We start from the raw sequence: 60,000 nt of genomic DNA, 5'->3' as shown, positions 1-60,000 counted from the left end.
GAGGAGGTGGTTTGTGCAAGAAACATTCATGATTTTAAGGCAAAGTTGGATAATAGAGGATATGGATACGGGACAGCGCGAGCGTAGCTCTTTCCCGTATGTCACAACTAGGTAAATACAACTAGGTAAATACACACGGAGGGGGAGGTGGGAGGGCAGGAGGGGTGGGTTTGGTGGCGGAAAATGAGAGGCGTACCCTGGGCTGGGCCGCAGCGCAGTGGTGGGATTCAAATTTTTTAAGAACAGGTTCTCTCTATGAGGGGTTTACCAAAATAAGTTTTAAGTAAAATGTGTTCATGGAGGAAAAATTGAGAACCCCTGATTTAAGCTAACAGAAACAACCGGTTCTCGGGATTAAAGCAATTCCAAGAACAGGTTCTTGCGAACCAGTGCGAACCGGCTGAATCCCATCACTGGCTGGGCGCATTGTATTTCTTTTTTGAGCATGCACGGCATAAGTTTGTAATGTGTCTTTTTTATTGCGCGTGTGTGTTTTGGTACTCTACCTTAGGCTTAGTATGTATTTAGCCTGGATTAAGAAAAAAAAGCACATAAAAAGCTCAGCATGTATTTGGGCTGGATTAAGGCAAAAACAATCAGTTAAGGATGAATTAAGACAAGAGCAAATAAAATAGACTAGATTAAGATAATGATATAACTTGCCATGCCAGTGTTTTCCACTATATTTCAATAAAATGTATAAAATCTCACTTATTTTTTACTTTGAATTATGCCTTATATATATATATATATATATATATATATATATATATATATATATATATATATATATATATATATATATATATATATATATATATATATATATATATATATATATATATATATATATATATATATATATATATATATATATATATATATATATATATATATATATATATATATATATATATACACACACACACACACACACACGCTCACACGCACACACACGGAGGGGGAGGTGGAAAGGCAGGAGAGGTGGTTGGTTAGGCGGGAAAATGCGTGGTGTACCCTGCTGGGCTAGGCGTCGCTTGCGAGGGGTAAAGAGAGGAAAAGGGGTAAGAGGCAGATGACCACATCCGGCGATTAATACGCCGTCAACCTAGGCCCCGCGCCCCTACGACACACGTCCATGCCCGCCCGCGGCGTCAATGGCCGCAGTAGGGACGCGTCCCTGGGAGGAGGGACGCGCCCCAGCATGGCGCGAAGGGCGGCGGCTGCGCCCCTAACCGACCCCACTACCCCGGCAGGAGGATGATGCCCCCCTAGTAGTCGACCCTGGCGCCCGTCTCCTGCGGCGCCCCTGGGAGGAGGGTAGCGCCCCGGCACGGCGCGAAGGGCGGCGAAAGCGCCCCTAACCGACCCCACTACCCCGGCAGGAGGGTGACGCCCCCCTAGTAGTCGTCCCTGGCGCCCGTTTCCTGCAGCGCCCCTGGCAGGAGGGACGCGCCCCGGCACGATGCGAAGGGGCGGCGGTCCCCGTGGGACGCAACGCGCTCGGATTTAGGATGGGGGCGGGGTGGGGTTGGGGCTGGGGTGGGGGGTCGGAGGGTGAAGGGTTGGTGTGTGTGGCGTGGGGGGGCAGGTTGGTTGGCTGCCTGGCCGGCTGGCCAGCTGGAAGCTGGCCGGTCCGTAGATTTTTTTACTGCGCTGAGTGTCATCAAATTTTACTACGCTAAGTGTCATCATTGATCACTAATATATATATATATATATATATATATATATATATATATATATATATATATATATATATATATATATATATATATATATATATATATATATATATATATGGTCATTAACAAGCAGTGCATCCAAGAAGATTTACGCGTCTCCATTTTTTTTTTTTTTTACGTCGTGGCCTATTGCGCCGGTAGGCTTCTTCTCGGTGGATCCTGATGGACGGCCCAAGGTTTCTTCCCGGTGGGGCCTGATGGTCGGCCCAGCCCGTTCTGGCGCAGGCGAGTGTTTATAGTGGCGCCATCTTGAAGTGGCTCATGCTACCTTCCCGGAGCTCATCTTTAATCTTAGAATCTAGAGTCTAGGTTGATAGGTGATCTTCTGGACAGAATGTGGGTAGTTTATAAGCCACCCGGTGGCGGCTGAAAAATCCCAGCTTGGTGTCACCGGGCAGGGATTGAACTCGCGTCGTCCTGAAAGCGGCGCCGTCACGCTATCCATTCAGCCACCGCCTCGCCTTGCTTCGAAACTCTGAAATTTTGTAACCATATGGCTAGATGATGCATTTCTTTGCGTTTTATTAAATAAATTATGGTTTCATTGGATTCCTCGCACCTGAAAACATACAAAAAGACGGTTCATTCATGTTTCTATCTTGTCTAGTTACAAAGATATGACAAAAAACATAATTTGTATTATTCGTCGGCGGCCATCTTGGATTTGGCTTCCTAACTCAAACCCGCAGATTGTCATTATAGATGTACTAAACATCAATAATCAACAATAAAAATGCTTTATACTTCAAAGCCAGGTTTCACCATACTTCTGCTGGATTATTAGGGTCTCTTAGCAAAGCAATTAGAGAAGGTGAGTATATTGTGTGCCTCCATCCCAAAGACAATGAATGACCTCCACATTGCGCTGGGGACACACCGGAAGCTCCGTGATCTAGTATTTCTGAAAAGTACAACCTCAGGTCATCCCACAGAACAGAGACCTAATGCCAAAGTACCAATTCCTCGGATAGTGCAGATGTCGCACAGGAACGATGAGACAGAATACAGAAATAAGGTTATGATTGGAGGAGGCACATGGCGAGCATAGTTAACTGAATAAGATGTGTAACTAGAGGTTATGAATAAGTCTAGAGTTTCATATACCATTACTTTCAAATTATAAGTCATCAGAAAATTCTATACTTACCTTTGCAAGAATTTTATCCATGATGTTGTTGATCCTGTAAGCTGGGGGTAATCGAACTCTGTGCCAGGCCGCAACTTTAGTCAGCACCCGGAAAGCTGCTCCCCTGCGTCCGTGCACGATTAGCCACCGAGGGGATTCGTCCATTAACCTATACCCCGGGGAAATCAGCTAAATAAGCAATCAATAGTGGCATCCAACAGGTGGTGTGGGGGTGGGGGGTCGTGTCGTCTCACTTACAAAACGACGCCAACCCCGGGTGTCCTTTTGAGCAAGTCTTCATAAGTCCCCCTTCCCATTCTAAGTACTAATTTCTAACTAAAGGGGAGGATACACTCGGGGGTGCATCGCTTCACTCACCCGACGCCTCCACTCCTGACGGACCCCCCGTCAAGTTCCATACAGCTGCCCTATCCATCCCAAGAGCATCCTGGCAAGATCGATCGACATGCCGCACCCATGAGTTACGTAGGCGTCCTTTGGTCTCCTCAACTCAAGTTTGCCTTGTAAAGAATCAGCCTTATGAGTAGGATCGACGTCAGGGAGGCGTGCCACGTGCCCATGTAGCCGGGATTGGCGTTCACGGACTAAGTTGGTAACAGGCCTCGATTCAGCTTCATCGCGATACCTCATGATCCTGCGAAAGCACTTGGTAAAAAAGGCATCGAAAGCCTCTCCAAGGCACTATTCAATGTCCATGGCTCAGTCATACAGTAAGACAGGGGCCATAAGCGACATGAAGTTTAGAATCTTTATTTGCTTATCTGGCCTCAACTCTGAGAAGGCTTATGTACCTGATGGAGTGCCTCCTATTGTCCTAAAAAACTGTGCTTTCGTGCTGACACCCTGCCTGGTCAAACTCTTTCGTCTCGGCCTATCAACATCTACCTTTCCTTCCTGCTGGAAGTACGCCTTCGTACAGCCTATGCCTAAGAAGGGTGACCGTTCCAATCCCTCAAACTACCGCCCTATAGCTTTACTTTCCTGTCTATTTAAATCTTTTGAATCAATCCTTAACCGGAAGATTCAAAAGCACCTTTCCACTTCTGACCTTCTATCTGATCGCCAGTATGGGTTCCGCAAGGGGCGTTCTACTGGTGATCTTCTTGCTCTCTTAGCTGACTCTTGGTCATCCTTTCTTTGCCGTTTCGGTGAAACTTTCTCAGTTGCGCTGGACATATCGAAATCCCTCTCACTGTTCTTTTATCTCCAGTTTCCTTTCCGGCCGTTCTATCTCTGCGGTGGTAGATAGTCACTGCTCTTCCCCTAAACTTATCAACAGTGGTGTTCTATAGGGCTCTGTCCTATCACCCACTCTCTTCCTGTTATTCATCAATGACCTTCTTTCCATAACAAACAGTCCTGTCCACTCATACGCCGACGACTCCACTCTGCATTATTCAACTTCTCTCAATAGAAGACCATCACAACAGGTAGTACGTGACTGCAGAACTGCTGCAGAGGCTGCAGAACGCTCAGCCTCAGACCTTGCTATCATTTCCAATTATGGTAGAAGGAACCTTGTGTCATTCAATGCCTCAAAAACTCAATTTCTCCACCTATCAACTCGACACAATCTTCCAAACACCTATCCCCTATTCTTCGACAACGCTCAGCTTCGACACAAATATCCTCGGTCTATCCTTAACTCAAAATCTTAACTGGAATTTAACATCTCCTCTCTCACTAAATCAGCTTCCTCGAGGTTGGGCGTTCTGTATTGTTTCGTCAGTTTTTCTCCCCCTCACAGTTGCTATCCATATACAGGGGCCTTGTCCGCCCTCGTATGGAGTATGCATCTCACGTGTGGGGGGGCTCCACTCACACAGCTCTTCTGGACAGAGTGGAGTCTAAGGCTCTTCGTCTCATCAGCTCTCCTCCTCTTACTGATAGTCTTCTACCTCATAAATTCCGTCGCGATGTTGTCTCTCTATCTTCTATCGATATTTTCAAGCTGACTGCTCTTCTGAACTTCTTAACTGCATGCCTCCCCCCCTCCTGTGGCCTCGCCTCACACGACTTTCTGATCAAGCTCATCCCTATACTGTCCAAACCCCTTATGCAAGAGTTAACCAGCATCTTCACTCTTTCATCCCTCACGCTGGTAAACTCTGGAACGATCTTCCTTCATCTGTATTTCCTCCTGCCTACGACTTGAACTCTTTCAAGAGGAGGGTATCAGGACACCTCTCCTCCCGAAACTGATTTCTCTTTTAGGCCACTCTACTCTATTTAGGAGTAGTAAGTAGCGGGCTTATATATATATATATATATATATATATATATATATATATATATATATATATATATATATATATATATATATATATATATATATATATATATATATATATATATATATATATATATATATATATATATATATATATATATATATATATATATATATATATATATATATATATATATATATATATATATATATATATATATATATATATATATATATATATATATATATATATATATATATATATATATATATATATATATATATATATATATATATATATATATATATATATATATATATATATATATATATATATATATATATATATATATATATATATATATATATATATATATATATATATATATATATATATATATATATATATATATATATATATATATATATATATATATATATATATATATATATATATATATATATATATATATATATATATATATATATATATATATATATATATATATATATATATATATTGGAGTAGGTAGGAAGACACTGAACGGGCGTGAGCTACTCCTGGTGAGGATATATGGGAAGGAGGAGGTGCTGAAGCCCTTCAAAGACCCTTCCCAGGTCCTCAGTAACCGTGTCTTTTGTCTCATCAACACCAGAGAGCAGTTCAGCATGCTCTAAAGACAGTTCCTCTCTCTTTCTACACCACACTACATTCACAAAACACACACACCTTTTCCCAAAATTCAAAATTCAACATGGCGAAAATAATAACTGCCTCGGAGTCCCCGCCTGGGGGGGGGACCATAAATTCCCCCAGGGAGGACTCCCCTTCTGGCTGCCGATTTGAGAGGTGTCCTGATAACTCCTCGAACCTCCTCCTTATCAATTTCTGCAACATTCGCGGTCTCCGTTCTAATTTTCATTCTGTGGAACACCATCTCTCCTCCTCTAAACTTCACCTTCTCTTCCTCACTGAAACACAGGTTTCTGAGGCTACTGACAGCAATCTCTACTCTGTTCCCTCCTACTATCTCTATCCTAAATTTCAATCCAAAGCTGGATGTTGCGCCTACGTGCGCAACGACATCACTTGCTCTCGTGCCCACGACCTTGACTCTTCTGAATTTTCCACCATCTGGCTAAGACTTCATTGTCATTCTATTACTAAATACACCTGTGCTGTTTATCTCTCACCTAACTCTACTAACTATGTAAAACTCTTTGACTATTTGAAATCTAAAGTGGAGCGCATCTTGACCCACTCTCCCTTCGCTGAAATCTCCATCTTGGGAGATTTCAATGTTCACCACCAGCTTTGGCTTCATCCTCTTTCACTGACCAGCCTGGTGAACAAGCCTACAACTTTGCTCTCCTCAACGACCTAGAGCAGTTGGTTCAGCACCCTACTCGTATTCCCGACCGTCTTGGAGACAGGCCCAACATTCTAGACCTCTTCCTTACCTCTAATCCTTCTGCTTACTCTGTCAAACTGTTCTCTCCGTTGGGCTCCTCCGATCATAACCTTATTTCTGTATCCTGTCCTATCGCTCCTGTACATCCTCTGGACCCACCGAGGAGGCGATGCTTCTGGCATTTTGCTTCAGCTCGGTGGGACGACCTGAGGATGTACTTTTCCGATTTCCCGTGGAATGATTACTGCTTCCAGGAGAGAGACCCCTCTGTGTGTGCTCTGGTAGACTACGTCCAGCGATTTGGTTACGTCATAAACTGAGAAGAGGTCGTTATAAAAGGTCAATAGGTTTGATAGGCAGGATCTTTTGTTATGGAAGGCATATTGTGAATCCCCAATTAATGAGTGGCTTTCAAGGTAACTCACAATTTTGTCTCTAATTATGCTCTCGAGTAGCTTACCTACAACTGAAGTTAGACTAATGGGCCTGTAATTACCTGGTATTTGTTTGTCTCCTTTCTTAAAAATCGGTGTCACGTTAGCCTTTTTCCAATCCGAAGGGACGATGCCTTGTCGCAAGGACATATTGAACACGGTTGTGAGGGAGGAGAGTATTTCGCTCTTTGTTTTTTTAAGCAGTATAGGATATACTTTGTCAGGTCCGGGACATTTATTTGTTTTAAGGGATTGGAAAGCTTTTAGGACTGCATCGGTAGTTATTACAAAGTTAGGCAATATATGTTAGTACAACCGTTGTCGTCGCTGGTGTTGGTGGTAGTGGTGGAAAGACTGCTAGTATTAAATTGTAGACAATAAATCCGAAGTACCAACTCTTCCCACTCGCTAGCTTGAAATTTTGTGGGCCAACTTTTTTAGCCGAGTATATGTTTCGAAGTGGAATTTAGTGAGGATTCTTATGGTATCTTCAAATTTCTCATACGCCTATTAGTTCCCGAGTTACACCGAGAAAACTGTATTTTTTCCTCTCCCGTCAGAGTGGGCTAACAAATAAAAATTCGCTCAAAGCTCCTCATCTACGCTCCTTAGAGAGGTTGCCATATGTTACCAATAAGAAACTGACGCACTTTCACCGAAAACTTAATTTTTAATCATTTTATTTTTAACTTTTATGACGTGTTTCGCGTCATCGTGCGCCAGGACCTTTTACCCTTTGATTGGTTAAACACCGAGGAAAAGTAAATATTTAATAAGTTCGCAATGTGTCAGTTGTCAGTCCGTCCAATTCCACTTCTGATCGCCTTCCTATTGTTTACATAATTGAAGATGGATTTCGGATTATTTTTACAGTTGGTTGTAATGTTTTCTTCATATACGCTTCTTACTCGCCGCCTGGTTTCATGATAAAGTCTAATGTTTTCGGGCGTGCTTTGGTCTTTCTTTAGCCTGTAAGACAATTTTCTCTCCTTAACCAATATTAAATTTCGCTAATAAACCAAGGAGGGCTTTTATTAGTGTTACTTCGCTTCTCGCACAATGGGACAAATGTGTTCTGCTGAGTGAGTAAATGAGTTTTAAAGTTTAGCCAGGCTACCTCTAGCTGTATTTCTGTTAGTTTTAGTCGGATTTCTACGAAATTAGGTCTTTTGAAATAGTGCACCTTTACTTTATTTTTAGTCACTGTTGTCTGAGCTCTAATGTTGACGCGCACTAATTTATGATCGCAGGAACCGAGGTGTTCTCCTTCCGTAACATTACTGACTAGGTTATCTTGGGTCGCTATGACAAGGTCTAGTATGTTATTTTGTCGAGTTGGTTCAGTAACCATTTGGCTAAGGTAATTTTCTTCCAAAAATTCGATCGTTCTATGTGACTCGCCTTCGGTACCTAACAGTGTCGCCCAGTCAATATGGGGGAGATTAAAGTCTCCTAATATCATTGAATCGCTGTTATTAAGTGACTGCCTTAAAACGCTGTACATTTCAACATCATTTTCGAGTGATTGCCCCGGAGAGAGAGAGAGAGAGAGAGAGAGAGAGAGAGAGAGAGAGAGAGAGAGAGAGAGAGAGAGAGAGAGAGAGAGAGAGAGAGAGAGAGAGAGAGAGAGAGAGAGAGAGAGAGAGAGAGAGAGAGAGAGAGAGAGAGAGAGAGAGAGAGAGAGAGAGAGAGAGAGAGAGAGAGAGAGAGAGAGAGAGAGAGAGAGAGAGAGAGAGAGAGAGAGAGAGAGAGAGAGAGAGAGAGAGAGAGAGAGAGAGAGAGAGAGAGAGACAGACAGACAGACAGACAGACAGACAGACAGACAGACAGACAGACGGACAGACTGATTGACTGACTGACTGACTGAGAGACAGACTGACAGACAGAGATAAAGAGAGAAAGAGAGAGACAGCGAAAGAGGAAGAGAAAGAAAACAGAAAGAGAAGGAGAAAGAGAGAGAAAGAAAGATAAACATATACATATATTTACATAGAAAATCAGGCCACACAGACCCCATGGTTCAGACTAGGTGATCTGTCCTGAAACCTAAGTGATTCTACATTAATCAGATAGCTCCAAAATTTTGCATTTCTACTCTAGGTAACATTAAGTTGAAGGAAGTGTCGGTCGAGCTTGTTTTTAAAGGAGTCAATCGTGTTACACTGGACCACTGAAGGAGGGAGCTTATTCCATTCTCACACTACAACGTTGGTGAAGAAATATTTGGTGCAGTTTAAATTTACTTGTCTACATGTAAGTTTTGTGCCATTTTTCCTCGTTCGCTGTGTCATCGATCATAAACAATTTTGATTTGTCCACATTCGTAAGGCTATTAAGTATTTTAAAACATTCGATCAGTTTTCCTCGATGGCGACGTTTCTCAAGAGAGAACATGTTTAGGGTTGAGAGCCTCTCGTCGTAGGGTTTGTTACGCAAAGAAGGGATCATTTTTGTTGACCGACATTGAACACCTAATTTAGCAATGTCCTTTGCATGGTGGGGAGACCAAAACTCTACCGCATATTCCAATTGGGGTGTGACTAAACTATTGTAGAGCGGAAGTATTACTTCTTTATTTACTTTTGAATAAAAAGTATATTTTAATGAAGCCCAGCATTGTTCGCTTTATTTGCTGCATCGATGCATTGCTGTGAGAATTTGAGGTTTAAGGCAATTTTAACACCCAGGTCCTCGACCCATTAAACGCTTCTGTGTTTGACGTCGCGCATTTCGTAATCGAACTTCTTGTTTCTTGTTCCAACTTGAAGGACCTGGCACTTATGTACATTAAAGGGCATCTCCCATCTATCAGACCAAGTTGAAATTTTATGCAAATCCTCTTGGAGACTTAGTCTATTTTCGTCAATGAGAACCGAGTTACCCATCTTTGTGTCGTCTGCAAATTTTCTAATGCGATTATTGATTCCAACATCCATATCGTTGATGTAAATAATGAAGAGCACTGGGCCAAGAACCGAGCCCTGAGGGACGCCACTAGTGACCGGAGCCCACTCTGAGTTAATCCGTCGACCACCACTCTTTGGTGTCTGTTGCTCAACCAATTTGCGATCCATTGGTGTACTTGACCGTCAATACCTAGTTGCTTTAATTTATAAAGTAATTTATGATGTGGAACTTTATCAAACGCTTTCTGGAAATCAAGATAGACTACGTCCAGTGATTTGGTTACGTCATAAACTGAGAAGAGGTAGTTATAAAAGGTCAATAGGTTTGATAAGCAGGATCTTTTGTTACGGAAGCCGTGTTGTGAATCTTTAATCAATGAGTGGCTTTCAAGGTAAGTCACAATTTTGTCTCTAATTATGCTCTCGAGTAGCTTACCTACAACTGAAGTTAGACTAATGGGCCTTTAATTACCTGGTATTTTTTTGTCTTCTTTCCTAAAAATCGGTGTTACGTTAGCCTTTTCCCAATCCGAAGGGACGATGCCTTGTCGCAGGGACATATTGAACACGGTTGTGAGAGAGAGAGAGAGAGAGAGAGAGAGAGAGAGAGAGAGAGAGAGAGAGAGAGAGAGAGAGAGAGAGAGAGAGAGAGAGAGAGAGAGAGAGAGAGAGAGAGAGAGAGAGAGAGAGAGAGAGAGAGAGAGAAAACATGCAAGATTTTGAATATACTATATATGTGGGGATCTTGAAGGGAACCTTGGAAACTCTAATTTCGTGGCAAACCATTTGTTGAAACTTCCAAAAATGGACAGATTACTGGAGATATAGATGGATAGAGAGACAGTTAGACTGACACCAAATGAACTCACAAAACAGCTGGAAAGAGAAGGATGAACGGGAGAGACATCAGCAGCTGGAGGCGGCGCCATTCTCTGATGTAGTAACCCAGCCCGCCAAGCACTGCAACAGTTAATCCCCAGCCGACGCCTGTGGCCATCCCCACTATGGCCCGCATTCGAGGGGGAACGGTTTCCATCACTGTACGGGAGTAGTAATATTTACTGTAACTCTAACTGGAAAATCTTGATTACAGACAAATGAATGTTCATACAAATAAATATGTTTAAAAAAATATACAAGCAGACAAATTTCTAGCACAATATCGCCAATAGTGTTTACGATTATATTAAAAGTTTAATATTTTTTTTACACGGTAAGGAAAAGTTGGGAGCATACGCTATAACTGCGCGTGGCGGCGATGCTCACATCCGTCCCGCTGACACTTTGAGCCTGTGGTGGGAGAGAATCCTTTAACCCGACTCAGGGCCAGTGTAACATCCGGGTTACTACAGTTTACTTTCTCGAGGTTTTCCTAAGTACCCATTTATCGACCCTCCCAGAAGGAAGGATGAACAGTTGGGTGGGCTGCGCATAGGCTGCCCTGGCGGGAATTCGAGCCCAGGCTTGCAGATCGTAGTTAGGGACACTAACCACGGAGGCAGTCCTATATAATAGTAGGGGGGGGGGGGTCAATATAATAATAAAGGCAGGCCTATCTGGATGAGCAACGCAGCGCACTGAACCACCCCGAGCTGTATCCTTCTTTCTTCCTTCCTTAATAATCCTTCATTCAACTGGACGTTCCAAGTCCTGAGAACTGGTTACTATGCCCTTAACTTTAGTCCTCCTCCAACATGTTAGCCGTTTGAGGCGTCCTTGCAAGGCTGGGGGACATGAATTTTGGGGGTTGAGCTATGGGGTAGTTGTGTCGTGTGCTGCGGCTAGCAACACACCTCTTGAAAACTTTATTCCTGCCAAGACGGGCAACCTCTCCTGGCCCAGAGAGGTCAATCGGCTAGTCTGCGCTTCCATGATCATGAGCCAAGCGGCCACCACAATGTCAGATTGTGCTTGTTTATTCTCTCCTGCTACTCCTGGGACCCTACGGTCAGCCTCCCTTTGCAGTGCCTCGTGGCGGATGGGGGTGTAGGAGAGGGAATTATCGATGACTTGTTTATCGAGTGTTTTGACAAGTCTGAAGGCTGGGGCTAGGACACCACCAACCACACCAACGACACCCACCTCCTTTTCTTGGGGACCGCCAAGATGGTGCAGACGAGACACAAACTCGTCGAGCCAGTCCCGGGGTTAACCTCCGGCAGGCTCTCCGTGTGAGAGCCTGGAACATCCTGAGCCTCTCGGAGGATCAGCACTTGCCCCATCTGTTAGCTGAACTCAGGAAGCTGAGAGTGAGCTGAGTGGAGTGGGGCTCTCGGAATGAAGGAGACCTGGTAATGGAGAAAATAATAGGGGGGTTATACCAACTACTGGTCAAGCCAGAGCGATGGCGCAAGACTCAAAGGAGTATGGTAGCAGTCGTATGGTGTTGGGTTACTCCGGCTGATGAGCAAATGATACTGGTGAGATTGAAGCATATCTTAGGGTTCTTATCTCTTACTGCAGTGTACGGACCTACTAATACTGTATGTGTGAACTTGAGGAGATAGAGATGTTTTATGGCAAGCTCGACTTTATAATCGACCAGTGCCCCGCGCGTAACACGCTTATAGTCTTTGGCGATTTCAATACATCTACAGTCACAAAGTGAGCTGGCTGCAAGTTATGTGTTTGTCCCCATGGCTCTGGGGCCAGAAGCGTAAACAGTTCTTTCCTTCTGAACTTTGCAAAATCCAGAAGCTGAAGGTTGCTACTTCCTAGTTCCAGAGATGCGAACCTCGCCGATTGACTTGCTATAACAATGCTGGCAGTGTGGTACCGATTACATCCTTGTTAATACTCGTTGGAGGATCTTCTAGAACGGTAGGGTTTCCCGGAGTGCTGAGTTCTTTTCAACCGACCACATACTTGTTGCAAAATTGAAGATTCGCATCAGATCCAATGACGCAACCCTCGTGGGTTCCATCTTCAGAATCCGAGGGACTGGGAGTGTGGTCAGGAGTATGGAGTGGCAGTCTCAAATCGGTTTGAAGTGTTTGGTACTCTTGAGAACCCTAGAGAGTTGTGGGATGACTTCAACGGGAAACTGGCAAACGTGCCGAGGGGGGCAGTGAAGAGCGCCCTCTGTCTAGAAGTGGAGCTGTCTTGAGGAAGACACTAGAGCATGTGTTCTTAAATTAGTACCTCAATAACCCCAGGGAGTATCGAAACCGGTTCTTAGGGGTATCCAAAAAGGCATCCTGGAAAATATAAAAAATAAAAAGAGTCCATAGAATTCAGCTGTTTGTTCATAGCCGTCCTGTTTTCTCTTTTCAACAGGAAATTAAAAGTTAAAAGTTGGGGGTATCAGGTTGACTTGGAGTTGAACTTTGGGGTATCGGGGCTGAAAAACTTTAAGAACCACTGCACTAGAGAATATAGAGGAGAGCCGTGCTGGCAGGGCGGCTTGGAATTCGGAGCGCTCTCTCACAACCGACGAATACCCTTGTGAGGAGGGATGAGGAATGAGTCTGGTGTCTCCCTGAAGATGTGAAAGGGTTGTCAAAATGCAAACCCCCTTAAACCTTCCGAGCTATGAAAAAGCTCCATCCAAATCCACATCGCACACAAATACTATCCGAATGGCTGATGGTTAGATCAAATCAAATGCGGTTGGGTAACGGGCTTGTTGGGCCGATTACTGTGGGCAGTTGTACATGGCAGAGCTCCCAAGCGGACAGCTCCCTCTGTCTGTGTCGCAGATGGTTGCTGCTGATCTACTAATAGACGAAAGTCCACCTTTTCTTGCGGAAGTGAGAGAGGCTTTGAGGAATTTGACGGGTGGAGAAGCAGCTGGGGTCTGTAATAATAATGTGAAGATGCTGAAACCCGAAGGTGAAGCCATTTCTCTTGTCATTTATTTTGACTTGAAAATGGGACTGGCTGTCCCAGTCTGGAAAGGGAAATATGACCGACAGTACTGTAAGTATTACCGTGGTATTACACTGCTTAGTGTGCCGGACAAAGTGCTTCAACATCCTGAGCCTCTCGGAGGATCAGCACTTGCCCCATCTGTTAGCTAAACAGATCTCTTATATCTATGTTTCAAATGCGAATTCACCTCATCTGCTAATGTTTCAGACGCCTGAGCAATCCGAGTTTAAACCCGGCAACGATTGGCCGGATCCTAGGACTTCAAGTCCTTGAAGAACGCCGACGTGAGTTTCGACAAGGGCTATTCGCAGCCCATGTTGATCTCAAGAAGGCTTTCGATTCATTATATCGTGTGGCACTGTGGGACATTCTGCGGATCCTTTTCTCTGGGACTGTGAGGTATGTGAAGTGAGACGGAAGGGTTTCCGGCTTCTTTTCTTTTAATTCAGGAGTGAGGCAGGTTTGAGTCTTTACTCCATCACTTTTCAACATTTGCATGGACTGGGTATTAGGCAAAGTTGTTGATCAAAGTCATTATGGGGCATTTTGGTGACATCAAGCCAACTTGTTTTTGGTGATGCTGTTCTCGCGGAATCGTTCTGGTCTGGTATTGGATTTCGAAGTGCTGCATGAGGAAGCGAAGCCTCTAGGACTGAAGGTCTCCTGGGTCAAAGCCAAGGTCCAGTCATTTGGAGGTTTGCTGGATGACACAGTTGTCGGTTCATGCATGTGGTGGGGATGTCGAGGTCACTAGAAGTTTCACATACCTTAGTAAGGTAGTGTATAACAATGGTGAGTCTTACCAGGAAGTCACTCCATGGATTGGCCTGGTCCACGGTGTTATGGACTCGCTCAACAAGAAAATATGGCAATGTTGATACCTATGCAGGCGGGTAAAGATTCGAGTCTTTAATTTAGCTGCTTGTGCTCCCAGTCTTACTGTATGACTGTGTCACCGAATAGTGAGTGACATGGAGGGGCGTGTCGATGCCTTTGGTACCAAGAGCCTTCGCAGGATATCGTATCACAGGGTATCGTTGGAATGCCTTTGTGTCAAACCAGCGACTCGGTGATGAAGCTGAATCGTGGCATATTACTGACTTAGTCCATGTACGCAAACTCCCGCACGTCGATCCTGCTTACTGTTTTGTTTTTGTACAAAACAACCCTGAGTGGAGGACACCAAGCAGATGCTTTCGTAATTCACCAATGGGACAAGTCAGTCGATCCTGCCAAGAGAGACTTGTGATGGATAAGGCAGCTTCGCAGGAACATGCTCGGAACGGACCGTCGGGAGAGGCGGCGGTGAGAGAGTGAAGCGACGCGCTCCCGGGCGTATGGTCCCCGTTAGTTAGCATATAATGGTACCTGCACAGTACATTAAACGCCACTCGTAATGCACTGTGTTTAGTTTTTGTCAAACAGTGATTCCATAATAAAATTCAAGAGAAACTATGAATACAAGTGTAGCGTGAACTTTCTAGATAAAATTCCGTTAGTGGGGCAAAACATGCTTACGTATCCCCACGAGTTATACTCATGCATAATTTTTGTGCATAAAAATGGGTCACGGTATTTAAGCCCATTTAAAGATACTTGACATGGGTCACCAGGGAAGCTTGAGACAGGAATTCGTGATATAATTAAAATTCGTTTTGTGGAAATCTTTTTTGAAGTATACCTATACTTAAACCATAAAGGAACATATCTAAAAGTGTGCGGGGGGGGGGAAGGCATCGCCTCACCAAACAATGAATGCCAAATCTGAGAGTGAAACTGATTAATCATAACTCATGGCATAATCCATCGACTTGCTCGAGATACAAACTCTGCAAGCATATAAATGAGTGCATGTATGTGTCTATGGATGCTTATGTATGGTATAGGGGGTGGGGGGGGGGGGCAAACAATTTTCCAGATTTTTCAGAATTTTTTTGGATTTAAGAGGCAGAGAACATGCATGGAATATAGTTTTTTGTGTCCTCATTATGTAACATAGACAAAACATGCCTTTTCTTTGTATGTAAAACATGTAATTGTCTCTCAATTGAATGAGCAGATGACATTATGTCAGCCTTCAACTTTTCAACTTTTTTTTTCTTCAATCACGGTATTAATCAAAAATACACTTTGAACAAATAAAGGAAATCAGTACATACCTAAACCATAAACAGCTCCTTTACCCGACATGTGGCAAAATCCTAACAAGAATCGAGCAATGATGATCAAGTTAACATTCGGCAGCCAGCTCGTACATATCCCCGTTGAGACTAGCACCAAAGTACTCGCCACCGCCATGGGCCGCCGTCCAAACCTGGCGCAGAGATATGAACAATATATTCAAATGATATTTATATCTATCTATCTATCTATATATCTATATCTATCTATCTATCTATCTATCTATCTATCTATCTATATCTATATATCTATATCTATATCTATATCTATATCTATATCTATCTATCTATCTATCTATCTATCTATCTATATATCTATCTATATATATATATATATATATATATATATATATATATATATATATATATATATATATATATATATCTATATCTATCTCTATCTCTCTATCTCTATCTCTCTCTCTCTCTCTCTCTCTCTCTCTCTCTCTCTCTCTCTCTCTCTCTCTCTCTCTCTCTCTCTCTCTCTCTCTCTCTCTCTCTCTCTCTCTATCTCTCTCTCTCTCTCTCTCTCTATATATATATATATATATATATATATATATATATATATATATATATATATATATATATATATATATATATATATATATATATATATATATATATATATATATATATATATATATATATATATATATATATATATATATATATATATGTCAATGGGGGCCAGTGTTTCTGGGCATGGTAAATATAGTTTACAATATTGTTCTTCAATGTCACTGCTATTGGGAAGTTGAAGCCAGAAAGTGAATAGCTATCCTTCCCTTTTTTTGAGAACAGAATGCAGTAAACTACAAAAAATGCCCTGCAATTCTGAGACAGAGAGACAAGATGCATTAAAGTGGGGAGGAAGTTTACTATAAAGAGCATGATCAGATAATACTATTTACTTTATAAAGAACAGCTACGGCCCCAACTTTGCAATAGTGAGCATGATTAACACAAATATTAGGCAGCAAAAAAATGATTTGTTTCAAGACACGATCAAGAAGCTCAAGATGGGAATCGGCTGTTTACATAATAACTGGGACACAATACTTGAAAAATGGAAGTTTAAAATTTAAAATAACTGAATAATTAGCATAAACTTTCTTGCAATTATATTTTCCAGTAATCCATCATATGTTGATCTTTCATTACAGTGTAAGATAGTGTTTGATCCTAGGCTGCCCACTGAGTGTGGTTGGGGTTTGGTTTATGCTGCTGTCTTGTTTGACTTTTAATAAGGTGTGAGTTGTTTGGAAACAGGCGGTGGTCTACATAGCGATACATACTGCAAGCAGCTCCTCACACAACATCTTCTTTCCAAAACAAACTGTCCAATCCATTCTTACGCCGATGCCTCAACTCTGCATTATTCAACTTTTTTTTAATAGAAGACCCACCCAACAGGAACTAAATGATTCCAGGCGGCAGAACGCTCAGGCTCAGACCTTACTATTATTTCCGATTGGGGCAAGAACTTGGTGTCCTTCAATGCCTCAAACACACAGTTTCTCCATCTATCCACTCGACACAATCTTCCAAATAACTATCCCCTATTCCTTGACAATACTCAGCTATCACCTTCTTCAACACTAAACATCCTCGGTCTATCCTTAACTCAAAATCTCAACTGAACTCATATCTTTCTTTCACTAAATCAAGATTCGAGGCTGGGCGTTCTGTCTCCGCCAGTTCTTCTCCCCGCACAGTTGTTAGCCATTTACAGGGACTTGTCCACCCTCGTATGGAATATGCATCTCACGTGTGGGGCTCCCTCACAGGCTTTCTTGGACAGAGTCTCGTCTCATCAGCCTCCTCCTCTTACTAATAGTTTTCTACCTCTTAAATTTCCCCTCTTTCTATCTTCATCGATATTTTCATGCTGACTGCTCTTCCGAACTTGATAACTGCATGCCTCCTCCTCGCACACGACTTTCTACTCATGCACATCCCTTTACTGTCCAAATCTCAGTAACCAGCATCTTCACTCTTTCATCCCTCACGCTGGTAAACTCTGGAACAATCTTCCTTCAGCTGTATTTCCTCCTGCCTACGTCTTGAACTCTTTCAAGAGGAGGGTATCAGGACACCTCTCCTCACGAAACTGACCTATCTTTCGGCCACTCCTCTAGCTCTTTTTAGGAGCAGTGATTATCAGGCTTTTTTTTTTTTAACATTTGTTACCTTTTTTTATGCCCTTCAACTGACTCCTCTGCTGTAAAAAAAAAAAAATGTGTCGTAGGCAGCGTTTTTTTTTTTTTTTTACAACAAAGGAGGCAGCTCAAGGGCACAAAAAAATAAAAAAATAATAAAAAAAGCCCGCTACTCGCTGCTCCCAAAAAAGAATCAAAAGAGGTGGCCGAAAGAAAGGTCAATTTCGGGAGGAGAGGTGTCCAGATACCCTCCTTTTGAAAGAGTTCAAGTCGTAGGCAGGAGGAAATACAAATGAAGGAAGATTGTTCCAGAGTTTACCAGCGTGAGGGATGAAAGAGTGCTGGTTAACTCTTGCATAAGGGGTTTGGACAGTATAGGGATGAGCATGAGTAGAAAGTCGTGTGCAGCGGGGCCAGGGGAGGGGGGGAGGCATGCAGTTAGCAAGTTCAGAAGAGCAGTCAGCGTGGAAATATCGATAGAAGATAGAAAGAGAGGCAGCATCGCGGCGGAATTTAAGAGGTAGAAGACTATCAGTAGGAGGAGGAGAGCTGATGAGACGAAGAGCCTTAGACTCCACTCTGTCCAGAAGAGCTGTGTGAGTGGAGCCTCCCCACACGTGAGATACATACTCCATACGAGGGCGGACAAAGCCCCTGTATATGGATAGCAACTGCGCGGGGGAGAAGAACTGGCGGAGACGATACAGAACGCCCAACCTCGAGGAAGCTGATTTAGCGAGAGAGGAGATATGAAGTTTCCAGTTGAGATTTTGAGTTTAGGATAGACCGAGGATGTTTAGTGTTGAAGACGGTGACAGCTGAGTGTTGTCGAAGAATAGGGGATAGGTGTTTGGAAGATTGTGTCGAGTTGATAGGTGGAAAAATTGAGTGTTTGAGGCATTGAAGGACACAAGGCTCCTTCTGCCCCAATCGGAAATGATAGCAAGGTCTGAGGTTAAGCGTTCTGCAGCCTCCAGTCTGGAGTCGTGTACTTCCTGTTGAGAGGGTCTTCTATTGAAAGAAGTTGAATAATGCAGAGTAGAGTCGTCGGCGCATGATTGGACTGGACAGTTTGTTATGGAAAAAAGATCATTGATAAATAACAGGAAGAGAGTGGGTGATAGGACAGAGCCCTGTGGAATGCCACTGTTGATAGGTTTAGGGGAAGAGCAGTGACCGTCTAGAACGGCCGGAAAGGAAACTGGACATAAAGGAACAGAGAGAGGGATAGAAACCGAAAGAGGGCAGTTTAGGAAACAAAGACTGGTGCCAGACTCTATCGAAGGCATTCGATATGTCTAGCGCAACAGAGAAAGTTTCACCAAAACGGCTAAGAGAGGATGACCAAGAGTCAGTTAAGAGAGCAAGAAGATCGCCAGTAGAACGCCCCTTGCGGAATCCATACTGGCGATCAGATAGAAGGTTAGAAGTGGAAAAGTGCTTTTGAATCTTCCGGTAAAGGATTGATTCAAAAGCTTTAGATAGACAGGAAAGTAAAGCTATAGGGCGGTAGTTTGAGGGATTGGAACGGTCACCCTTCTTTGGCACAGGCTGTACAAAGGCGTACTGCCAGCAGGAAGGAAAGATAGATGTTGATAGGCAGAGACGAAAGAGTTTGACCAGGCACAGTTTTTAAGGACAATAGGAGGCACTCCATCAGGTCCATAAGCCTTCTGAGAGTTGAGGCCAGAGAGGGCATAGAAAACATCATTTGGAAGAATCTTAATAACAGGCATAAAGGAGTCAGAGGGGGGATGAGTAGGAGGAATATACCCAGAATCGTCCAGGGTGGAGTTCTTACATAAAGTTTGAGCGAAGAGTTCAGCTTTAGACAGATGAGACGGCAGTGCTGCCGTCAGGGTTAAGGAGAGGAGGGAAAGAGGAAGAAGTGAAATTGGAGGAGATATTTTTGGCTAGATGCCAGAAGTCACGGGAAGAATTAGAAGAAGCAAGGTGTTGACATTTTTTATTAATGAAAGAAGTTTTGGTAAATCGGAGAATAGATTTGGCACGATTCCGGGCTGAAATGTAAAGATCAAAGTTAGCGGGAGTTCGAAGGCTCTGGAACCTTTTGTGAGCTGCCTCTCTATCTTTAATAGCACGAGAACATGCATGATTAAACCAAGGCTTTTTAGGATGAGGAGTAGCGAAAATACGTAGAATGTATGCCTCCATTCCAGAGACAATCACCTCTGTGATGCGCTGACCACACACAGAGGGGTCTCTATCCTGGAAGCAGTAATCATTCCACGGGAAATCGGAAAAGTACATCCTCAGGTGGTCCCACCGAGCTGAAGCAAAAGGCCAGAAGCATCGCCTCTATGGTGGGTCCAGAGGATGTACAGGAGCGATAGGACAGGATACAGAAATAAGGTTATGATCGGAGGAGCCCAACGGAGAGAACAGTTTGACAGAGTAAGCAGAAGGATTAGTGGTAAGGAAGAGGTCTAGAATGTTGGGCCTGTCTCCAAGACGATCAGGAATACGAGTAGGGTGCTGAACCAACTGCTCTAGGTCGTTGAGGAGAGCAAAGTTGTAGGCTTGTTCACCAGGCTGGTCAGTGAAAGAGGATGAAAGCCAAAGCTGGTGGTGAACATTGAAATCTCCCAAGATGGAGATTTCAGCAAAGGGAGAGTGAGTCAAGATGTGCTCCACTTTAGAGTTCAAATAGTCAAAGAATTTTACATAGTTAGTAGAGTTTGGCGAGAGATAAACAGCACATATGTATTTAGTAATAGAATGACAATGAAGTCTTAGCCAGATGGTGGAAAATTCAGAAGAGTCAAGGCTCTGGGCACGAGAGCAAGTGATGTCGTTGCACACGTAGGCGCAACATCCAGCTTTAGATTGAAATTTAGGATAGAGATAGTAGTAGGGAACAGAGTAGAGGTTGTTGTCAGTAGCCTCAGAAACCTGTGTTTCGGTGAGGAAGAGAAGGTGAGGTTTAGAGGAGGAGAGATGGTGTTTCACAGAATGAAAATTAGAACGAAGACCGCGAATGTTGCAGAAATTGATAAAGAGGAGGTTTGAGGAGTTATCAGGACACCTCTCAAGTCGGCAGCCAGAAGGGAAGTCCTCCCTGGGGGAATTTGTGGTCCACCCCCAGGCGGGGACTCCGAGGCGGTGTTTTCGTTAGCCATTTTGAATTTTGAATTTTGGGAAAAGATGTGTGTGTTGTGTGAATGTAGTGTGGTGTAGAAAGAGAGAGGAACTGTCTTTTGAGAGCATGCTGAACTGCTCTCTGGTGTTGATGAGACAAAAGGGAAACGGTTAGTGAGGACATGGGAAGGGTCTTTGAAGGGCTTCAGCACCCTCCTCGCTACCCATATATCCTCACCGGGAGTAGCTCACGCCCGTTCGGTAGGTGTCTTCCTACCTTCTCCTGCATTAGACCACTGAAGGTGGGAGTTTATTCCATTCTCGCGCTACAATGTTGGTAAAGAGAAATTTGGGGCAGTCTGAATTTATTTGTTTACACTTAAGTTTTGTGTCATTATTTCTCGTTCGGAACGTGCACATGTCTTCGAGGAGAAAATTTGGATTTATCTACATTCATAAAACCATTAAGCATTTTGAAACTTTCTATCACTTTTCCTCGGAAGCGACGTTTCTCAAGAGAGAACAGCTTAAACGATGAGTGCTTTCCTGCGTAAGGTTTGTTTCGCAAGGAAGAGTTCATATTAGTTCCCCTACGTTGCACAGCTTCTAATTTTGCAATGTCCTTTGCGTGGTGGGGCATAAATCTTTGCTTTCCAAACTACCCTCCTACGGATTCTATTCCTCTTCCTGTACTTTTATCTCCATTTTCCTTTCCCGCCGTTCTGTCTCAGCTGTGGCCGACGGTCACTGTTTTTCCCCTAAACCTATCACCAGTGGTGCCCCGCAGGGCTCTGCCCTATCTCCCATTCTCTTTCTTTTTTTTTTCTTTTTTTTTTTTTTTTTTTTTTTTTTTTTACAGCAAAGGAGACAGCTCAAGGGCACAAAAAAGTAAACATTAATAAAAAAAAAAAGCCCGCTACTCGCTGCTCCTAAAAAGAATCCAAAGAGGTGGCCGAAAGATAAGTCAGTTTCGGGAGGAGAGGTGTCCTGATAATTGATGATCTTTCTAAAACAAACTGTCCTATCCACTCGTATGCCGATGACTCTACTCTGCATTACTCAACATCTTTTGAGAGAAAACCCTCCCAACTGGAACTACGTGATTCCAGGCTGGAGGCCGCAGAACAATTAACCTCAGACCTTACTATCATTTCTAATTGGGGCAGGAGGAATTCCGCCAGTTCTTCTCCCCCACACAGATGCTTTCCATATACAAGAGCAGTGTCCGCCCTCGTATGGAGTATACATCTCATGTGTGGGGGGGTTCCACACACATAGCTCTCTTAGAGCTCTTCGTCTCATCAGTTCCCCTTCTCCTACTGACAGTCTTCTACCCCATAAATTCCGCCGCCATATTGCTTTTCTTTCTTCTATAGATATTTTCATGCTGACTGCTCTTCTGAACCTGCTAACTGCATGCCTCCGTCCCTCCCGCGGCCCTGCTGCACTCGACTTTCTACTCTAGCTCATCCCAATACTGTCCAAACCCCTTATGCAAGAGTTAACCATCATCATCATTCTTTCATCCCTTACACTGGTAAACTCTGGAACAGCCTTCCTTTGTCTGTATTCTTTCCTGCCTATAACTTGACCTCTCTCAAGAGGAAAGTATCAAGACACCTCTCCACCCGAAATTGACTTCTCTTTTGGCCACTCTTTACTTTTCTCTTTTATAGGAGCTGCGATTAGCGGGCTTTTTTCTGCACTTTCTTTTTGTTGACCTTAAGTTGCTTCCTTTACTGTAAAAAAAAATGTACTGCGTATTCTAAATCGTGTCTGACTAAACTATTGTACAGTGGGAGTATTACATCTTTATTCTTGAATGAGAAGTTTCTCTTAATGAAGAGCAGCATACTGTTCGCTTTGTTTGCTGCGTTAATGCATTGCTGTGAGAATTTGAAGTTTGACGCGATTATGACATCCAGGTCCTTTCACACTGAACGCTTTTGAGTTTCATACCACGCATTTCGTCATCGAACCTCTTATTATTTGAGCCATTTGAAGAACCTGGGACCTATCTATATTAAAGAGCATCTCTTTTATATTGGACTAAGCCGAAATTTTATGCAAATCTTCTTTGAGGCTTTGTCTGTCTTCGTCAGGGAGGACCGAATTCCAATCTTTGTGTCGTTGGCAAATTTGCTAATGAAATTATTGAGTCCAACGTTAATGATATTGATTTATATTATAAACAGCACTGGGCCAAGAACCGAGCCCTGAGGGACACCACTAGTGACAGGCGCCCACTCTGAGTTAAATTCATCGATCACCACTCTTTGTTGTCTGTTGCTGAACTGATTTGTCATCCGTTGGTGTATTTTTCAGTCAATACCTAGTCGCTTTGTTATAAAGAAAATTATGGTGTGGAACTTTATCAAACGCTTTCTGGAAATCGAGATATGCGTTCAGAGATTTGTTTACGTCATACTGTGAAGAGGTCGTTATAAAGGGTCAATAAGTTCGACAAGCAAGATTTCATATTCTGAAGCCATGTTGAGAATCCCTTGTTTATGAGTCACTTTCAAGGTAATTGGCAATTTTGTCTCTATTTAGGCTCTCGAGTAGCTTACCTACTACTGAAGTGAGAGTAATGGTCCTATAATTGCCCGGTACTTTTTTGTCTGTCTTAAAAATCGGTGTTATGTTAGCCATTTTACAATCCGAAAAGCCTTGTCGCAAGAACATATTGAATTCAGTTGTGAGAGATGAGAGTATTTCGATTTTTGTTTCTTTAAGTAGAATTGTATTATACATTGTCTGGTCCTGGACTTCTATTTGTTTTAAGAAATTGGAGAACATTTAAGACTTCATTGAAAGTTAATACATAGTCGGGCAAGTCTTACGTAAAATTATCGATAATACTATTGTTATCTCTGGTGTTGGTGGGAGTGGTGAGTGGCAGTATTGAATACCGAGGAAAGATTATCACTGGGTTACGAAAAAAAAAATTGTCAGTTGTCTAAGTTTTTTCAACTGATTTAGGACAAATTTGCACCGCTGAATCCAAAAATGACACCCGTTTCTCTCGATCAGTTCAGATTTTTGTGCTAAGTCGATTTTTAAAAAAAATCCGATCTTATAACTAGTTCGAGTACATTTTTGTGACATTTTCGGTTGATTATTGTTAATATTTCTCATCAGAAATAGATTTTTAAGATAAAAAAAATCGTTTTCTAACACAATTCATTAATTAAATGTTACAAAAATTGATAAGTGTTCATTGATTAGTAGACATTGATAAAGATAAGTACATGTAAATTTGATATTAGGTCATCATTGTTCAAAATTCAGGGCATGAACTTCCGTTTCTTCGAACTCCTAAAATGCTCAGCGGTAGGAATGTCTCTCTTCAGAGTCCAACAGTAATCAGCCATCATGACTGCGTCCCAGCGTCCCTGATACCTGGTCTCCATCTCTTTCATGTCCTGATGGAATCTCTCCCCCTGCTCGTTGCTCATTGATCCCAGATTCTCAGGAAACCGATCTATATGTGAGAATAAGTAATGCATTTTGATGCTCATATTGCATCCGAGGTTTCTGAAAGCAGTCAGCATATTGGTGACAAGTTCTGCGTAGTTCCTGACCTTCTTGTTGCCAATAAAGTTCTTCACGACAAGAACAAAAGCCTTCCACGCTTCCAGTTCCACTTCGTTCATTGAGTTTTCTAACTCTGGATCTCTGATGAGCTGACGGAGTTGAGGACCGTCAAAGATGCCAGCTTTCAACTTCTCCATGGCCAATCCTGGAAAAGCGTGGCACAAGTAAGTGAAGCAGCCACCTTCCTTGTCAAGACCTTTGGTGAACTGTTTTATCAAGCCGAGCTTGATGTGCAGCGGTGGGAAGAGTATCCTGTTTCTGTCCACCAGAGGGTTGTTTATGACGTTCCTTGCTGTGCAAGGCACCAATTCCTCCCGTACAGGCCAGTCCTTCTTCGTGTAATTATGCTGAGCTTTGTCCCTGCTATCCCACATGCACAGAGAGCACGGGTAATTGGTGAACCCGGACTGTTGTCCCAACAGAATACAAAAAATACCAGTTAGTAAAAAATTGGCGCATGTAAACTCTTCAGAATTCGTTTATTTAAAGAAATAAGAAAGAATTTTGCCTCATATAAATAGAAAATACCCGTAAGTGTAAAGAAAACGTAAAAAACATCATGTGGCGATAGATAAAAAAAAAAAAAGTTGACCTGATTGAGCAAAATCAATGTGATTTTTGGATTCAGCACATCAAAATTGTCCTAAATCAGCTAAAAAAAAATTAGACGATAAATTTGTTGTTGAACTAAAATTAATGTTCAATAAGTTCGCAACGTTACTTATTTACCATCGCTGTCGGTTATGGGTCCAATCCCGCTTCTAATCGCCTTTTTGTTGTTTATGTAATTGAAGAAAGACCGGATTAGTTTAACAGTTAGTGGCAATGTTTTCTTCGTACCTACTCTTTGCCTGTATTACTAGTCTTCTCACTAGTCGCCTGGCTTTGTGATAAAGTTTAACATTTTCAGGTGTGTTTTGCACCTTCTTTAGCCTTTAGAACAAATTTCTCTCATAATTGAATGTTTGAGTGTATTGTTAAATCACATATGACCTTTAAATATATATATATATATATATATATATATATATATATATATATATATATATATATATATATATATATATATATATATATATATATATATATATATATATATTAGTGTTACATCGCTTCGCTAAACGGGACAAATGTATTTTTCTTTTTCTTTTTTTTCTTTTTCTTTTTTACGTCGTGGCCTATTGCGCCGGTAGGCTTCTTCCCGGTGGATCCTGATGGTCGGCCCAAGGCTTCTTCCCGGCGGGGCCTGATGGTCGGCCCAGCCCGTTCTGGCGCAGGCGAGTGTTTATAGTGGCGCCATCTTGCATTGGCTCATGCTGCCCTCCCGGAGCTCATCTTTAATCCTAGAAACTAGAGTCCGGGTTGATAGGTGGTTTTCTGGACAGCATGTGGGTAGTTTTAAGCCACTCGGTGGCGGCTGAAAAATCCCAGCTTGGTGGCACCGGGTGGGGATTGAACTCGCGTCGTCCTGAACGCGGCGCCGTCACTCTATCCATTCAGCCACTCAGCCTCCCCGCTGAGTAATTGATTTTTTTTTAAATTTAGCCACACATCCTCTACGTTGGAATCATTGGGTAGTTGCATTTCTGTCAATTTACGTCAGATTTCTGCGATATTTGGCCTTTTAAAGTTAAGCACCACCTATGTCGCATGGCAATATTAATGCGCTTGTTTCTTAAACCCGACAGTATACAAGTGTGAAAGAGTGTGAGAAATGTAATGGAACAGCGCGACACGAGAGAGCAAGCAAGCGAGAGAGCGAGCGAGCCAGCTAGCGAGCAAGAGAGAGAGAGAGAGAGAGAGAGAGAGAGAGAGAGAGAGAGAGAGAGAAATGTAATGGAACCGCGCGCGCGCGAGAGAGAGAGAGAGAGAGAGAGAGAGAGAGAGAGAGAGAGAGAGAGAGAGAGAGAGAGAGAGAGAGAGAGAGAGAGAGAGAGAGAGAGATTTTTTTGCACAGCGCGAGAGAGAGAGAGAGAGAGAGAGAGAGAGAGAGAGAGAGAGAGAGAGAGAGAGAGAGGCGATAAAGAAGGGGGGGGTCGGAGGGTAGAGCAATTCCTTCGCGATAATGGCAAGGACGTGGGGCTGACGGGAGTAAAATTGGCCGGAGCAGCAGTGTTATTTAGAGCTGCCTCAGTCCCCCTCCAAATAACTGGTGAGTATCCGTTCTCTATAAATCAATATGCTTCGAGCTTCCGAGGCATGTGCATTTTACCCTCGTTTTGTGTTCGTTTATTTTATTTTATTTCTCTCTCGCTCTCTCTCTCTCTCTCTCTCTCTCTCTGTAAGTAATCGCACTAGACAGCGGGTTCAAATTGTGTTCACTGAGCATTAACTAAAGCAAATTAGACTACCGAGCTGGGCAGAACGAGCCCAGAATGTAGTTTATACCCACTGTTTAAGCTTTTAACACCACCTATGTCGCATGGCAATATTAATGCGTTTGTTACTTAAACCCGACATTACAAGTGTGAAAACTGTAATCTGCAAGTCATATATACATCTCCGAAATAGAGTTACATGTATTATATGAAATAATATACTTGTCCGTGTATATTTATAAAATCTCCACCATGCATTTTTTCTACCTAGGTATTAGTATATTCACCACCATGCATTTTTTTCTACCTCATATTAGTAATATGTTATATTTTTTTTGTTCTTATATATTTTTTTCTTCTGTAGGATAAAGGAACACATAAAACTCCCTTATACTGTTTACTTTTAAGATGTTCATGAGGAATGCTTCAGTGTCCTTTCTTCTTTCAGCTTGAAAAGAAAATCATTGGGTGTAGTTCCGTGACAAAATGGTAATTAATATTACTTCATTACCTTTCTCGCCATAGGCTACAGCCTAGTCCAAATACATATACATTGTTATGCCTATATTTTATTTTTTTATAATCCTATATTTCCTTCGATATTCTTATTCATTTTATATACCTTTAAAGATTATCACTTATAGGGGAGGCGATGGCTGAGTGGGCCTTAGAGAAATAATACATTGTTGCCAGAGTCCTCGAGGGGGAGCTAAAGATGCTTCACTGCTTCACTGTGAGGTGAAGCATGGGGCTAGGGGTGGGCGGAGCTTAGTCGGTGGCCTTGCGCCAGCAAATCCACTCAAAACATTGAATTTCTCGCTCCCAGATCGTCGGCTTAAATGAGCTTGTCTGCCTTATTTCTTCCACATATCATATGTTTTTAGTTATTGAACTGTTGCAGTATATGCACTAAGGATGTATGTACAGGTTTTCATAGAAAAAAACACCGGCATTTCCTTGTCTTTATTCCGTAGAAGCTGAGAAGAAATGTTCAACACCCGCCTTGATCCCTCACACTTCCTCTGTATAATATTCATTATATATTGATCATGGCCCTACTTTTAATGTAGAAGGATGTACAGCCTTTTATGTAGAGCGTCTCAGATGTGATCAAAACTCACTACGAGAAAACAGAAGGAAGTATTGGGGCAGGAAGGAGAAAAACTTAGATACGCAAATAATAGTCTATATTTGACTCAACGTCAACCAACTGTGTTCCACAATCATGCATGTCGTTTTTAGAGGTATATTAACCAGTAAATAGAGAAAATGCAACATACAGGTCAGGCACCAATTACTGAGAGGGGTTGGTTACATGTTTTTAGGGAGAGAAATGGTTGTGGAGTGGTGGAGATGGCTTGATCACCAGAGATGAAAAAAGAGACTTACAAAAGTGGAATAAATAATAGAAGATAACTCCTGTAACAGAGAGAGAGAGAGAGAGAGAGAGAGAGAGAGAGAGAGAGAGAGAGAGAGAGAGAGAGAGAGAGAGAGAGAGAGAGAGAGAGAGAGAGAGAGAGAGAGAGAGAGAGATTTACATAGAAAACCAGACCACACAGACCCCATGGTCCAGACTTGGTGGTCTGTCCTTAAACCTAAGTGATTTTACATTAATCAGAAGACTCCAAAACGTTGCATTTCTACTCTAGTTGATATTAAGTTGAAGGAAGTGACGGTCGAGCTTATTTTTGAAGGAGTCAATCGTGTTACACTGGACCACTGACGGTGGAAGCTTATTCCATTCTCGCACTACAACGTTGGTGAAGAAAAATTTGGTGCAGTCTGAATTTACTTGTCTACATCTGAGTTTTACGCCATTGTTCCTCGTGCGCAAAGTGTCATCGATCATAAACAATGTTGATCTGTCTACATTCGTGAAACCATTAAGTATTTTAAAACATTCGATCAGTTTTCCTCGGAGGCGACGTTTCTCAAGAGAGAACATGTTAAGGGTAGAAAGCCTTTCTTCGTAGGATTTGTTGCGCAAGGAAGGGATCATTTTCGTTGCCCGACGCTGAACACCTTCTAATTTAGCAATATCCTTTGCATGGTGGGGAGACCAAACTGTACCGCATATTCCAAGTGGGGTCTGACTAAACTGTTGTAGAGCAGAGTACTACATCTTTATTCTTGAATACAAAGTTTCTTTTAATGAAGCCCAACATTCTGTTCGCTTTATTTGCTGCATCGATGCATTGCTGTGAGAATTTGAGGTTTGACGCGATTTTGACCCCCAAGTCTTTGACGCATTGAACGCTTTTGAGTTTAACGCCGCGCATTTCGTATTCGAACTTCTTATTCCTAGTTCCAACTTGAAGGACCTGACACTTGTCTACGTTAAAGGGCATCTCCCATCTATCCGACCAAGCTGAAATTTTGTGCAAATCCTCTTGGAGGCCTTGCCTGTCTTCGTCAGTGAGAACCGAGTTGCCAATCTTTGTGTCGTCTGCAAATTTACTAATGCGGTTATTGAGTCCAACATCCACGTCGTTGATGTAAATAATGAAGAGCACTGGGCCAAGGACCGAGCCCTGAGGGACGCCACTAGTGACAGGCGCCCACTCTGAGTTAAATCCGTCAATCACTACTCTTTGTTGTCTGTTGCTCAACCAATTCGCGATCCATTGGTTTACTTGACCGTCAATACCTATTTGCTTTAATTTGTAAAGTAATTTATGATGCGGGACTTTATCAAACGCTTTCTGGAAATCAAGATAGACTACGTCCAGTGATTTGGTTACGTCATAAACAGTGAAGAGGTCGTTATAAAAGGTTAATAGGTTTGATAGGCAGGATCTTTTGTTTCGGAAGCCATGTTGTGAGTCCCCAATCAATGAGTGGCTTTCAAGGTAATTCACAATTTTGTCTCTAATTATGCCCTCAAGTAGCTTACCTACAACCGAAGTTAGACTAATGGGCCTGTAATTACCTGGTACTTTTTTTGTCTCCTTTCTTGAAAATCGGTGTCACGTTAGCCTTTTTCCAATCTGAAGGGACGATGCCTTGTCGCAAGGACATATTGAATACGGTTGTGAGGGAGGGAGTATTTCGCTCTTTGTTTCTTTCAGCAGAGTTGGATATACTTTGTCAGGTCCAGGACTTTTATTTGTTTTAAGTGAATGGAGAGCTTTAAGGACTTCATCGGTTGTTATTTCAAAATTAGGCAATGCATGCTCGAGATTTACAATAGTACTGGTGTTGGTGGTAGCGAGAGGAAGACTGTTAGTATTAAACACCGAGGAAAAGTAATTATTTAAGAGGTTTGCAATGTGTTGGCTGTCAGTCACTAGTGCACCGTCGCTGTTTGTTAAAGGTCCAATACCACTTTTGATCGCCTTTCTGTTGTTTATGTAACTGAAGAAAGATTTCGGATTATTTTTACAGTTGGCTGCAATATTTTCTTCGTATCTACGCTTTGCCTGACCTACTAGTCTTTTTACTCGTCGCCTGGCATCATTATAAAGTCTAATGTTTTCGGGCGTGCTTTGTTCTTTCTTTAACCTGTAAAACAATTTTCTCTCATTGACTGATTGTTTAATTTCGCTATTAAACCACGGTGGGCTTTTATTAGTGTTATTTCGCTTCTCGCACAAGGGGACGAATGTGTTCTGCTGAGTGAGTAAGTGATTTTTAAGGCTTAGCCAGGCTTCCTCTACGTTGCCGTCATCTGATAGTTGTATTTCTGTTAGTTTTTGTCGGATTTCTACGAAGTTAGCTCTTTTGAAATTGGGCACCTTTACTTTATTTTCAGTCACTGATGATTGAGCTTTAATGTCGACGCGCACTAATTTATGATCGCAAGAACCGAGGTGTTCTCCTACCGTGACATTACTGACTAGGTTATCTTGGGTCGTTATAACAAGGTCGAGTATATTATTTTGTCGAGTTGGCTCAGAAACCATTTGGCTTAGATAATTTTCTTCTAGAAATTCGATCATTCTATGTGACTCGCCTTCTGTACCTGACAGTGTCGCCCAGTCGATATGGGGGAGGTTAAAGTCTCCTAATATCAGTGAGTCGCTGTTATTAAGTGACTGCCTTAAGACGCTGTACATTTCAAGGTCGTCATCGAGTGATTGCCCGGGAGGTCTGTAGGTGACAGATATATTTAAGTTGACTTTTGCAATGTTTACTCGAGAGAGTAAACATTGCAATGTTTACTCGAGAGAGAGAGAGAGAGAGAGAGAGAGAGAGAGAGAGAGAGAGAGAGAGAGAGAGAGAGAGAGAGAGAGAAGAGAGAAGAGAAGAGAAGAGAAGAGAAGAGAAGAGAAGCGAGAGAGAGAGAGAGAGAGAGAGAGAGAGAGAGAGAGAGAGAGAGAGAGAGAGAGAGAGAGAGAGAGAGAGAGAATGAAAATAAGGGAGAATGATAAGACTGAGAATGAGAATGAGAGACAGGTAATGAGAATGAGCAAGAGAGAATGAGAATGAGAGAGAATGAATGAGAATGAGAGAGAATGAATGAGAATGAGAGAGAATGTGAGAGAGAGAGAGAGAGAGAGAGAGAGAGAGAGAGAGAGAGAGAATAACAATAAAAATGAGAGCATGAAAATGAGAGAATAAGAATGAGAGAATGAGAATGAGAGAAAATGAGAATGAGAATAAAAATAAGAATGAGAGAGAGAATGAGAATGAGAGATTGGAAATGAGGGGGAATGATAATGAGAATGAGAGAGGTAATGATAATGATAATGAGGGAGAGAGAATGAGAAAGAGAATGAGAATGAGAGATAATGATAATTAGAGAATAAGAATGAGAGTGAATGAGAATGAGAGAATAAGAATGAGAGAATGAGAATTAACGTTGTCAGGCAAATGAGTGCCCGTGGGTTGAATCGACTCGGTAACTTGCCCAAGTTTACACTCTTATTTTACATGTTTTGCAAAATAACTGTGTTCATTGTATTTCTGATAGTACCCAAAAACCTCTACATTCCAGTAATGTAACCTGTTTGTGCGGAAAAGCCATGGGAGATGAATTACAGTTGATTTCCTTGAAATTTCCACCAAGGAATCATTCGCATTTATTTGTGTCACTCTTTTTCAAGCTCAGTTTTCTCGCCTCCTATATAATGTTTCACCAAAAATATCATTTCCTCTTACCGATGAAACGTTATGCTGCCATCCCCGCCTCTGTGGGCGCAACCAAAGGCAGAGCAAGCCGGCATGAAGACAAAATGTTGAGGTGTGTGGGTGTCGCGCGTCCGGCCAGCCGGGCAATGTTATGGGTGGAATTGAGGGAGAGGGCGGAGCAAAGCCAAGGCCAAGACTGCTTCACTTCTGTGACGTCATACCCTCTCCTTGTACTCTTCCTCCAAGGAGTGGATTTTTCAGTCACCGCCGAGTGGCTCAAAAAACTACCCACATACTGTCCAAAAGACCACCTATCAACCCGGACTCTAGATTCTAGGATCAAAGATGAGCTCCGGGGGGGGAAGCATGAGCCAATGCAAGATAGCGTCACTATAAAATGCTTGCCTGCGCCACAACGGGCTGGGGCCGACCATCAGGCCCTATGAAGAAAGCCTACCGGCGCCATAGGTAAAAACGTAAAAAAAGAAAAAAATTAGATGTCCGTGGATGAAATGGAACAATAATCATTGCGATGTAGCCTCCCTTACTCTAACTGTCCAACATTTATACGAGGCTTTTACATCTAACTGTCATCCACTCAGCTCTGAACACACACACAGTCGTAGAAAGTAATACTCAGCATTAACGTCGTAGGTGTCGTGAGGAGAAAGGAGGGTAAAGCTTAAGGAAAAGATGATAGAAAACCAATAAGTGTGTGTGTGTGTGTGTGTGTGTGTGTGTGTGTGTGTGTGTGTGTGTGTGTGTGTGTGTAAAAATAATAATAACAATAAAAATAATGATAATAGTAATAATAAAATGTTTATTAAGAGGAAATATTGCAGCCCTAGAGATGAAAATGTTAAAAAAAAACATGTGGATGAAATTACTAATATTCCTTATGTCTACAAATAATAAAAATAATTAGAATAATATCATGAACAGTTAAAATAATAAACAATGATAATTATAATAATAATTAATTATAATAATAAAACTATATATAACATTAATAATAATAATGATAAAAATAATAATGATAATAATAATAACAATAATAATAATAATAATAATAATAATAATAATAATAATAATAATAATAATAATAATGATTATAGTAATAATAATAATAATAATAATAATAATAATAATAATAATAATAATAATAATAATAATAATAATAATAATAATAATAATAATAATAATAATAATAATAAATATTTACTTAAAGTATACATTCATTTCCTTAAATCATACAAAAAAATGTAAATACAATAGCAACGGAATGGTGGTTGTAATTTACAAAGGAAAATGATGTTAATATATTAAAAAGAGATGTAGTGATTATATATATATATATATATATATATATATATATATATATATATATATATATATATATATATATATATATATATATATATATATATATATATATATATATATATATATATATATATATATATATATATATATATATATATATATATATATATATATATATATATATATATATATATATATATATATATATATATATATATATATATATATATATATATATATATATATATATATATATATATATATATATATATATATATATATATATATATATATATATATATATATATATATATATATATATATATATGTATATATACGTATATATATATATATATATATATATATATATATATATATATATATATATATATATATATATATATACACACGTATTCCCGACCGTCTTGGAGACCGGCCCAACATTCTACACCTCTTCCTTACCTCAAACCCTTCTGCTTATTCTGTCAAACTGTTCTCTCCGTTGGGCTCCTCCGATCACAATCTTATTTCTGCATCCTGTCCTATCGCTCCTGTACACCCTCTGGACCCACCGAAGAGGCGATGCCTCTGGCATTTTGCTTCAGCTCGGTGGGACGACCTGAGGATGTACTTTTCCGATATCCCGTGGAATGATTATTGCTTCCAGGATAGAGACCCCTCTGTGTGTGCTCAGCGCATCACAGAGGTGATTGTCTCTGGAATGAAGGCATACATTCCTCGTTGTTTCTCTACTCCTCATGCTAAAAAGCCTTGGTTTAATCACGCTTGTTCTCGTGCTGTCAATGATAGAGAGGCAGCTCACAAAAGGTACCAGAGCCTTCAAACTAATGCTAATTATGAAATTTACATTTCTGCCCGAAATCGTGCCAGATCTATTCGCCGACTAACCAAAAATTCTTTTATTAATAGAAAATGCCAAAACCTTGCTTTCTCTAACTCTTCCCTTGACTTCTGGCATCTAGCCAAAAACATCTCCTCCAACTTCACTTCTTCATCTTTCCCTCCACTCCTCAGTCCTGACGGCAACACTGCCGTCTCATCTATCTCTAAGGCTGAACTCTTCTCTCAAACTTTTTCTAAAAACTCCACTCTGGACGATTCTGGGCATATTCCTCCTACTCATCCCCCCTCTGACTCCTTTATGCCTGTTATTAAGATTCTTCAGAATAATGTTTTCTATGCCCTCTTTGAACTCAACTCTCAGAAGGCTTATGGACCGGATGGAGTGCCTCCTATTGTCCTTAAAAACTGTGCCTCCGTGCTCTGCCTGTCAACATCTACCTTTCCTTCCTGCTGGAAGTATGCCTTCATACAGCCTGTGCCTAAGAAGGGTGACCGCTCCAATCCCTCAAACTACCGTCCTATAGCTTTACTTTCTTGTCTATCTAAAGCTTTTGAATCAATCCTTAACCGGAAGATTCAAAAGCACTGTAATGAAAGTAAACACTTGGTGACAGATTCCAAGCTTTATTCAACACATTACCAAACTACCACATCTGTAACAGAAAGACAAACAACAATAACTAACAACATTCATGCATACATGAACACAAGCACATAACATAACAATAAACAAAACAACATAAAGAAATACTAGCACATTAACAGTAAGAAATAGTGTAATAGCTAGGACCTACCACAACAGTGTAAACAGTGAGTGTAGTGTTACCAAAACGAAAACGGTAGTGGTAATCAATGTTGCCAACAACTAATAATACTACATTCTCCCCTCCTAGAAAAATTCAACGTTAAACAAAACAAACGATTTAATCCCATCCGTAGCGATCAGGAGGCCTTGACACACGAGTGGATCTTCTTAGCTCAGTGGGCTCAATGGGCACATGAGAATCACGGCTATCATGAGTCTGCGAACTATCATGAGTTTGTGCGTCCTGCAATTCAGGTGCAACAAGAGTTTGTGTATCCTGCACTCCAGGTGTGTTTGGGGACTCCATCTCTCTTAACGATTCAACCTGGTGCACAGGAATCGTCGCACCCTTGGGACTTGGAGCTAAGTCACGAGTAGACACAGTTGATTCTCTTCCGTCTGGAAATTTGACATTTGCATACATTGGGTTTGCATTCGTGAGTTGAACCTGATCAGTTAACGGTTCATGCTTGCTAGACCTAACATGTCGTCGCAATAGTACGGGTCCAGGAGTCAAAAGCCATGATGGTAATGTATTTCCAAGACCAGAGCGTCGCCGAAACCTAAAGAAACGTTCATGAGGGGTCTCATTGGTTGCTGTACATAAGAGCGACCTAACTGAATGCAAAACCTCAGGAAGTACTATCTCCCAGTGTTGAGTCTTCAAGTCTCGAGTTTCAAGTATTAAACAAATAGATTTCCAAATAATACCGTTGTATCTCTCAACCTGGCCGTTCCCCATTGGATGATAAGATGTTGTTCTGCTTGTTGCAACCCCTTTCTGAGAAAGATATGTTTTCAGTTCCTGGGACATGAAAGAAGGACCTTGATCTGAATGAATAAAACTAGGCATTCCACAAAGACTAAATATAGATTCAAGACATTTGATCACTGTTTTTGAATGCATGTTTGGACAGGGAAACACAAAGGGGAAACGTGAATACTCGTCAATAACCGTAAGAATGTACTTATTGTTCGTGGTAGAGGGCAGAGGCCCCTTGAAATCAATACTAAGACGTTCCATTGGCTGGGTGGCCTTTATGAGGACACCTTTTCCTGGACGATGGAATTGTGGCTTTTGTTGTGCACATATTTTACAAGAAGCACACACTCTTTTCACGTCATCTGTTGAAAAGGGGAGGTTTTTGGATCGCACAAAGTGCAAAAGGCGAGTGACCCCAGGATGGCAGAGGTTCTCATGGATGTCAGCGAGATTTGACATTACAGAAATAGAACAACAATGGGCACGAGTCAGGGTGTCCGGTGCAATATTCTGTTTCCCAGGGCGATACTGTATGGTATAGCTGTACGACGCCAGCTCCAACCTCCACTCTTGTATCTTGTTATTCTTTATTTTAGTTCTCTTCCTGCTGTCTAACATAAACATCACAGATCGCTGATCAGTAATCAGAGTAAAATGTCGTCTCGCTAAGAAATGGCTCCACTTGCGAACAGCTTCGATAATAGCTGTAGCCTCCTTTTCCACTGCTGGATAATGTAACTCACTACCCTGGAGCGTTCTCGACATGAAAGCTACCGGCCGGCCCCCCTGGTTTAAGACTGCCGAGACAGCAACTTCCGAAGCATCACACTCCACAACAAAGGGAAGGCTCTCATCCACAGACCGTAGTGAAACATCCATAAGTTGTTTTTTTAAGGAGTTAAAAGCAGCTAGTGCTGGCTCACTCAGTGGAAAAGTTTTTGTGTTCACTAAGGGATGAATCATATCAGAAAAACCAGGGATCCATTGGCATAATATGCAAACAACCCTTGAGCTCTTCGTAGAGACCCCATATTTGTGGGAGGCGGTAATTCTTGAAGAGGACGTAATCTGTCAGGGTCAGGCCTTATCACATTATTACCGACACAATACCCTAGAACATTGATAGTAGGAACAGACACAACCGATTTCGATTCATTGAGGGTAAGCTTCGTTTCTGAACCACCTCCAAGAAGTTTTGAACGTTTTCATCATGTTCAGCCTGAGTTGATCCACCTACAGTAATGTTATCTAGATATGGAAAAGTATCTTTGAGGTTCTCATCTTCAACTAGTTTGTCCATAGCTCTTGAATGCAGCTACACCATTCGTGACACCAAATGGAATCCTACAAAACTGAAACAATCTCCCTGCACCCTCAAAAGCAGTGTACTTTCTCTCACTGTCTTTAATGCTGATTTGGTGATATGCACTCTTCAAGTCAAATGTGGAGAACACCTTATATTTTGCAAGGTCATGCACCATATCCTCTATCTTTGGGAGGGGGTATGCATCTAGTTCTGTGTATTGGTTAATGGTCTGGGAATAATCAATGCAAAGTCTCTTTTTGTGCCTGGCAAGTGGGTCTTTGACTACTACAACCTGTGCTCTCAAGGGATATACTTGGCTCAGTGATACCTTCAGATAGTAAATGTGATATCTGGTCTTTACAAACAGCTGGTCATCTTGGCTATAGCGTCTTGATTTGACTGCAACGGGTTTACACTGTCGAGGCAAGTTCAGAAACAATGACGGTTCATCGATATCAGCTGTTGCTAATACACAGACAGGTTTGGCACCAGATATCTTTAAACTTGGTTTATTCCCTCCATATTGAAAAGTTACGCTCCGGTGTTGCTTTTGAAAGTCATAACCTAAGATAACATCACAACATAAATCCTTCAGGACCCCTAGCTGGATACAAGGATATCTTTGATCAAGATGCACTAAGTCTGCTGTAACAAACTCAGGGAACTTGCATTTAAAGATTTTGAAGCCATTGAGACTGCTGCACCTACAGGAACTATTGTCAAATTTAGTTTCTGTGCTACTTCCTCACGTATAAAACTATCTGAGCTACAAGAATCAATTAGTGCCTTCAATGAGTGGCCATTTACAGTGATGTTTGTTGCTGCATGTGAAAGATTCTTCGGATAAGTGGCAGCTATTGTAAGCAAAGTGGGGTTATACAATGCAGCAGTAGTACTACCTGAAGCCTTTGATTTACAGACTTTAGCAAAATGACCTGTTTTACCACATTTGTTACATGTAACAGTGCGTGCAGGACAACTCACTCTACCTGTTCTGTGGAGTGCATTACCACAAAAATAGCATTTCCTCTTAGATAGGTAAGCAGCAGCAACAGCTGAATCTCCAGGTGAACTTCTGCTTCCTCTTTTGTTGGCTGCTGCTGCTGGTCACCACTGGGCTGTGCCTGCTGCTCCGGAACTAAAGCAGCAGTTTGAGGAATTGGTGCAGATGTATACGCGTCGGCACTACGCTGGGCAAGATCCAATGTACGGGCTTGACTGTATGCAGCCTCCAGGTTCAGTGACTTATTTTCTAAAAGGCGCTGACGAATAAATGCTGAGGCAATACCATTGATAAACGCATCACGTACTAGCTCCTGCCGATATTGCTCAGCTGTGACTGCCTGGAAGCTGCAATCCTTGCTTAGCTTATGTAGCTCCCTCAGAAATTCGTCAAGGGATTCCCCTGACTGCTGTCGTCGTGTCGCCAAAACATGCCTGGCAAAAACTTCATTCGGCAACTTGACATAAGCACTCTCCAGTTTGGTGATTGCACTCTCAAAAGTTCCACAGTCCTCAATGACTTCATACACACTTGGGGACACACAATTCACTAACGCCCTAAACTTGTTTGGTGCAGCATCTCCACTTTCTTCTATGAAGATAGTGAATGTTTTATACCAGTGCTTCCACTCTTTGGCTGCAGTGGGTGAGCTGGGATCTGTGTCCAGTCTGGACGGCTTCAGCAGCTTGGCCATAATGGGTAATGTGTTGAATAAATTGTAATGAAAGTAAACACTTGGTGACAGATTCCAAGCTTTATTCAACACATTACCAAACTACCACATCTGTAACAGAAAGACAGACAACAATAACTAACAACATTCATGCATACATGAACACAAGCACATAACATAACAATAAACAAAACAACATAAAGAAATACTAGCACATTAACAGTAAGAAATAGTGTAATAGCTAGGACCTACCACAACAGTGTAAACAGTGAGTGTAGTGTTACCAAAACGAAAACGGTAGTGGTAATCAGTGTTGCCAACAACTAATAATACTACAAGCACCTTTCCACTTCTGACCTTCTATCTGATCGCCAGTATGGGTTCCGCAAGGGGCGTTCTACTGGTGATCTCCTAGCCTTCTTAACTGACTCTTGGTCATCCTCTCTTAGCCGTTTCGGTGAAACCTTTGCTATTGCAATGGACATATCAAAAGCTTTTGATAGGATCTGGCACAAATCTTTGCTTTCCAAACTACCCTCCTACGGTTTCTATCCTTCTCTCTGTACCTTTATTTCCAGTTTCCTTTCTGACCGTTCTATTTCTGCTGTGGTAGACGGTCACTGTTCTTCCCCTAAATCTATTAACAGTGGTGTCCCACAGGGTTCTGTCCTATCTCCCACTCCTTTTCTGTTGTTCATTGATGATCTTCTTTCCAAAACGAACTGTCCTATCCATTCCTACGCCGATGATTCCACTCTGCATTACTCAACTTCTTTTAATAGAAGACCCACCCTACAGGAACTTAATGACTCAAGGCTGGAGGCTGCAGAACGCTTAGCCTCAGACCTTACTATTATTTCCGATTGGGGTAAGAGGAACCTGGTGTCCTTCAACGCCTCAAAAACACAGTTTCTCCACCTATCCACTCGACACAATCTTCCAAACAACTATCCCCTATTCTTTGACAACACCCAGCTATCACCTTCCTCAACACTAAACAACCTCGGTCTATCCTTAACTCAAAATCTCAACTGGAAACTTCATATCTCATCTCTTACTAAGTCAGCTTCCTCGAGGCTGGGCGTTCTGTACCGTCTCCGCCAGTTCTTCTCCCCCGCACAGTTGCTGTCCATATACAGGGGCCTTGTCCGCCCTCGTACTGAGTATGCATGGGGGGTGCTCCACTCACACAGCTCTTCTGGACAGAGTAGAGGCTAAGGCTCTTCGTCTCGTCAGCTCTCCTCCTCATACTGATAGTCTTCTACCTCTTAAATTCCGCCGCAATGTTGCCTCTCTTTCTATCTTCTATCGATATTTCCACGCTGACTGCTCTTCTGAACTTGCTAACTGCATGCCTCCCCACCTCCCGCGGCCCCGCTGCACTCGACTTTCTACTCATGCTCATCCCTATACTGTCCAAACCCCTTATGCAAGAGTTAACCAGCATCTTCACTCTTTCATCCCTCACGCTGGTAAACTCTGGAACAATCTTCCTTCATTTGTATTTCCTCCTGCCTACGACTTGAACTCTTTCAAGAGGAGGGTATCAAGACATCTCTCCTCTCGTATTTGACCTTGCTTTTGGACACCTCTTTTGTTTCTTTTTTATGAGCAGCGAGTAGCGGGCTTTTTTTATTATTGTTTTCTTTTTTTGTGTGCCCTTGAGCTGCCTCCTTTTTTGTAAAAAAAAAAATATATATATATATATATATATATATATATATATATATATATATATATATATATATATATATATATATATATATATATATATATATATATATATATATATATATATATATATATATATATATATATATATATATATATATATATATATATATATATATATATATACATATATATATATATATATATATATATATATATATATATATATATATATATATATATATATATATATATGTATAAAGGGCGACTCACGTCCGTCTGTATGTCCTTTATAGACGTCCAAACGGTGATAGCTACAGACATATGCTCCCGAGTAATGGTGGCACATAACATTAGGACAGTAATATACAATTTTTTAAGTTATATAATAATAACTATCAAAAATAGTCCAAACGTTGGGACCATCGGCGTTTTCTTCCGGTGCGGAGCATGACTACTGTGATAGTTGTGATGGCTACCCTCATAGCTGTGATGACTACTGTAATAGCTGTGAGCACTTTAAGTCCTAGCCATGCTAGCTCCCAAATACTTCCAAGTAGCTTTGCAACACTAATCATGGTTACCTCAGTCTTTCTGTATCAAATTTGAAGATATTGTATTTTTATTATTTACTTAATGTGTCATGTTATGATACATGGGTGCAATTTTTATTTTATTAACCTAATTACTATTTCTTTTATATTGTGAAATAGAATTGTTTATCATATAAGAAATCTGTTGTTTTCTGAGTCTTATTTCTTCCGGGCAGCGCCGGGTACTTCAGCTGGTGTGTGTATATATATATATATATATATATATATATATATATATATATATATATATATATATATATATATATATATATATATATATATATATATATATATATATATATATATATATATATATATATATATATATATATATATATATATATATATATATATATATATATATACACACACACACTCAATCGGTTAGAGCGCCGCGCTGCAAGGTTTCATGGCCAAACAAGCGGCGGTTCGAGCCCCGCTCAGGCCTGATTCTTTCCGTTGACTAGGAGTGGTTACTGTCCCCCCTTGAGCAAAGGGGATGGAGTGTGAGGTCCTGGCAGTACCCAGAGATCGACAAGAATGAGCACTTTCTCACGTCGTGAGGGTACTTGCTGGCGAAAGCGAGTCCAACTCGTGATCAGGCCGTGGTGAATTACACACACACACACACACACACACACACACACCGCCGCTATGTTGTTTCTTTTTCCATCTTTTATCGATATTTTCATGCTGACTGCTCTTCTGAACTTGCTAATTGCATGCCTCTCCCCTTTCCGTGGCCCGCTGCACTCGCCTTTCTACTCTGGCTCATCCCTATACTCCCAAAATCTCTTATGCAAGAGTAACCAACATTTTCATTCTTTCATCCCTTACACTGTTAATCTGAAACAGTCTTCCTTCATCTATATATCCTCCTGCCTATGACTTGACTTCTTTCAAGAGGAGAATATCGAGACACCTCTCCACCTGAAATTGACCTCCCTTTTGACTTTCTCCCATACTCTCTTTTATGGGGGCAGTAATTATAATTAGCGGACTGTCTTTTCTTTTTTCTTCTTTTTTTTTTTCATTTTGCTGCTTCTTTTACTGTAAAACACACACACACACCAGGGTTGGATTAAATACTGATTTTTTATAAGTCAAATACAAATACAAATACTTTTGTTCGGGATTCCAAAAATACAAATACAAATACTTTTGCTCGGGATTCCAAAAATACAAATACAAATACAAATACTTTTATTCCTGAATCTAAAAATACAAATACAAATACTTCTATTCCTGAATCTAAAAATACAAATTAAAATACAAATACTCTTATTCCAGATTTCAAAGATACAGATAAGAATACTCCTGAAATTATACAAAAAATATAAAGAAACTTTTTCACAAGTTTACACTTCACATCATAATCGCATTTGATCATCATTAATGCCCGGAAGGTTTCCGGGCCGAGTTTTGGTCGCTTAGGAGTGTAAAAATTGCCGGCCTTACTAAACACCCTCTCAGATGGTGCCGGTAACTAACAAGTTCTTGCCTATCACAAGCTCAAAGGGTCAACGGTGCGGAGATGAGTACCTACCGCAGCCACACACAGCTATTTTTTTTTTTTTTTACAGCAAAGGAGACAGCACAAGGGCACACAAAAAGGAAACAACAATAAAAAAAAAAGCCCGCTACTCGCTTCTCCTGTAAAGAATCCGAAGAGGTGGCCGAAAGAGCAGTCAACTACGTGAGAAGATAGCGTAAGAAGAATAGCGTATGCACCCGTCTTTAACTTTACCTGAAATTCGGCAATTTGGGTGAAAATTGTCGAAATTTTCAAACTTAGTGTATGGCGTCGTCACTCTTCACCCAACCGGGGTGACTGGTTGCCAGGCGCATAACGCCGCGTAAAGTGGATTTAAATGGCTGGACATTTAAATGCCTTCGCTGCGGACACGCCCTCTTATCCACTAAGCTTTGTTTTCCTTGTATTTCTTTCGTTTTTTCTGTTTTTTTTCGGAATTTTTCTGATTGATAGCGGTGTACGATACTTTGGGTCTGTCTGGTGAGGAGTGGGAGCAGGTGGCGTGCCGCATGGTAGGGATGGGCAAGTACCGTTAATTTGAGTACCGGTAGTACCGGTACCGAAAACTCAAGTACCGTTAGTACCGGTACCGGTACCGGTACCCAAAAGATTTTTTTTTTTCTTAATGACTTCTGATGAAATTCCCAAACAAATTTCCTGTAAAGAAAACCCTCTCTCTTCCTTCAACTTAATATCAACTAGAGTTGAAATGCAACGTTTAGGAGCCTTCTGATTAATGTAAAATCACTTAGGTTTAAGGGCAGATCACCTAGTCTGTACCATGGGGTCTGTGTGGTCTAATTTTCTATGTAAATCTATGTAAATCTCTCTCTCTCTCTGAATGAAGTGAATATTTATTTTTTCGAAAAAAAATAGCATGTATAGTTATTATGGATGTACTCGATCATAGTCTAATAACAATAAAAATATTTATTAGCAACCTAAAAAAGAAAAAGAATCGGACATGAAGAATTATCCAGTAACTCCAATAAATAAATCAAATAATGGAAACGGGAGCTGTGATGGAAACGGAAAGCAGGACAAAATGGTGGGAACTTGGGAGACGGTCAGCGGGCAGTGACTCAGCGTCTTCACACAGGGCCCATACCGCATGGAGGCGGGCGAGCACCGAGTGATCATTAAGCTTCCCGGAACCCAAGTGATCATGATGCTTCGCGGTACCAGTACCGATAGCAGTTATCGATGCCAGGTACCGGTACCTGGTATCGATAACTGCTATCGGTACTGGTACCGCGAAGCATCATGATCACTTGGGTTCCGGGAAGCTTGATGATCACTCGCCGGTACTGGTATCGATAACTGATATCGGTACTGGTACCGCGAAGCATCATGATCACTTGTTCCGGGAAGCAATGATCACTCGCCGGTACTGGTATCGATAACTGCTATCGGTACTGGTACCGCGAAGCATCATGATCACTTGGGTTCCGGGAAGCTTAATGATCACTCGCCGGTACTGGTATCGATAACTGCTATCGGTACTGGTACCGCGAAGCATCATGATCACTTGGGTTCCGGGAAGCTTAATGATCACTCGGCACTGCGCATTGCCGTTAGGATCTTAGTGACGCTCGGTGCTCGCCCGCCTCCATGTGGTATGAGCCCTGTGTGTAGACGCTGAGTCACTGCCCCGCTGACCGTCTCCCCAAGTTCCCACCATTTTGTCCTGCTTTCCGTTTCCATCACAGCTCCCGTTTCCATTATTTTATTTATTTATTGAGTATTCTCTCTCTCTGGATCTCTCTCTCTCTCTCTCTCTCTCTCTCTCTCTCTCTCTCTCTCTCTCTCTCTCTCTCGCCTGCTACACCTCCAATATTTAATCATCTTATATAATTCATCATGCAATTCTTTATAGCCAGAAACTCTCGCCAAGGGATTCAAACTTTTTTCGTTAATGCTTTATTGGATAAATATGATCTCTCTCTCTCTCTCTCTCTCTCTCTCTCTCTCTCTCTCTCTCTCTCTCTCTCTCTCTCTCTCTCTCTCTCTAAAAGTTAACGAGTCATACGAATTTAACAGTGGCAAGTAAAAAGAAAACGAAGTCTTGGGTTAAAAGTTAGTGAGTCCCACGAGTCTTTAGAAAACGCTAATATATATTGTTATTGTTATTAGACTATGATCGAGTACCCACTACCCATATCACCGAGATATCCACTTACTAAGTGGTGATCTCTCTCTCTCTCTCTCTCTCTGAATGAAGTGAATATTTATTTTTTCGATAAAAAAATAGCATGTATAGTTATTATGGATGTACTCGATCATAGTCTAATAACAATAACAATATTTATTAGCAACCTAAAAAAAAAATCGGACATGAAGAATTATCAATAAATCCAATAAATAAATCCGAGCAACTGGTACCGGTACCGAGCAATCTGGTACCGGTACCGTACCGTTTAGCTGGTACCGTTAGTACCGGTACTGGTACCGGTACCTGCCCACCCCTACCGCATGGCCTTGGGCTCATTGCGCGAAATAAGACGGGGTGGGTGTACGTACTCTCTTCACGTCATTCTCTCTCTTCCATGGTGATGACTTTTGTGCGTTTGTTTTGTCGTACCGACTATAGCAAGTGACAATGCCACGTACGAGCGCAAAAAGAAAGTCGAAAAGTGAAGCAGGCCGCCAGAATATATTGAAAAGGTGGAAAAAATGTGACGATACGCATCAGCCACCCTCCCAGGAGGGTGTCAAAGAGTTGACCGCATATACGACACGGAAAGCAGTAAAGAAGTCAAAGAATAAAAGCAAGACAACACCTGGCCCTGATTACCAGCCTGGTAATTTCTAAACAAACTGTCCTGGTAACAAAAATATGTTATATAATCTAATATGATTATAACACGAGACCAGGAGCCTTGGTTTCTTTAGAGGTGTACCAGGCAAGGGAGAACTCACCTTCCGTAGGGGCTATACAGGTGACATAAACGTGATGTAAACATGGCCTGAACTACCTAAACAACCACTACCAACCTTCCAGGAATAGCCGAAGAGTTATATAAGTAAATATTTGGATTTGGTGCATGTTGGAGTGATTTTTATGGGGTATTGAAAATGTTCACACAAAAATGCGTTTTTCTCAAAACTTCTTTTTGGCGCACATAATGTTGAATAACTCTCAGTAATTGACCAATTTTGGAAATTAAAGTATCAAAATGATCACCACCCTCGTGTTTAGTAAACGTACTATTATCACGCATTAATTTCCTCAAATAAATTTATGACAAATTTATAAAACTCGAATTTTTGACGAAATAAAAAGGTAACATTTTGCGGTGTAATAAATTTGTTGTAACTTCAGCTAGGTGTACGAAAATAGTAACATAGGTACTTTATTGTGTATATTATCTGTGATCAAAAGGAAATTGCCATACGATTCATAGTTTTGAAGTTATTACGTAATTTTGAATGTCTTTCGTCAATTCCAAACATAACGCACTGCACAAAAACTACGGCAGCTTTCTTTACCATATTACTGATATAGAAGCACTGCATATTAATACACATTGTGTAAAAATATTATTCACCTAGGTGAGAAAATAAAGGTAGGAGGACCCAAAAACCGATATCAGTGCCAAGCGGCCGAATTTCCGCCGTCAGTTTTCTTCCTTTGGTGTCATGGCTAAGTGCAATGGTTAACACACATATACTCTCTCTCTCTCTCTCTCTCTCTCTCTCTCTCTCTCTCTCTCTCTCTCTCTCTCTCTCTCTCTCTCTCTCTCTCTCCGCCAAGGTCTTGCAGCGCTTGGATACCCGAGTCAAGTGATCATTGAAACTTGTCGTCAGTTATTCTCTATTTTGGTTCTTTTTTTTCTTTCTTCAACGTCTTCTGCGTAGTCATCGAAATGGCCGCCTCTGTGTTAAGGCTGAACTTGACTGAAAAAAAAAAGTTCAGGTTTTTTTCAAGGACACACACACACACACACACACACACACACACACACACTTAATCAGGACTGAAACGCGTATTCCCACTCTTTCCTCACCCCTGCTATTCTCTCTCTCTCTCTCTCTCTCTCTCTCTCTCTCTCTCTCTCTCTCTCTCTCTCTCTCTGTAAAGTACGTAACAATAGAGAACGGAGAATGAGTTTTAAACGCTCGACGAAGTTTAAGAAATGTGCCGCCTCGCTAGCTACTGCGTACTACTTGCTGCTATACTGTTATCATCATTATTGAGCACCGTGAATGGGGTATACCCGGAAGAGTACAAATATCAGTAGTTATACAATTTCTCTTACTCTGCCACATTCAAAACACAGATAATCAAAATGATAATGATTGGGGAGCAGCGACGTAGCGATCTTTTTTTTTCTGTATCCTCTTATTTTGGCCCTTGAGCTTTCTGTCTTCTGTGTTGAAAAAAAAAAGAAAAAAAAAAGAAAACTGCCAAGTCTTTACCTCATCGATTTCCATTTTTTTATTTTTTTTTTTAGCAAACTCTTTATCATTGTTAGCTACCATTTATTATTTCATTTTTTTTTACTTGACGCTTTTCTTCGTTTTATTTTTTGGCTGCAGAGGGGAAGGGGGGGGAACCATTATAATCCAAATTCTTCCTATTACTTTGTCCTACCTCCCCCCTCCCTCCCTCCCTCTTCTTGCCTCCCTGCCCCCGTCCTTCCCTTCCAGCTCAAGGTCGGACCGGAACTAAGGACTACACAATGGAAAAAAAATTGTGGCAGGAAAACGTGTAGGTAGAACTGCCCATGACTGATGACGGACTAGATAAGTAAACAAATAAATAAGATGAACAAATAAGATAAACAAATAAACAAATAAAAGATATAGAGATAGAACTTATTTTTATTTATGCGGATTTTTTATTTATTTATCTACTTTTGCCCTTGAGCTGCTTCCTTAACTGCAAAAAGAAAAAAAAAGATGGATTGATAAACATAATGATAGATAGCTATGCAGATAAATAGATAAAGAGTCAGACAAGTACATGTTCGATCGTTAGATGATTTGATAGTTAGTTAGTTAATAGGTAGTCCAATAGTACCCTTGTATAGTACCCTTAGTTAAATAGGTAGTTAGATAGGTAGTTTAATAGTTAGACAGTTTGAAGTAGTTAGTTCGTTAATTTTACTGTATTCTGTATTCGTTTATTTATTTATTTATTTGGATTATTTTTTTGTTTTTCTATTTTATTTTGGTTTTTCTTTTTGTTTCTTTTTCCTTTTCTTTATCATTTTCTTTGTTTTCTTGGTGTTGTTTTTCTTTTTTGATGTTCTTTTATTTCGTATCATCCTCTTGTTGATGTTCATTGGTCTGGGTGAGCCGCTTTCCTCCCAGAAGAGACCCACCCATAATTTTGGTGATGTTAGTTAGGGGCCGAAAGGTGGATGATGTTTCTTATATTTTTCTTTTCTTGATGTGTTTTTCTTCTTGTTTTTCTTTCCCGATGTTTTTTTCTGTTCTTTTTCTTCTTATTTCTTTTCTTCGTGTTTTTTAATGTTCTTTTATTTCATATCATCCTCTTGTTGATGTTCTTCGTTGGTCTGGGTGAGCCGCTTTCCTCCCAGAAGAGACCCACCCATAATTTTGGTGATGTTAGTTTGGGGCCGAATGGTGGATGATGTTTCTTTGTATGTTACTTTTCTTGATGTTGTTCTGTTATTGCTGTTACTTTTCTTTTGCGATGTTTTTTTGTTCTTTTTTCCCTTATTTTTTGGTGTTCTTTTCTATATCATCCCTCTTTGATGTTTTTTGGTCTGGATGAGCCTCTTTCTCCCCAGAAAAGACCCACCCGTAATTTTGGTGATGTTAGTTTGGGGCCGAATGGTGGATGATGTTTCTTTGTATGTTACTTTTCTTGACGTTGTTCTGTTATTGTTGTTACTTTTCTTTTGCGATGTTTTTTTCTCTTTTTCCCATTTTTTTGGTGTTCCTTTCTATATCATCCCTTTTTGATGTTCTTTGGTCTGGATGAGCCTCTTTCTCCCCAGAAAAGACTCACCCATAATTTTGGAGATGTTAGGGCCTGAAGGTGGATGATCTGTGTTTTTTTATATTTTATTTTCTTGATGTTTTGTTACTATATTTTCCTTTTTCTGGCGTTCCTTTTTATTTTCCTTTTCTTTGGTGTTCCCATCACGTGGATTGTCTACGACATCTAACGAGCACCACAAGCCCCGGTTTATTGTTCGGAGTTTGCTCTCCTAGGCAGACTGCCTACCACGGCTGACGAGCTCCACCTGCCCGGGTTTATTGTTCGGAGTTTGCTCTCCTAGGCAGACTGCCTACCACGGCTGACGAGCTCCACCTGCCCGGGTTTATTGTTCGAAGTTTGCTCTCCTAGGCAGACTGCCTACCACGGCTGACGAGCTCCACCTGCCCGGGTTTATTGTTCGGAGTTTGCTCTCCTAGGCAGACTGCCTACCACGGCTGACGAGCTCCACCTGCCCGGGTTTATTGTTCGGAGTTTGCTCTCCTAGGCAGATTGCCCACCACGGCTGACGAGCTCCACCTGCCCGGGTTTTATGTATGGAGTTTGCTCTCCTGGGTGTATTACCTATGACGGCTCACGAGCCCAACCTGCCCGGGTTTTCTGATCGGAGTTTGCTCTCCTAGGTGTACTACCTATGACGGCTCACGAGCCCAACCTGCCCGGGTTTTATGATCGGAGTTTGCTCTCCTAGGTGTATTACCTATGACGGCTCACGAGCCCAACCTGCCCGGGTTTATTGTTCGGAGTTTGCTCTCCTAGGTGTATTACCTATGACGGCTCACGAGCCCAACCTGCCCGGGTTTATTGTTCAGAGTTTGCTCTCCTAGGTGAATTGCCTACCACGGCTAACGAACCTCACCTGCCCGGGTTTGTAATCGGAGTTTGCTCTCCTAGGTGAATTGCCTACCACGGCTAACGAACCTCACCTGCCCGGGTTTGTAATCGGAGTTTGCTCTCCTAGGTGTATTACCTATGACGGCTCACGAGCCCAACCTGCCCGGGTTTATTGTTCGGAGTTTGCTCTCCTAGGTGAATTGCCTACCACGGCTAACGAACCTCACCTGCCCGGGTTTGTAATCGGAGTTTGCTCTCCTAGGTGAACTGCTTTCGCTAACGACCTCCACCTGCCCGGGTTTGTAATCGGAGTTTGCTCTCCTAGATGAATTGCTTTCGCTAACGACCTCCACCTGCCCGGGTTTGTAATCGGAGTTTGCTCTCCTAGATGAATTGCTTTCGCTAACGACCTCCACCTGCCCGGGTTTGTAATCGGAGTTTGCTCTCCTAGATGAATTGCTTTCGCTAACGACCTCCACCTGCCCGGGTTTGTAATCGGAGTTTGCTCTCCTAGGTGTATTACCTATGACGGCTCACGAGCCCAACCTGCCCGGGTTTGTTGTTCGGAGTTTGCTCTCCTAGGTGAATTGCCTACCACGGCTAACGAATCTCACCTGCCCGGGTTTGTTGTTCGGAGTTTGCTCTCCTAGGCAGATTGCCTACCACGGCTAACGAGCCCCACCTGCCCGGCGTTGCCGAAAGATCTCCGGCACCTCCGTCGGGGTCCCGATGGACGCCTAGGCGGAGCCCTCCAGTCCTGCCATGCTCGCCAGGCAGACCTTGGGCTCGCTGGCGCTCCACCGCCCCGCCGATTCGAATAGGGCGGATGCAAGAACTCGCTTCTTAAAACTACCAGACTGGATTATAAAATTAATCATAAATGCTGTGAAGGCGCCGGTCACCGCGTTTATCGGTTCTTGGATGAAGGACCGATGGGCCTCGGGGACGCGCACAAGCATCATAAGGAATCCTCGCCGCGGCTTCCGGCGCAGCATCCATTTCCCTTTTCTTTCTTTCTTCCAATTTTTCTTTTTAATTATATTTTCTTTCTCTGATTGACTGATTGATTGATTTTACATAGTAAGAATTGGTTCACCAATTAACGTCTTTCAGGTACATTGCATTCACACACCTGCTGAGGGAGAACACCAGTGAGCGTTTTCACTCACGAGGACGGCCCACTAAAGTTTCCTAACATTTGTATGGGCTGCCACTTCTCTTTAGTCGTCTGTTCCTCTATTTTTCTCTTCTTTATTTCATTCTATTTCTCCCTTTCTTTCATCCTTGCTCTCTATACATTTATTTCTTTCAAACTTCTTCATCAGCCCCCTTTCCTTTCCATTCTCCCTCCCCTTCATCTCCCTTCATCCCTTTCATCCCCCTCGCCTCCCGCCCTTTGCTCTTTTTCTGTTATCATCACGACAGCTGTTTAATTTCTCTGCGGGGACTTTTTTTATGTTCGTGGATGTGACATGCTTCCCGGGGCGTCCATGTTGTTGCACATCACCCTAGAATATTCTTGGCAAAGTGCTTCAATTTTTTGAAGCTTTTTGCATCACGCCAGTACCTCAGTGGATTGACATCAAAAGGCAAAACACCTTCTTCTAGGTACGTTTCAAGTTCTGCCTTCACCACTGTAGTGTCATTTGTTGATGCACTTGCCATCATTTGCCCAGCTGGAGGCATGTAGGCAAAAAACGAGGTCGTGTTGCACTCATGCCAGCCGAAAAGACGAAAGGCTCACTCTCTCGAAATGTTTTCTTCTTCAAGGTCGACTGAGTTGACTCGGAAATAATTAGGTCCACAATCTTTGAAACCTTTTCCTTTTGCATTTTCTTACATGGCATCTATGCCAGCTTAAACCTGGGGTCCATGACAGCTGCGGCAATGACATCAGTCCGCTCAAGAAATGGATGCAACCTCTTTTTGATAGGTGACTGTAGTGCATATGCCAAGTTAAAGCAGTAGATCGGTTTACTGTCTCTCTCGTCGTCTTCACTCACATCTCATCCCCTATGCCTCCCATTTCCGTGATGTAACACATTTTTGCGGGCGGATCCTTCTTCCGAGCCACCCATCCCTCAGTAACTCTCTAAATCCTCTCATACTCCTCCGCCATGTGACCTGAGGTTAATTTCCTCCTTACTCCCCACCCTTAATCTTTTTCCTCCTCCGCCTTCAACCTTAATGTTCTCCTTACTCCGCTTTCCCCGTGATCTAACGTTAATCCTTTCCTCCTTCGCCTTCAACCTTCATCTGTTTCCTCCTCCGCCTTAACGCGGCTAACATTATTTCTTTTTCTATTTCCTTAACAGTATTTATCCTCCTCAAATGGTTTTGACTCGAAATATAAATACAAATACAAAATACTTTTTTTTCTGGGTGCCAAAATACAAATACAAATACAAAATACTTTTTTTCTGGGTGCCAAAATACAAATACAAATACAAAATACTTTTTTCTGGGTGCCAAAATACAAATACAAATACAAAATACTTTTTTTTCTGGGTGCCAAAATACAAATACAAATACAAAATACTTTTTTCTGGGTGCCAAAATACAAATACAAATACAAAATACTTTTTTCTCTGGATGTCAAAATACAAATACAAATACAAATACATTAAAATTGTATTTAAATACAATTCAAATACAAATACAATTGTATTTGATCCACCCCTGACACACACACACACACACACACACACACACACACACACACACACACACACACACACACACACACACACACACACAGCATGTTACACATATAGTAGGGATGTATATGGCTACGAATGAACGTCTGTAAAACAATAAACAGCAGAGCACGACTACTGGTCACTATAGTGAATTCATTACTATAGAGTATAGTTAAGCATGTCTAGATTAGCCTCCAAAAACAACACCAAAACAATGCGATCTTTTTTTATTTCTTTTTAATTTGTTCATTAGCTTCTTTATTCATTGATTTTCATCAGTCTACTTTGACATTTTTCTTATGTCATGATTGAATTAACATTTTTAACTCGCTTTGCTACATCATTAGTAATGTAAATAAAAGCTTTAGCACTACTCTCTTATACCTTCCCTTCCTAACCCTAAATTTTCTTAATTTACCTTAACTACCTCTCCCTACCTCATCATATCTTACCTTGCCTTACTTTTAAGCCAATTTTTCACCACTTTTCTTTTTATATTGCTCATTCCTTAATCTTACCATACCTTACCTTACCTTACCCTGCATTTCCTAACCTTACCTAAACTACCTTCTAACCTTACATTATCATACATCTAACGCTACACAACCAAACATTATCTTACCTTACCTAACCTTGTTCAGTCTAGCTTTGCCGAATCTTACCTTTCTTTATCTTACCTTAATCATGCCTTCCGTGCAATTTCATGGCGGCTTTCTGCAAATTGCATTTCCATTTTATTTTATTTTCTTGTTTGTTTAATTTTCTCTCCCTAGACCCATTCGCATTCTTTCTTTTACCTGTTTTTTTTTTTCTTTCCTTTTTTTCTTCCAACTCCCAAACGGATCTTCGTACTTCATTCCTCCCTCCCTCCGCTCTGCTTCATGTCAATATCCATCGCTCTTTTTTTTTTTTTTTTTTTTTTTTTTTTTTTTAATCAAGGGTATAGTACGAAGAGGAAGTGGGTTAGTGGTGAGGTACAGGTGGGGAATAGGAAAGACAGTAGGAGTGTACAGTTGTATGGTGTAGGTTCGTTAGTTGTTCTGGTGTAGTTATTGTTTATCGGGCACCTTATTTGTATACCCCCGGCGTGCTGGGGGTTTGTGTGTTTGGATTGTTTGTGTGTAGAGAGCTAAGCTAAGCTATGGCGTCACTTGTGTGAAGTGATGTATGGGCGGTTGTTCTCGTAGTGACTTCAAGCTGCGCGGAAACCAGGGGTGGACCAAGTTCGTGCTGCCGTCAAGCTCCTTGACGTGGGTGTAGTTCACGTCGTCTTGCTGGTCTAGCTTCTCCCATATCTTTCCGGCCGCCTCCCGTAGCCTTGTGCTGACTAGTTGTACTCCGAGTCGGTGGTGTTGCGCCTCCGTGTTTTCCGTGTACGGATATTTCTGTCCGGTGGCAAATCTCAGCGCTTTGTTCTACAGCCTCTGTAGCTGTAACATCTTGGTGTGGGAAGCCATGTGTGTTGGGGTGGGTGAGTAGTCTAGTATAGGAAGGATCTTTGTCTCTACTAGATACAGTTTGAGCCGCTCTGTGAAGTGCCAGAATCTGTTTAGTGATGTGAGGGCTGTTTTCACTTTCATGGTTTTGTCGTTGACGTGTTTAACGATCAGGCCGGTGGATGTCACTGTGTGGCCTAATATCTGGCATCGTCTTCAGCGGGGGATGGTGTTGCCTTGTATTTGTATGTCGTTTATTTTTTTCTGCCGAGTGCGACCACTGAGAACTTGTCTATGTTTGTTTTGATCTTCCACTTTTTTTCGAATGTGTTGAGTCTGTTCGCCTCCCGCACGACCAGGGCGTCATGGCGGTCTAGGGTACCGTTGGAGGTCACTATTTGTGTCGCGTCGTCAGCATAATATATATCCATACAGCTTCTGTTATCAGACCGGGGCATGTCAGAGGTGTAGGTGATGAAGAGCGTTGGTGATAACACGCTGCCCTGTGGCACGCCGCTGTGCAGGGACAGGGAGGATATTGCTGTCTTAACTCGAATGGTAGCTGAGCGCTGATCAAGGAAGCTACATAACAGTTTTTCCGTTAGCTCTGGCAGTCCGAGTTGAAGTATTTTCTCTCTCTCTCTCTCTCTCTCTCTCTCTCTCTCTCTCTCTCTCTCTCTCTCTCTCTCTCTCTCTCTCTCTCTCTCTCTCTCTCTCTCTCTCTCTCTCTCTCTCTCTCTCTCTCTCTCTCTCTCTCTCTCTCTCTCTCTCTCTCTCTCTCTCTCTCTCTCTCTCTCTCTCTCTCTCTTTGAGCACGAGGAACAATGGCGTAAAACTCAGATGTAGACAAGTAAATTCAGACTGCACCAAATTTTTCTTCACCAACGTTGTAGTGCGAGAATGGAATAAGCTCCCATCATCAGTGGTCCAGTGTAACACGATTGACTCCTTCAAAAATAAGCTCGACCGTCACTTCCTTCAACTTAATATCAACTAGAGTAGAAATGCAACGTTTTGGAGTCTTCTGATTAATGTAAAATCACTTAGGTTTGAGACAGACCACCAAGACTGGACCATGGGTCGTGTGGTCTGATTTTCTATGTAAATCTATAAATCTCTCTCTCTCTCTCTCTCTCTCTCTCTCTCTCTCTCTCTCTCTCTCTCTCTCTCTCTCTCTCTCTCTCTCTCTCTCTCTCTCTCTCTCTCTCTCTCTCTCTCTCTCTCTCTCTCTCTCTCTCTCTCTCTCTCTCTCTCTCTCTCTCTCTCTCTCTCTCTCTCTCTCTCTCTCTCTCTCTCTCTCTCTCTCTCTCTCTCGAGGAACTTCGAATACAAGACGCCAGGAGTTATGTTATCCTTGTATAATTCGGTGGTAAGGCCCCACCTGGAATAAGCCGCGCAATTCTGGTCTCCTAATTACAAGGACATTGAATTACTTGAGTGTACAGCGACGCGCTACGAAAATGATACCATCACTGAGGACGCAACCTTACGAAGAGCGACTCGAGCAACTCAACCTCTTTACGTTGGAAAAGAGACGACTGCGGGGAGACATGATACAAGTCTCCAAGTACCTGAACAAGGTCAGCAATGTTGACCACTCCAAACTCTTCACGCTACAAACTAACCCAAGGACAACCAACTCCTTCAAGAAGCGCATTGATCGACACTTTGCTGCATCGGGAGTGATCTGAATGCATCCAAGAGTAGGTACACAAGTGCTTTAATCCTTCCCGCAAGCCACTCCTGTGGCTGACGGATTGATTAAATCATTAAAAGCAGGCAGCCTCGCAATGAGCCAACAGGGTTTCTGCTGCCTGATCGTCCATGTTTCCATGTTTCCCCCTCCTCCCACCCTCATTCCTCCTCCTCCTCCTCCTCCTCTTCCTCTTCCTCTTCCTCCTCCTCCTCCTCCTCCTCCTCCTTACTGGCTTATCCTCTCTTCCCCTTTTATCATCTCGATCCAGCCACCTCTTATCCTCCTACATCTCTTTTCTCTCCGTTTACCTCTCCCAGCATGCGGCCATTCCTTCTCTCCTCCCAGACATATAACATCAGCTTTCCTCATTCTCTCCTTCCCTTCATCCTTCTGTGGCTCCTTCCCTCTCTTCCTTCCTGCCTCATCCCCCTATCTTCCCTCTTTCACCAGAACCTGAACAGTTCTTTACATTCTTTATTTTTCCCCCTTCCTCTTATTCCTAATCTCTCAATCTCTTCATATTTTATCCTTTCTTATTTTTCTATTTGTTTTCCTTCCGTCACGATCCCTCTGTTCTGTACATTTTCTATTCCATCCCTTATTCTTCCTTTATTCTATCCTTTTCCTTTCCTTCCTTACTCCCTCGTGTCAGTTTCAGTTCTTTTCTACTCCATATTCCATAAATCCTCCATTCTATTTTTCTCCCTCCCTCCACTCCTTCCTTCCATCATTCCTTTTCATTATTTTCTTTTCATTCCGAACCACATACTTTATCCTTCCTTACCTTCCTTTCTGTCCCTCAACTTCCCTTCAATCCCTCCAATCCCTATTCTCCATCATTTTACTTTACCGTCCACACATTTATCCTTCTTTTCGTATCTTCCTTTTGTCCCTCCTGTTCTCTTCTCCTTTCCTCAACCATTCCAATCTTCTAAATCCCCTTCCCTTCCTTTCTCTTCAGCCCACGTGTCATTTATTCTCCACTCTCCTTCACTCCTTTCTTCCGTCTTGTCTATCATTCTCTTCCCATCCTCACACGCCTTATTTCTTTAACTCTATATATGCGGTCTCCAACTCTTTCCTCCAGTTCATTCCTTCCCTCTTTATCTCTCCCTCCTTCCTCTTACTCTCTCTTTCTCTTGCAAATGGAAACTAGTAAAGCCTTAAAGAGTGCCTTCAACAACTGGATTTTCCATCTCTCAGTCCTGCATCTGGTTGGGGAAATACATTAAACATGAATGTGCCTATGTATGTGTGTATATACGTTAAAGTATGTGTGTTTTGCGTGTTGGGAGGGAAGGTGGATGAGTGTATGGATGGATCGTGGGGAGAGAGAGAGAGAGAGAGAGAGAGAGAGAGAGAGAGAGAGAGAGAGAGAGCATAAGAACAACAGCACATCTTTAACTTAAAAAAGGACAAGAATTACAGAAGTAACAAATGTACGATAACGAGGAACACACACACACACACACGTAGGATCTAAGATCTAACTCGACCTATATTATGTTTTATGTAATATTTATTTGTAATATATTAAAAGATATGGTTGAGCGCCACAGTCATCGGCATTCCGGCAGGGGCCGATGAATTGCAATGCGAACAATTTAACCAATTGTTCCCATCGTAACTCCCTTCTGGATGGAGGTGCACACACACACACACACACACACACACACACACACACACACACACACACACACACACGAGACAACCACCAGAACATTCAACAAATCCTTGAAGACTGAAAAAAATAACTGACAACGGAGTGCAAAAGAGGAAGGGAAATATAAGCATTTGTAAGCAAGGAGAGTTTCATTTCAAATTATTGAGTTTTTTATTCAGTTTTTTTTGTGTGTTGGTAGTTGTAAATTTGCCGGAAAACACAACTCCTTTCCGGCATTTCTATTCAACCTACGAAGAATGAAATGGAAAACAAATACCTTCCTCTCATAGGGCTTAGTTTGGTTCGTTTCTTTCGTCGACACTCAAAGAAAACACTTGAATTCAGTTATCGCTTTGTCCATAAACTTCAACATATCGGCTTGTAGCTGAAAACTTACCCAATCTCGGGCCTGCGGTATAGTTAAATAAACCTTCCCACCAGCCCGCCACCATCACCACACGCTACATTGTTTCCAGACAGACAGACTGAGTAAAGCAATACCAAACAGAAGCGGACAGGGCTTTAATAGTAAAAATAACCTTCGCGCCAGCCTACCACTGCAACAAGATAGACATGCAGAGACAGACAGACAGATAGATAGACAAGAGTCGTAAATCATTGTCAAATAGGAGCAGACAGGCCTGTGATAGTTACAACTAGGACTATTTTTCTCCAATAAATTACACACACCAGTATGAAAACAATACCATACCGCTATCGTGAATGATAAAAGCCTTAGCGCAAGCAAATCACCAATATACGACAGACAGACAGACAGAATGACACACCAACAAACAGACATTCAGCGCGAAACGTTAACAGACAGAAGCAAACATGCGTGTGAAGAGTCTTGTTTAGCAAAGCTGTATTTTTCTCGGAGTGCGGAGGACACAGAAACATTTTAAGAAAAATATTGATTCAGAAACCAGATCATGGGCGGCAACACCTCCCCTCCCTTTCCTCCCTCCCTCCCCATCTTTTGAAGGAACCTGTAGAAGACGAAGGGAATGTGAAGACGCTAGGAGTAGTGGAGGGGGGGGACGGTATTGTGGTGATGATGTGTTGGTGTAGGTGGTGGTGTGGTTGGATGGGGTGTGGTTACCTTTCTCGCTATGTGTTGGCTGGAAAAAGAGTGGTGGGGATGGGGGTAGGAGTTAGGATTGGTGGTGGAGTGGGGATGCGGTTGGGTTACTCCGTTTTGTGTTGGGGATGGTGAGGAGTTGTGGCAAGGGGTCTCTTTGGGTTATGGTGTGGGTTGTTAAAAGGGTTCGTGGTGTGGGTCAAGAGAGAGAGGCGCTAATCATGGTTAGTGGTGTTGGTAATTTGTGATATGGGTGGGGAGAAGGTCGTGCTGTGAATGGGAAGAGGGGGCGCTACGGGTGGCTGTGGAGGGATGGAGTTATGTGGAGGTGAGGATGAGGTGGAGTTATCCTCTTCTAGTGGATGGGTGAGACTGGGGCACGTCGGGGGTAGCGTTACCTTTACTGTGTGTGTGCTTAGTAATATTATTATTTATTTTTTAGGGGGGGAGGCAGGAGGAGGTCATTCTGTGGGCGGAAGGGAATCGTGTTGTGGCTGGGTCGTGCTGTGAGGGAAGATGTGGGAGTTGGGAGTGGTAATGGGAATGAGGTGATGTAACCCTCCGCTTTATGTTGAATAGGTGAAATTAGGGGCGTTGGAGGGAGGCCTTTGGGTTTGGGAGTAGTGACGATGGGGTGAGGTGCGTTGTCTGTAATATGTGAGGCTACAGGTGTGGGCGGGCCGGAGAGGAAGGAGTGCCAGTCATGCAGTGTATTGGTGGGGTGCAGAGTGTGGGCAGACAGACAGACAGACAGACAGACAGACAGACGAGGCAAAAAAAGTATAGTTATCATTTTAAAGTATATAATATAAGTATCCGTACGAAAGTATAGTTAAACAGCGTTTGCTGATGACCACACAGGGGAAGAGGAAACTCTCCTCTTCCCCTTAAAATGCAATACAGGAAAGAGCTCGGATTTCCTCGTGTGTTCTTTGTTTCGTGAGTGGTCATCAGCAAACATAATGTCACACGCTGCTTATGCGAATACATTACGTCTTAAATAGTGTATCTGCTACTACTACTACTACTACTACTACTACTACTACTACTACTACTACTGCTACATCTGCTGATATTGATGATGATGCTGATGTTGCTGCTGCTATAAGTAATAATAATAATGATAAATAATATAATAATAATAATAATAATATGTGTATGTAATAATGTGTGTGTGTGTGTGTGTGTGTGTGTGTGTGTGTGTGTGTGTGTGTGTGTGTGTGTGTGTGTGTATTATTATTGTTATTATATTATTATAATACTAATATGATGATAATAATAATAATAATAATAATAATAATAATAATAATAATAATAATAATAATAATGTTAAAAGACTAATAATAATGATACTGCTACCGATGCTGCAGTTGCTGCTGCTGCTAAGAAGAAGAAGAAGAAGAAGAAGAAGAAGAAGAAGAAGAAGAAGAAGAAGAAGAAGAAGAAGAAGAAGAAAAAGAAGAATGATAATAATAATAATAATAATAATAATAATAATAATAATAATAATAATAATAATAATAAGAAGAAGAAGAAGAAGAAAAAGAAGAAGAATGATAATAATAATAATAATAATAATAATAATAATAATAATAATAATAATAATAATAATAATAATTCTACTGCTACTGATGCTGCTATTACCTCTTCTACCAGGATTGCTGTTCATTTTGTTAATGGAAACACACAAAGAAGAAACATTTTACACCACAGATTTCTTATATTTCCTTTGTCCCAACACCTTCGGCGACACTCAGCCTTGCCAGTTCCTCCCCGCGTGTGTTATGTACCCACAACGCATCGACTCGACAGGCGACACATTGCATCGATCCTTTTTTTCTGCTGGCGGAGGAAGCGACGACAGGAGATTTGAAGCCAGAGAACGATTCGTCACGTCACGCCAATGATGCATGCA

At 41.7% G+C, this 60,000-nt stretch overlaps 1 protein-coding gene and 1 long non-coding RNA gene across 8 annotated transcripts; both read right to left on the bottom strand.

The window, feature by feature from the left end:
• Window positions 1–2,862: 2,862 nt before the first annotated feature.
• On the bottom strand, window positions 2,863–38,928 carry LOC127005994 (solute carrier family 22 member 8-like). The gene is made up of 4 exons (XM_050875475.1): window positions 38,669–38,928; window positions 15,904–16,058; window positions 10,744–10,912; window positions 2,863–3,040 (listed from the first exon to the last, which is right to left on the bottom strand). Exons 1-4 carry the CDS (start codon window positions 38,926–38,928, stop codon window positions 2,863–2,865), a joined length of 762 nt encoding a protein of 253 aa, XP_050731432.1.
• A 9,272-nt stretch (window positions 38,929–48,200) lies between these two features.
• LOC127005777 (uncharacterized) lies at window positions 48,201–49,816 on the bottom strand. Of its 7 annotated transcripts, XR_007758902.1 has the most exons (4): window positions 49,670–49,816; window positions 49,332–49,467; window positions 49,060–49,195; window positions 48,201–48,991 (listed from the first exon to the last, which is right to left on the bottom strand). It is a non-coding gene; the product is annotated as an uncharacterized LOC127005777 (long non-coding RNA). The 7 variants fall into 7 exon arrangements; XR_007758901.1 differs by having other exon boundaries at window positions 48,201–49,195; XR_007758904.1 differs by having other exon boundaries at window positions 48,201–49,127.
• Window positions 49,817–60,000: the final 10,184 nt, after the last annotated feature.

Source organism: Eriocheir sinensis, chromosome 31, assembly GCF_024679095.1.
Source record: "Eriocheir sinensis breed Jianghai 21 chromosome 31, ASM2467909v1, whole genome shotgun sequence".
Lineage (NCBI taxonomy): Eukaryota > Metazoa > Arthropoda > Malacostraca > Decapoda > Varunidae > Eriocheir > Eriocheir sinensis.
Note: the sequence above shows the minus strand (reverse complement) of the source record. Positions and strands in the feature narration are given on the sequence as shown.

What these genes read in the sequence shown, in the direction of transcription:
- LOC127005994 (XM_050875475.1), bottom strand. Translation starts at nt 38,928, where the DNA reads ATGGCCAAGCTGCTGAAGCCGTCCAGACTGGACACAGATCCCAGCTCA. An exon ending in AGGAGCTGTTTATGGTTTAG is followed by an intron (nt 10,913 to 15,903) that starts GTATGTACTGAT and finishes ACTCCCGTACAG; the next exon opens with TGATGGAAACCGTTCCCCCT. An exon ending in CTTCTCTTTCCAGCTGTTTT is followed by an intron (nt 3,041 to 10,743) that starts GTGAGTTCATTT and finishes CCCGGGGTATAG; the next exon opens with GTTAATGGACGAATCCCCTC.